The 72089-nt window shown below is 40.8% G+C and overlaps 1 protein-coding gene across 1 annotated transcript; it reads left to right on the top strand.

Annotated features, from left to right (window-relative positions):
- The first annotated feature begins 24175 nt into the window (after positions 1–24175).
- Positions 24176–66851, top strand: Btc (betacellulin). Its single transcript, XM_028881897.2, has 6 exons — positions 24176–24545; positions 48493–48591; positions 58084–58201; positions 62016–62162; positions 64437–64544; positions 65946–66851. The coding sequence occupies exons 1-5, from the start codon at positions 24482–24484 to the stop codon at positions 64540–64542; spliced, it is 534 nt and encodes a 177-aa protein (XP_028737730.1). The 5' UTR covers positions 24176–24481; the 3' UTR covers positions 64543–64544; positions 65946–66851.
- Positions 66852–72089: the final 5238 nt, after the last annotated feature.

The raw sequence follows: 72089 nt of genomic DNA, 5'->3' as shown, positions 1-72089 counted from the left end.
GTTTCCCCCTAGCCAAAGCATAGTCTGATTCAAGTATGGCTGCTTGTGGAACCATGTCCCCAGACCCTTGCCTTTCTTCTCAGCCTTATTTCAGGCTAAACTTCCCAATGAAGTGAGGCCCTCTCAATTGACTATATTTACTGTGTCATTAGGAGTTCTGTGTCTTTTAAAGAATTTTTGTTAATAACATGGTAACACGGAGGTCTGGACAATGGCCTGGGTAGGAACTAACACAGTTGGAGATCAAACAAAATCTGTATACTTTTCATTAATATCTAGAGTCCCAGAATCGGAAGTCTGATTCTCAAGCAGATGTTGTATGATATTTTGTTTGTGTCCTGACAAAGCTTGCCTGGAAGATCAGAGGGCAGAGATGGCCGATAGTCAACCATAGAGGCCAGGCAGTAGTGACACACGCCTTTAATCTCAGCACCAGGGAAGTGGAGACAGAAATATAAGGCAGGTAGAGACAGCCCCCCCCAACTCATTCAGTCTGAGGATTCCTAGAGACAGGATCCCCCAGTGTGAGACAGGATCGCCCCCATTCGGTCTGAGATTTCATAGAGGTAAGAAGTCTCTGGTGGCTGGCTGCTCTGCTTCTCTGATCTCTCAATTTTCACCCTTGATGTCTGACTCTGGGCTTTTGTTGTTAAGACTAATTAGGATCACACATCAAGCAGGAAGAAGGGTAAATAAGGTAAACTGAGGTGAGAAAAATGTTTAAGGGAACACACAAACAAGAAGGAAGATGCTGGGGTTGAGAGGCTCTGTAGTACATTGTCACCCTCATGGCTGTGACTCTAACAAGGGAAAGATCATGCTAGGGTCACTCCTACACAAGGGGAAGATGTAATACGATGATTTTGCTGGAAAATAGTCTTAGTTTTATACTTTCTGCCTATAGGATGTCTTTTATCTTGGTGGTGTGTAGGATCCAGCTGACAGATCAATGGAAGGGCACTGCCTTCACCCACCAGATGGCTATGGAAGGATGCCTGCTGTTCTCCTTCCTCTAGATGCCCTCTGTGCATGGCAAGAAGGATGTATTACACCCAAAAGGTCCCCTGGATGGCCAAAGGGGCTTCCTTAGAGAGAAGACATTGGGATATAGCTAAGTTTTGTAAATCTTGATGACTAGGGAGAACAGAGAAAGGTGCCTTTCCTAAGTCAAGGGAGCTTCAGGATAATCACCCTTATGATGGAAGGGTTCTGTGCCCAATTGGTTAACATGCCCAAACAGAAGGAAAGCCAGTTTGAAGGACTGTCAGGCTCTGAAAGGCCAGATTATGACAGGGCCAATCGATTTCCTTCCTCTCCACACCACATCCTTGTCTACAAGTCTTCAGAAAGAGCAGCTGACTGTGGGGGAGAATACACATGAGGATGAGACAAAGCCAGCTGCAGTCCTGCCCTTCAGCTTCAACCTCGTCCTGGAACCAGGACCTGGCCACATAGAAGGGGACGTCTCTCCTATAAGTGAGGACCAGGTATTCTGCTTTTGAGTTCATACTACATTGCAACTCTAAGGAATTGTCACATTTCATATCACTTAAAGAAATTTCACCCCAAAGATTAGAAAAACGCAATAGATTAAGATAGACAACAATAGAATAAAATAAAATAAAAACAATAGAATAAGATAAACACTCCAAAGACAGAAATAAGCTTGTTCTATAATTGTGTGCCATGAGGTGTTGTCGAGAAATACAGCGCTATGCTGTGCTTATCCAGTACAGATCTAGAAGCCAGGTGCTTTGGGTGAAACCTGAGTGAAATTGTTGGTGTGGGTGTTGTCCTTTTTGTTTGGTTTCTTAGGGGAAAAAATTGAGAACTAATGAGGATCCAGGTTTTACAGAACCTGAAATCTTAGGGGTTCTCTACCAAGATTATATAGTGGTAAGTCCAATTAGCCAGTTTTTCTCTTGAGTGTTTGGAAAACCAACTTTCAGTTGTGTGGTGTTGATGTATAGGCATTTTTAAGTTCATGATGCATCCACCTCTCTCTGGAAATCAATTTCTTTCTCCTCCACCCCACTATGCAGATCATTAGTGAGTCACACACAGCCCTATTTTCAAAACACATCTCATCCTGTCATGTTACAGCCTTGAACTAATTGTAGACTGAACAATTCCCATTTCTCACTTGATCTTTGTGGTCACTTTTAACTTATTGCCTGTAGTCTACTATTGTCTCCTCTTACATGTTTGACAGAATGATCTTGTAAAAGCACAAATTAGACCCTCACATGAATTTTCTCTTCTAACAAATGTATGTCATTGTGTGTGTGTGTGTGTGTGTGTGTGTGTGAGAGAGAGAGAGAGAGAGACAGAGACAGAGAGACAGAGAGACAGAGAGAGAGCACTTCACACCTAGCACTTCACACATTCTAGGCATGTGTTCTACCATTGGGTTATAGGAAAGAAACTCCAGCTACTGTGTTCTATAAAGCCTTATGTGATCTGGCCCTGGATAGTTTTCAACCACATCTTCTAACATTCTCCCTGTTGCTCACTATGGTTCTACCATGTTGGCCTGATTAGTCTCTTAAATAAATGAAGCCTGTGCCCATCCCAGGACATTTGCACTGGCTGCTTCAGTACTGGAAACACCATATTTAGGTGGTTTCATAATTTGCATTCCAGATTTTGCCTCAGAGAATTCTCAACTAAGAAATTTACCTAAAATTGTCAAATATGCACACACACACACACACACACACACACACACACACACACACACACAATTTAAATCTGTGTTCTATACTACTTCAGCTCTCCATGACACTTAACATGAACACACCAACAGGGTCTAAGGTGATATTGGCTGCTTCACCTTCATCATGTCTGTCTTTCACGATCCTGTGAGGCAAACTTTTCCTTGTGTTATATCCACATTTGACTAGGATGATATTTAGCACATATGGGATGCTTGGGCCACATGTGAAAAACATGAGTGAGTCTACTCTAAAACCCAAACGGTGCACTCTAGAAGACATCTAAGCACTCTGGAAGGATGTGGTTTCACAGCAGTTCACCCGGCTCTCTGTTAAGCTTTCAGAGATAACATACATATAAGATGTGTCTGTTTTTTGTTGCTGACAAGTATAGATAAATTCTAGTCTATTTTGCTAATTAGCCATGCTATAGAGCAGCATTTGGTGTAGCAACGGAAAAGGATATTGAGTTGTATAAGTTCTCTCTGTGAATATTTGCCTTGTTGCTATGGAGACAAAGCCATATCCTAGCATCCATCTGCATTCAGAAGTGCTAACCAAGGACATACACACATGCCGAAGAGATACAAAGAGGTGGTGATGAGAATAAGGTGGTACCAGTGCAGTCAGGGTTCTCTAGAGAAATAACCGATAGGAAGACATACACATACATGCGTATGGAGAGGCATGGAGTGGGAGGGAAATGGATATAAGGGATTTGCTCACACAATTATAGAAGCCGAGAAGCCCTCATTCTGTCGATTTTAACTAGAGACCCAAAAGAGCTAAGCAGCATAGTGTGATTCTTAAGGCCCAAGAACCGAGAGATTTGATGCTATACATTCAAGTTCAATGTCCCTGCTCAAAGATAGGTGGACAGCAAATTCTCCCTTCCCTTGCTTTTTGTCGTGTTGAGGTCCATGGTTGATTTGGGTTGACTGGGGCCCACACATACTGGGAGCCACATCCTACAGATTCAAGTGCTTTGTTAATCCAGAGATATCTCACAGACACATGCACGATAATATCTAACTGAATATCTGGGCACCCTATGACCTAGTTAAAGTGACACAAAAATTTAACCATCATGCAGATTAAGGAAAGTGGCTTAAAGAGAGAAAACTGCCTACATAAGAAGCAGTGGGGGATCACAGTGCCCTGAACGTCTCCCCATAAGCCTTTCCCAGTTGTGACTGGGCAAAGGACTGTCCACGTGGTCTTGTCTGTCATTCTCGTCACGGAGCATGCTTATCCCCCGCACTACGTGCTCTCTACACCTTATTTGTACAGTGAACCACTTCAGCAAACCGTCTTCATATGGCTCTCTGCGTCAGGGAAACTGGATTTTTGGGAACTGCACATAGTAAGACGTGTTTTTCATCGAGTCAGAATCAGAGAGTGCCACGGGAATACACGAGTCTACCTGGGTCACTTGGTCTGACTCAAATACCATAGTGTGTGTGTGGAAAGTTGTCTGGGTTCAAATCAGAGCTCAGGTTAGTTAAGACAAAGTAATATAGCTGCAGTGTGGCAAGAATTCAGTGAATTTTAGTTCTTTTAGTCTCTTTTTAAAATGTCTTTCTATTTATCATATGTAGAAAAGGCTTTGATTATTTTTCTGCTCTCCAATTACACAGTACTATCTGAGAGGTGAAGCTAGTATCATTGTACGTTCAGAGCCATGTAATGTGTTCCAGTTCATACTGGGTACCCCTCTTTGGACTGTCTTTGAGTATAAAGAAGAGACTCCAGAACAGGAGGATGAGGACTCTGGTCTCTGCAGGTTACACACGTGCATTTTGCTGGAAGAATCAGGGGAGTGGAGGTATAGTTGGATCCAGGGTATGTTGTAATATTCACAGTGAAATAAACTGAGATAAATCTTGACCCCATTTCAGAAAAAGAAAATCTCTCTTCAGTGCCGCAGGCTGTTTCTAGTCTTTATTTCTTGGTATATAATTTAAAATCTAGCTGACCTTCAGGCACAGAAGCCTAGTAATGAATTCAACTCATCTTTGAACAGATGGTAATAAAAGAAATCCTGCACATCAGTAAAGGGCATTAATGAAGCAATTAACCCTAGTCAGCATGTGATGTGACCCTGGCCTGAGAACAGACAACAAAACAAGGAAAAATGCCTGAACTGAGGACAAGGCTTGTGATCAGGGGGGAGTGGGAGGACTCTCAAAAGCCGTGGAAAGAGCAGTGGCACAAGAAAGGCTAAAGGAGCTGGTCCTCAGGGTCATCCCACAGTGAGGGCGTGACCGCCGCAGCACATCGCAGGGGCAGGCGGGATGGGGAAGGACGTTCTTGATTGTTTCAATTATTCCCCATTTTTATTTTTTCCTTTTCTTTCCGTTTTTTCTTTCTTCCACCTCCTCCTTCTTTTTCTCTTCCCCACCCTCCTCCTTTCTCTCTTCCACTGTCTTTTTCCATGCCTTGCACTTTCTCCCATTGGCCCTTTCCAGTTTCAACATTTTGTCTAGCATCCATCATGCTCTGGTATGTGATCACCTCTCCGTGGACGTCTGCCCACACCTCTAGTCTGTCAGCTGAGTATTGCTGGCAGCGATGTAAAGATCTAAGCTGATGCAGTGGCATTGAGCACAGGGCAGGAAATCAGGCTGTGAGGAGGTGGATGGGTAGAGGTGACACTTTCCATCCTTACCTGCCTTCTGCTCCTCTTTCTTAACAGGACATTCCATACAACCCTCCAGCTGGTGCAGGCAGCTTGATTCTCTTCCCGGATGCTAGCACACTTGGAAACACTTTCTCAGTAAAATCAGGAGAGATGCTCATTACTGGCAGAGCTATCGTTTTTGATCCATGAAGAAAAATCTTTCAGATGTCGGTAGGCAGCTGACTGAGAATGACAGCTGTGCAAATATATCCTTAAACTCAGAGGCATTGTGGAGGTACATAAACCAAGAGGGTTGAGGGGAGCTTTTTATAATAATGTTTAAGTTTCTTATACTGTCTTGGAGGGAATAAATTGCTCTCTCTTTCCTGAGGTAACAGGAAATGACAATATGTAAGTCTAGAGTGACCTGAAGGTATTTATTAATTAAGTGTCAATACTTTTAGTGGTGCTGGATTATTGATTGGATTCAGTCATAAAAGACACAGCAGGTGAAGTTGCTTGCATTCAAGCCTAATGGCCAAAGTTCAATCCCCAGGACTGATATGACAAGAGAGAATCTACTCCTGAAAGTTGCCCTCTGACTTACAAACCTGTGCCATGTCATGTGAACACCCACACACAGACACATACACTTGTGCACACAAAATAATTAAAAAAGTAAAAAAAAAAAAAAAATGAGACCTTCATGTCAGTTCTAAGACTGACTAAAAAACCTTAAAATTTCAACCTAAGAATATTTGAAGGTCATTTATTTATTTTATGAGAGCTGTTGGATTGCTCATTTTGATAGTTGGCCCTAAAAGAGGGATGTAACACTTAAAAGTTATGAAGGTATGTAACATCATTTGTCATCATAGCTGCAAATCTCTTTCAGCAATAGCTCTCCAGTCTAGTTGAGATCTCAGGCTCAACATTCATCTTTCCAGGCACTGATTGTAGCTAAAAGGAACCCTACCCCAAGCTCATTTTTGTGTGAATATTTACTCCATGAAGATACAGTCTGATGTTCTTATCACTGTGTCAAATAATTTTCTGCCCTTGGGTGTGCACTAGGATATATTCTATATAATCTACAGTATCTCTGCTGTGTCAAAATTTAACACAACTTATACCAGAATGATTTGATAATTGACAGCAGCTTGAATTTCTTGATAGGCTTCAGAGTGCAAAAATTATGAGATCATATCATTTTTGAGACCAAGAGTCCAGGATTTGCAATAAATACACTTAGGATTTGTTTTTTTTGTTTTTTGTTTTTTGTTTTTTGGTTTTTCGAGACAGGGTTTCTCTGTGTAGCTTTGCACCTTTCCTGGAACTCACTTGGTAGCCCAGGCTGGCCTTGAACTCACAGAGATCTGCCTGGCTCTGCCTCCTGAGTGCTGGGATTAAAGGCGTGCGCCACCACCGACCGGCTAGGATTTGTTTTTGATTTCTGTGGAAACAAATGAACATATAAATATTATGAACCATGAACTCAAAGTGCAATAGCTGCAATCTGAGGAGGTCTAGAATGTGGGGGCATTCTTAGATGTTTGTAAGTTACTTAATTAATTAATATTATTTCTTTTTAAAAATTTATTTTATTTAATTAACTTTTTTCATTTATTGTACACATTGACCACAGTTTCCCCTCCCTTCTCTCCTCCAGTTCTCTCCCCCAATGAAGTCCCATCTACCCATCCACTCCTTCCTCTGTCTCTATTCAGAAAGAGGCAGGCCTCCCATGGGCTTGAACAAAGCATGACACATCAAGTTGAGGTAGGATTGAGCTCCTCCTCCTGCATAAAGGCTGGAGAACAGGTTCCCAAAAGCAAGCTAAGCACCGGGGACAGGTCCTAATCTCATTGCTAGGAGCCTTACAAACAGACCAAGCAACACAAGGATCACACATATGCAGAGGGCCTAGGTCCATCCCATGCAGGCTTCCTAACTGTTGATCCAGAGTCCATGTGCTCCCATGAGTTCAGGTCAGCTGTCTCTGTGGGTTCCTCCGTCATGACCTTGACATGCACTGCCCCCCACAATCCCTCCTCCCTTTCTTCAAGAAGACTCCCAGACTTCAGTCCAATGTTTGACTATGGATCTCTGTATCTGCTTCCAGCAGTTACTGGATGAAGGCTCTCTGATGACAATTAGGGTAGTCACCAACCAGAATGCATTAGGTGGCCAGTTCAGGCACCCTCTTTACTATTGCTAGGAGTCTTAACTGGGGTCATCCTTGTGGATTCCTGGGAGTTTCCTTGGCACCAGATTTTTCCCTAACCCTGAAATGCCCCCCCATCAAGATGTCTCTTTACTTACTCTCCCCTCAGTCCTGTCTCCAGCCTGCCTCCCACGCCCAACCTGCTCCCTCAAATTCCCATTCCCCCTCTTTCCCCTCAACCCAACCCCAGTTTACCCAGGAAGTTTATCTCTTCTGTTTCTCCTTCCTGGGGAAATCTATGCATCCCTCTTTGGGCCTTCTTTGTTATCTAGTCTCTCTGGGGCTGTGGATTGTAGGTTGGTTATCCTGTACAGACTTTACTCCTAATATCCACCTATGAATGAGTACATGGCATGTTTGTCTTTCTGGGTCTTGGTTATCTCACTCAGAATGATTTTTTTTCTAGTTGCATCCATTTGCCAGCAAATTTAATGAGGCCATTGTTTTTTTTTTTTTTTTTTTTTTTTTTTTTTTTTTTTTTTTTTTGGTTTTTTTTTTTGGTTTTTTGAGACAGGGTTTCTCTGTGTAGCTTTGCGCCTTTCCTGGAACTCACTTGGTAGCCCAGGCTGGCCTCGAACTCACAGAGATCCGCCTGGTTCTGCCTCCCGAGTGCTGGGATTAAAGGCGTGTGCCACCACCGCCCGGCCGAGGCCATTGTTTTTTACAGCTGAGTAAGAAGACTCTATTATGTAAATGTACCACATTTTCCTTATTCATTCTTTGGTTGAGAGGCATCTAGGTTGTTTCCAAGTTCTGACTATTATGAATAATGCTGCTATGAACATAGTTGAGTAAGTATCCTTATGGTATGATTGAGTATCTTTTGGGTATATGCCCAATTTTGGTAGATTCCCATTTTTCTGAGAAACCACCATAGTGATTTTCAAAGTGGCTGTACCAGTTTGCACTTCCACCAGCAGTGGAGGAGTGTTCCCCTTGCTCCACATCCTCGCCAACATAATCACAATTAACACTTATACCAGTTGGAAGAAGAGGTAAGTGACTGGTCCTCCAAACAACCCAAACCTCCAGGTTCTAAGCCTCAGGGCATATCCCATGCCCCTCCCCCTCCCATTTTAGCCCAAGCAAGGCAGCTGGACCCTGCCCCCAACTCTGGTGGAACCCCACTGTTCTGATGCAAACCCTAGTAGCCAGCCAGCAGGTGAGAGACTTGTGGGCAGGCCGCATCACCACCTCTGCTACCCACTGGAATCTGTTCCCACAAGACCCACTCCACTCCCCACCCCCACCTACCCCAGCATCCTCCCTGTGGACAGCCCTCTCCAGCAACACCAGCAAACCCTATATCATTTCTTATGGCAGATGACTTTTTAGTGATCATGTGGTCACTTTAAAATGATATTGAAGGGACAAATCTGACTATGTTGTGTAAGCATTTGGGTACTGAGAAGAGGCTTTTTGAGGTCATCTAGTCTTCAAATGTTGGGGTCTCCAGGTTAGGGGGATGAAATAATTTGAATTTCCTTTGCAATGCACAGTATGTACACATCCAGGGCCAAGAAATTACTGTGTTCTTCAGAAATGTATTCTGTTATTAGCATCTTAGACTGTTCTTTCTTATAGTGAATCTAGAATTCACCTGCCTCTCACCCTTAGGTAGTCACTGCAGCCTTTGGGACTGACAGGTAACAATGTGATTCATTTTCCATGTGACAGCTCTTCAAGTATTTGAAGACATCTGCTCTGTCAACCACCTTCTTTCTTCCCTCCTCGCTCCTGTCTTGTCTGTTGAAAGGTAAACACATAGAAAGGAGTGTTTCAGGGACAAGAAGTCTCTCAGGCCTGATAAGTTTTACAGTCTATCATCTCCAAGATAATGTATTCTTCTCTTTGTGGATCATCAAAAATACATCTCCTGTTCTACGGTCCTTTAGTCCTGACTTCACTAGATCACCCTAAGCTGCCCCTGACCCCTGGTGTCTTGGGATCCAATCAGGATGAAATTACAGCACTCAATGTCATCAAAGGCATGGAGAAGTCTCAAGATCTCCCCTCTCATCCTGCGTTTTTACGTCTCTCCAGGTGTTTTTCTTGCCCACTTGGTTTTGCTCTGTGGGAAAAATTACATAACAGTAAAAAAAAAAAAGACTGACCTTATCTTACTCCCTCCCCCCACTAGTGTTTAACTCCTCAAAGTCAGTTTCTGGAAAGTGCATTGGATCTGAAGAGTGCAGCAAGAGCGCAGAACTTGAATATAGCACGATAGCTCTGCTACCTGTTATGTGTGACTTTGTGCACATCATTCAACTTCTGTGTTCTGCTTGCCTTGAATGAAAATGTGAAATAAGTATAACAAGAGAACATAGTTCACAAAATACTGAATGTGGGTTTTAAAGTTAATGTATATAAAGTGTGTAGAAGGATTTCTGGTACATAGTGAGCATCAGTAAACACCCAGCTCTTATTTTAGCAGAGTAATGAGAGTTTCATTACTGTGGTTTGAATCAACATCTCCCAGACTCATGCCTTATTACATTCTTGGTCTCCATAGAGGTGCTATTGGTAGCAGTAGAGTCTGGGCAGCAGAGACTAGAGGAAGATCCTTAGACTACTGGGACCATGCCCTTGAAGGGGGTTGTAATACCCTGGTCTTTTCCTCCTTCTTTGTTTCTTGCCTTATAAGCTTAGTGGTTTGTTGTACAATGTGTCCTCTCCATGTCAAGCTATAATCACCACAGGCCCTAAGCAATGGGGCCATTTGATCTTAGAGTAGAATCTCCATAGCTATGAACCAAAATAGAACTTTTTATTTCTTCATAAATGAATTACCTCCAGTATTTCAGTGTAGTGATTTAAAGTTAATAAATACACTCATGTATTTTTATCTGAAGAAAGTCTTCCTCAGCCTGTGAAAGTGACCTATTGAATAGTTAAGATAAACAAAAACAGTATTTCTAGAATAAACACAGCTTTTTTTTTTTAATAGAGTTTATCTGTGTAACTGCCCTGGCTGTCCCTGTCCTGGAACTTGCTCTGTAGACCAAGCTGGCCTTGAACTCACAGAGATCTGCCTGTCTCTGCCTCCCAAGTGATGGAATTAAAGGCGTGTGCCACCACCACTTGTCTATGTATTTGGTGAACTGGAACATAGGGGCATGGATAGGAGTAAAGTCTTTCTTACCCTGACAACTTTGCATTGACAGTACTTGGGTCAGGATGATGCTCCTCATCTGAGCATTTGCTTCTGAGACATGTCCTGAAATCATTACACTTCAGTCTCCATCTCCCCTTTCATGTAAAATTTATTTTGGGGGCCCAAGAGTCTCAAAGAGTGTCCATCTCACCCTTTTCTGACAACTTGTTCCTCATACTCTGCTGTTCCCAAGGTTGCTATGGTAGTGATGGATCTAGGGATAACTGTGAGGTTATCTTGACTGTCACCACATATTGAAATTTGAATGCAATGAGCCAAGCACCATGGTGCATGCCTTAGGAATGTTCCACTTAAATTTTACAAGAACACTATAATTTTCTACTTGAAAATGTGGGCATTCGGGTTGGAAAAGCTAAGTAACTCATGCAAGGTCACATAACTCATTATAAACAGCCCAAAGGTCTGAATCAAGCCTGTGACCTTACTCACTATTTAAGTTTTAAGACAGCTCTATGCTTATTTTATGACTTGCTTTCCATAGTTAGGACTTCAGTGCATATATGATGGTATTGTCTAAAACCTCTTCCCAGTTGTTTTTATCATGAGATTCATTATAATTCTCAGGAATCAATTGCTAGTTATGTATGTCAACCTACAGGGGTGTGTTGGTTCCCTTTTGTGTTGTGTGACAAGATGTCAGGCAGCAGGAATTCAAGGGAAGCTTGTGATTCAAGGGTACAATAGAGTCCTTCAAGGTGGGGAAGGCATGGTGGCTGAAATGGTTCAGTCCATAGTGATGGGAGACTGGGGCAGCAACTGATGGCAAAGAGAAAATAGAAAGCTCAGGATCAAAGTAGAGCCGGGCTATAATCCTTAGCTCTCAACAACCTAGCCTGCACTAACCAGCAAAAACCTAAGTCAAAAGGTTCCAAACAGCACCATAAGCTGGGAACCAAGTGTTCACACACACTAGCTCATGAGGATTATTTGACCTTTAAACCCTGACAAGGCAGTTCCTGATACATTCCTTCATGCTTCATCTGCAAAGAGGATTGCTGCCACAGCCCAAGGGCAAATGGAACCCTCAGATTCACAACTGGGTCACTTTGGTAAGAGGTGGAGATCCAGAGGTGCCAGCAAGGCTGTTTCCTTATGGCAGTGCATACTCATTTGGAGAACTTTGAAGCATCGCAGTTCCAGGATGAGACACAGGGCGAAGACGACACAGGGCGAAGACGACACAGGGCGAAGGCAGACCAGATAGGGCAGTTTTACCCCTAGCTAGGTGACAGATGTCCTTGGAGTTGGCCCCATTACCTTCTCCTGAAATCTGTGTGATAAAGTTTAGATGACAGAATTAGAATGTGAGTCGAAGGGCCTTGGGGAAAAGGATTACCAGATGTATTTCGACCATGGACGACATGAGGTCAGTTCCCAGCACCCCTTTCAGGTGGCTCACAATCCTTTGTAACTCCCCCTCCAAGAGATCTGACATCTCTGGCTTCTGTGGGCACTACATTCATGTGGTCACAATGTGCCTCATGTACAAGATTTTTAAAAATTAGCAAATGACTTTGAGGAGAGGCAAGAGAAATGTTTAAGTGCCCCTTCCATGTCACTGGGCCTGGCTCGTTGTACATTTTCTAGGAAAACTTCCTGAATAATCAAATAATCAAATAATCAAATGTTGACCCAATGGCTTCAACAATTTAATTGGCCAGGAGTATGCTGATGTAGCATTGTCTCTCCGGTTCCTACATTTACACCTTTGAGGTACATTTCTCTTACTTGAGAGCTAATCTAGAAGTTAGAAGGTGTAGTGCATTTTCTAAACTTTGCTTATAAAGTTTTCAGAAGTCTTGCTTCCCACTGGAGAAAGAATTACCCACTCTGCTCATTGCTAGTAAGTTTTCTAGATTCCAGTTATCTGGCATTAGAATACCCTTAGCCTAGATTCATTTAGGTTTTTATTTATTTATTTAAATTCCTAACCTTTAGGCTGTGTGTGTGCATGCTACGCTGGGCTTATGGAGGTCCAAGACCAACTTGTGGTTGGTTCTTTCCTGGTACTATGTGAGTTCTGGTGGCTGAACTCAAGTGCTCAGGCTTGGCAACAAGTACCCTTACCCAGAGAGCCATCCTACTTGCCATGGCCTGGTATTTTTAAGAGCCATTGAATACTGTTTGATTATAATCAGATTGGTAGTGTATCATATCTCCAATGTGGAAATCCTGCATTCCAACTCAGGCTGGGAAGAAAAGTGGATCAGTACCCGGAGGCTTCCAAAATTAGAATGTATATTGTCACCATCTTGAATGCAGGCTGGTCATGCCATATTTGCAGTTAGCTTCCAAACATTGCTGTTTGCTTCCACAGCTTACCAGCCCACAGGGAAGCTTGCTCCTCTGTCCTAGCCAGGAAGTAGTCTTTAGAGAGCAGCAGCAGCCCAGGACTGTATGTTGATCTACATTGAGATGCTGGAGGGTACCAGTGCTATAACCAGTTAGCTTTCTCAGGTAATGACTGTCTGCACAGTGTTTTAGGGCTCTTTACTTAATGAAGACTCTTGGTAAATTAAAGGAGATTTCAGCAAATCTCGTGGGGCATAGCTTGTTTATCTCTGAAATCATAGACTTGAGGTAGCAGCCTACTCCGCCAAAGGACAACAAGACCCCCAGTTATTGGGTATCAGTGAATTTATAATATTGAGCACCCAATGCAAGATTTTTTAAACTACAATATTTCATAGCCTATAATATGTAAATTTTTTGTTTTTTTGAATATGCAACACTTTTAATGGAAGTCAAGAGAGACATTTTTCAATTAAAAATAAATTTTGTTTAATGTTTATTTCTTAAAATTTTACTTTTATCATAATTGAAAGAAATATTTTAGAAATAGTCATGCATTTTATCATGTGAGGTATTATGTACACACTAACAGAGAATAAAAGTGATAATCTTATTAATGTTTTATAAAACTTTAAAATTTCCAGCTCCTAGTTTTCCTCAGTGCTTTCCATTTTAAACTCTGATGATCCTGCTTTTGCATACAGATCTTCCTTTATACCATTAAAGGCTTCCATGAGATTATATTATCTAGTGCTGTTCTGTAACCTATACTTATTTCTCCTCACCCTTGGGGCTATGAAAATTCGGTAACAACTTCATTCTAACTTGTGCTTGACAACAGTGGGCAGTTGTATATTAATGACAAAGTAAAATAATAGAACTGATAAATACTAAGTCAGTTGTGATTGGTAAGACCAGTGCAATTTCAATATGTGGGGTGTTTTTTTTAATGCAAGAAGTTAAAATGAGAAATAAGCATAAGCATTTTATAGTTTACAAAGCAATTTATACATATTATGTGATACAAGTATTAAAATTCTGGCCTACAGCAAACATCAACAAGAACATAGTTTTTTCTGGTGGCAGGTTTTTGTTTTTGTTTTTTTGTTTTTTTTTTTTTAAAGATATACCAATGCTATTATCCAGCGGGTATGTGTTCACACACTTTTCCTTTCTCCTGCTGACAATGGCAGAAACTTTGTTTCTGCCAAACCCTTTCTTCCCTATTCCTTTGGCACAACTGCATCATATTTCCTACTTCCCTTGAATTGCCGTCTGAGAATTGAATGTGAACATGTCTGATGTGCATTGCCTTCAAGCTTCTTCTATAAAACTGTGCTGTGTGGCTGCTGGACCCAGCTGACATGTGAAATCCACTATCACTGTTTCACTCCTTGTTAAGCTGACACTCTACACACAATTCTGAAAGCCTGTTTAATCACCATATTGTTCCCATAGAGTGATAACAGGTCACACTTTTCCTTAACATGATAAGCTAACCAGCATACAAAAGAAAATACAGTCTTCCACAGAAGATGCAAAGGCCTTAAGTGCTATTACTCTTTTATGAAATATCCTGTAATTTAAATTCTAGAGTATAAAATAAAAATTAAGTAAGTACTAATGGTATAAAGTCAACCCATTTTGTGTTACATAAGAAAAGACAAAGGGATTTGCTTTACACATGTATACACACACACACACACACACACACACACACACACACTCATGTTCATAACGAAATAGAGAAAAATATGAGAGTTACCATCTTTATTTTCTGGATCTTGTCATGTTGTTGGAGCTGGTTGGTCTTTATAACTACTTGCTTTCACTGCCCTTCCTTTCCTGTGTTGTTTGTGTTTTTAAGTTTCAGTAGACTGGGACATAGTGCTAAATGTGTGACACCATAACTCCTGGTATTCCTGCCTTAAACAGTTACATGAAAAAGAAATCACTGATGTTTCTCTCTGACCCTGTATTCTCCCAGCTGCCTTTTTGTAGCCATGCCTTGATTAGCTTTTTACAAACACGCTGCTTCTACTTGGAGCATCCCTCCAATGTGGCCCGTGTTCCATATGTGACTGCAACTGAGAACAAGAAAGGAGGTGGCGCTCAGCAGCTGGTGACAGAGAGTCATGCTGTCTCGGGTTATAACCTAAGAGTAAGATAAATTGATGAGTGCTTGATTACAAATACATGCTGGAACAATAAGATTAAACACACACACACACACACACACACACACACACACACACATATATGTAAAAATAATTCAAATGTGTCTAGATACTCCACCCTCAAACAGGAGAGACAAGTGTCTGCACCCCTCAAGGACAGATTGGACCTAGAGAATTTCCTACAGAATGTAGCATAGGGCAGCAAGCAGGAGTAGAGTGACTTGGAAATAGAAAAACCTGACAAAATGATCACATCCGGGTGATCAGGTCAGTGTCAGCCATGCTCACATTTTGTAGCCATCTTATGGTGTGATATGATGCCTCAGTATTGAAGTCTTCTGCCTCTGTGTCTATAAGCCTTATCTAACTACGAGAAGGGCAAAGGAGAGCCACTTGGAGGAATATTCAATAAAAGCCCTAACAAGTTTGAAAAGTTGTCAATACTAAGGCAAGGCATTATTAGTAGGAGACTTGGGAGATATAGAAACTTTCTTTGATGTTTTTGTAATTTCTGGGTAAATATAAACTGTTTTTAGATAAAAAGTCTACCAAAAAGAAAAAAAAGTGACCAAGTTAAGTGTGTGTAATTCAGAATTCCAAAATACCGTCTGTGGGCTGGACACCTGTAGCCACTCCCCTCAATTTTCTCTGTTAGAACATCTGTTAGTCATTGATAGGACTGTATATGGAGTATTTAGAGGTGGGAAGAGAGGAGACCCACACTAATTTCTATGGTGGCAGGACTAATGTCTATCCTTACTAGTGACTATGATGGTTTCTTTTGCTCCTCAGCCTCACCAGCATTTGTCATTTTTTATTTTGCATTTTTTTTAATAACCATCCTAGGTAGGGTAAGATGATACCTAGTTGTGGTTTTGCTTTGTATTGCTTTGATAGCTAATAATATTGACCATTTTCAGATATTATTAATTATTTGTATTTCATTTTGGGGGAAGTGTCTACTCAAGTCATTTGCTCATGCTTTAATTGGCCTAGCAATTTTCTTGTTACATTTTCTGAGCTGCTTGCATATACCTGGGTATCATTCCTTTGCCAGGTGAATGTCCATGAAATATTTTTCCCATTTTGTTGGTTGTCTCCTCGTATTGCTGATTGTTTCCTTTGTGGTAAGAAGTTCCTTAGTTATTTATGATCCCAGCTGTCTAGTTTTGCTTTTATTTCCCGTCAATGGCAATTTTAGAATCAAATAACATGTGCAAATGTAGATGGCTAGTTAGCAAGCGAATGAAAATTACTTTCTTATAAGTGCTCTTCAAAACAATAAAGACCATGAAAAACATAATTAGAGAACCCATTATTACCAAGAAACTACTATGGGGTGACATCACAGCAATATACTTTGTGGAATCTTGATGGGATTCCTGAATAGGGAAAGGGGGCTTCAAACTCTACAAAACACATTTAGAGGAGGTATTAGCTGAGATTCTCCAGACAAACAGACCAATGAGATGGCTATATGCTATGAAAGGAAATTTATTAGGTTGGCTTTCATGCTACACACTGGGTAACCCAACAATGGCTATTGCACACTGAAGTCGCTAAGAACCAGGTCGTTCTCTGTCCAGGATGCTGGATGTTTCAGCAATCCCATTCTGGCTCAAAGGCATGGGGGATTCCTGGAGCATCTGGTAGTCCACATTGTGAGACTGAAGATGGGCTCTGATGGTGATGGCTACCATCCAAAAGCAAAGGAGGGGAAGCAGGCAGCATGGCTTGTCTTGTGCCTCTTTAGATCTGGACCACAGCTGGAAGGTGCCGCCCACTGTGGGGCAGGCTCTTTAAATGACTCCTCTCCCTTTACTCAGTCCTTCCTGGAAATGCCTTCACAGACAACCCAGAGGGTCTCTTAGCTGAGTCTAGATCCAATCAGCACAGAGAACAACTGTGGCTTTATTTCATATAGTTTGTACTTCTTGGTTTTCTAGTTTGTACTTCCTTTGCATTGTGGATTACATGCCTTTGAATTTCAACAATAACTTTATATGAATGATAATTATGTGTTAATCACAAGGATGAAGTTATTAAAAGTTGTTTGTAGTTATTAGTGGGGACATCAGTAGGAACTTTTAATATGTTTAAACAATATAGAAAAAACATAAAAATTTTCTATAGGTATCACATCTTTTAAAAAATTTATTGATTTTATTTGATGTTTGTGTTTTGCCTGCACTATGTATGTATGTATGTATGTATTATGTATGCTACATGCATGTAGTGACCCATAGAGGCCAGCAGAGAATGCCAGATTCCCTGGAACTGGAGTTACATACAATTGCGAGCTGCCGTGGAGATGCTGGGAATTGAACCCTGGTCCTCTAGTCCTCTGAAGACTAATCAGTTCTCTTAACCATTGCACCATCCCAGGTGTAGCCTGTCAAACTAATTTCTAAATATTTTACATCAGTTTTAATAGTTAGGACATTGTGTCTATAGACAGATGATAGATATAATGTTCCAGTCTAAATAAATCCTTTGGGGAAATAAAAAAAAAAAATCAGCTTAAAGAGATCATTGAAGGAACATGTTATCTTCTGTGGAAAAAACTTGAATGCTAAAGATGGTTAGATTAAGTCATAACTAAATTGTTTGGGAGAATCATAATTTCACTGAAGCTAAAATAAGGGTCTTGGTTTCTTCTGTTGCTGTGATAAAATACCCTAACAACAGCAACTGAAGGGAGGAAGGGTTTGTTTGGGCTTATAGTTCAGAGCGCAGCCCACTACAGCAGGAGGGTCAAGCCAGCCAGCTCTTAAGGCTGCTGATCACATCACATCCACAGTACAGCAGCAGAGGGCAGGTGGACACTTGTGTGCTCCTTTTTTCTACAGTCAAAGACCCGAGCCGGGGAATGGTGCCGTCCATGGGTGAGTCATCCCACCTCAATTAGTCTAATCAAGACAATCCCTCACTGACATGCCCTGGGATCTGTCTGCTAAGGGATTCCAGATATCATCAGGTTCACAACTGAGATCAGTCATCAGATTAAGAATATTGATGGTTTTACCTGAAAACAAGGGAAGAGTAAGACATGACCATGTTTCAAATTTAGGTATCATATTTTATTCCATTCCTTTACTTTTAAAAATTCCATTCTTTCTCTAAGAAATATCTTTTTGTTTGTTTGTCTGTTTTTTGAGACAGAGTTTCTCTGTGTAGCTTTGCACCTTTCCTGGAACTCACTTTGTAGACCAGGCTGGCCTTGAACTCACAGAGATCCGCCTGGCTCTGCCTCCTGAGTACTGAGATTAAAGGTGTGTGTCACCACCACCTGGCTAAGAAATACCGTTTGAAGAGTTGTTTAAAATTAAAGACTCCCCATCTCTGCCATTTTCTTCTTCTCTTTCATTTACCTATGAAGCTGTGGAAAGATGGAGGATATGGAGAGATCTGGTAAAGCTTTGGGAACTTAGTATTCTGTTCACATTGCTCTAATCTCATTGAATACTGACGTTGGAACTGGACCATGGGTAGAGGTTGGAGCAGTCGTGAACTGAGGAGGGTTACGGTGAGATTCTTCAGGATCCATGGAGAGCCTGGACCTTCTCAGAGGACAGCAATGCAGATAATCAATGAGGTTCTGATGAGCTCAAGATCTCAAATGGAACTGAGGAACAAAGTATTGGATTAAAGTCCACTTTGTTAGAAAGCTTCAAAGAACTTGACTGCACTGTGTCTGAACTCTTGGACTTTGTGGAATGCAGGACTTTAGAGCAAGTTAAGATAGAATATTTGGTACAGGGGAAATTTTATGCAGCAAAACATTCAAGCCATATGGTGTAGTTGCTTTTAATGCCTTAAAGAAAAAAATGAGAGGGCAAAGAAATAAGTTAAAGATGAGTTTATAATAAAAAGGGAAAGAGAAAAGAAAGATTTGAAAAGTCCTCAGCCTGACTGAGTGTCAAAAATGAACATTTTGAGGAGTGAAAGCCAAGGGTGACCCTGGGTGACCTGTTGCTTAGAAGATTAGCATGGATAGAAGGGATCACTGAACATTGGAGACTTGTTAAGCATTCAGAGACCTGCATGTGTGCCCTTCCCATCACAGACCAAAGCAGTAGGTGGGCAGAATGTCTTCAAGGCATTCACCCAGGGTACCCTACATGAACTCACTTCATACAAGAGCCTCAGATCTCTGCTACCCCAAGTCTGCTCTAAATCATCCCTGCTCTGATTGTTGGTAACGTGAGACCCCACCCACTGATCTGGAAGGGAGCCCCAGATAGATGTCATGTATTCTGCAGGCCTGAAGAATGCAAGAGCTGTGAGGGCCTGCCTTCCTCCCCATATATTTTAGTGGATGTCATGATGGCCCAGAGATGCCTAGAGACTTAGGCAGAACACTGAAGTAAGGGTTGAACCTCTACACACAACCCTTTCTAGGGCAATGCCTCCTGGAACTATGGACATGGGAGTGTCTCTGAGAATCCAGGATTATAGAGATACAATGGCAGTTTTGGAGAGTTTCAGACAGGAAGCTCCATCTTTTTAAATAATTTGTTTATTTGTATTTTATATGTATTGGTGTTTTGCCTGAATGTATGTCTGTGTGAGGGTGTGGGATCCCCTGAAACAGGAGCTAAGACAGTTGTGAGCTGCCATGTGGGTGCTGGGAATTGAACCCAGGTCCTCTGGAAGAGCAGTCAGTGCTCTTAACCTCTGAGCCATCTCTCCAGCCCCCAGGAAGCTCCATCTTGAGTGAGCAGAAGCATTGGCAAACCCAGGAAGGGCACAGCGATAGATGCATGAGGCATGGAGTCAAATGAGACTGCTCTCTTACATGAGACAGTGTTATTTTCTCTGTCCGGTTTTGGAGTTCATGGGCCTTTTCTTATTTGGAATGAGGATGTCTCACCACTGTATTTTGGAGGTACATAACTTCTGTTGATTTCATAGGCTCAGAGCTGGTGTGATTTGCCACAGGATTAACCCAGCCTTGAATCTCACATCTAATTCAAATGAGACTCTAGATTTTAGACTTTTAAATTAGTGCTGAATTGAATTAAGACTTTGGGACTTCTGACGTTGAATAGGCAGAAGGACATGAATTTGCAGGACCAGGGAAATAATTCTGTGATCTGAGTGTTTTTAACAAAAGTTCATGTGTTAGAAAGTTATTTTTGCTAATTCTATGTTAAGGTGGGTCTCTTGAGTGGCGATTAGGGTTCCATGAGGTCACAATGGTATTTGTGGCTTTGTAAGTAGAAAATGAGGTCCAAGCAATGCATTCTCTGTCTTGTCACTTGATGCCCCCTAGCATCTTATGAAGAAGACCTTCATCATCTACTGCTATTATACTCTAGGATACCCCAGTTGTCAGAACTCTCAGCTAAATAAATAAAATTGCATTCTTCATTTATCATCAAGTCTATGGTATTCACTTATGGTAATAGAAACCTAACAAAGACACTGCCCAGTAAAATATTGTATTCTAGGTCATATGCTAACTTCCCAATCAGGGGAACTGAAATCAAGGATGGATGAATGGAAAGGGATGGAGAAGAGGGCCAGAGGGCCAAGGGAGTGTGAGGAGGCACAATGGTACCCAGATCCAAAGAATCTTAACTCAGTGTACAGCCTTCACTCTGTTATTTCCTTCACTCTAGCTCAACTATTAATGAGAAAACCAACTCCTCTTTGCTTTCTCCACGAACCTTCTAAAGTTTAATTACATAACAATCATCATTCACTGGATGATTTCTAATAACTAGCTTTTGGCCTTAGAGGCATCTATCAATGTGTGCCATGAAAACTGTGCCAGTCATTCCTGTTACCTTCTATAGATGAGGAAACGGAGGCTTGGAGAAGTGAATAATTTGTGACTCATCCGTGTGGTGACCTGGCTCCAGTTTGAACAGAGTCATAAACCAGTGGTTCCTAATGTTCCACCCCTGTTATCCCACCCACAGGAGTATCTGCACTGGTGGGAGTCTGGCACTGTATGGGAGGATGCGAAAGCAAACCATGGTGACAAGCATATTAGTGAGGAATGCTAGGGCCTTGTCACAGAGAGAATTGAAAGTTGTGCTCCTCGGGTGCTTGCTTAATTTACCCTTCCCCCTTTCAACAGAGGATTTTTCTTTCTGTAGCATTAATACTTTGATTAAAGGAAAAAATAACAGTGAACCAAAACTATCAGATTTAACATCCCATGGGTGAGTATGTTTGAGATCCACTGAAGTCTGATTAAGCTGCTCTTTAGAAAAGATAGTGAGCCAAACAAGCATTGTATAAAAAGGTAGATTCCCCAAAACACTGAGCAGGAAGGTATTCTAAAGTGGGCAAGAAAAAGACAGGCAAAGCAAAGCAGAAGGAAATCCTCCACAGAATAATTCAACATAAAACACAACCAAGGGAATAGAAAATTTGAGCAGCATTTTTAATCAGTATTTTATTAGATAGTAACTCAATACTTTATAAAATTTATTTCATCCTTATATCAAAACAATATATTTTAAAAGATGCTACTCTTATTGAATTAAACCACACTGATTGTTACTCAAAAACCTCCCCAGACTGCTGAATCTATGGTTTATAGTCAAAATCTGGAGATTATGTTGACCAGAATAAACACATTCTGGAATCTTCCTTGCATCATCATGTGTGTCTGTTTATGTGTTGTGGCTTATTTTGTCTTGACCAGAGGAGGGGGAGGAATGTTCTTGATGGAGGCTACTCTGTGTGGGAAGAGGAAAAGGTTGGTGCTTAAGGCCCTTCACAGGAATCTTCTTGAGCCTCATACCAGATTTGGGAGAGCTGGTTGTGCCTGACTAAGCCTGCCACAGGGATGACCTCATCCAAACAATGTCTAGCATGGTGAATGCAAGTTCTATTTTGTGACTCCTGTGCCACACTGAGCTATTCCTCTTTGGTTACAGCCCAGCATGCGATCTGAAGACTTGAGACACACCTTAGTTAGAAGAATAAGAACACAGGAAGACCAAAGCTAAACCTCCAGCTTTCTGAAACTAAAGCTTGGACTTCAGATTTAAATTCCTCCATAAACAAGTAGAGAGTTGGGAGGTGGGGAGAAGAAGAGGGGGAAGGGGAGGAAGAGAAAGAAGGAGGGGAGGGAAGAGAAGGAGAAGAAAGAGTGGAAAAGAGGAAGGGAATTTCTCTTGACCTTGAAGAGACTAGGAATTCTAGAGGACATATTCTTGGGAGCATTTATTTTATTTCTGTCAGTGAATAAAGCTCTCATGGAAAGATACTAATTTACCTGGCCTAGTTAGTATATTAAATTACACTATTTCATCCTCTAGTGGCCTGAAAAAGTTAATTTACTATTTGAATGTCTGGAATGCTAAATACATATATCATGTCTTGGCCCTTTATAATTCTCAATGAATATACAGTATGCTTTGCTTAGGTGCGCTTTCTTTCTTTCTTTTTTCTTTTTTATTTATATTTACAGATAGTGGGATGGGACAAGAGGACTGAAGGAGTCTGCTGGCAGTAAGACCACAGATGCTGACTATGGTGCATCTCAGAGGATGCCTTGATATAAGAGAGGGAGACGATGCCAGGAAGAAGAGAGCACAGAGAAGTGCTGAGCCCGTGAGAGTGACTCTGAGACCCACTGGCTTCCTCTACTCTGCCCTTTGCATCTGTGGTGCATGACCTTTTATGCCCCAGTCCTGAGATGCTCTAGACCCCACCCTCTCCCGCAGAAAGCCCTCTTCCCCAGGGCTCTCAGGGGGAAACCAGAATGGATGGATCTAAAAACCGAAGAGCCGATTTTCATTCTCCCAGATACGTGAGTTGCCTAAAACACTAAGATAATTAGGATTGGTCTAGAAACAAAATGTCACTTGCTTAATTTATACAATGGGATGGGAAAGAAGGGGCAGATGCTTGACTTACATTTCACATGTAAGAGATGTTTATTGTTCTCTTGGAGGTCAGAAATGCAGCTTCTGAAGATGGGTGGCTTTTATGTATTGCTTTTGCAAGATCAGTAAGTCAGTACCCAAGACCCAAGCCCTTGGGCCATTTCAGAGGCAAATATGTTTATAAGGCAAAACTGGAAGCTCTTTTTCCTCTTTGAAGGCTGTTGAGCATGCTTTGGAGTTCCAGAAATTACTCAGTGGATAACAACTTCCCATAACAAGCATTATGAAGTAGGGACAAGGCTGGGCAAGACACAAGTCAAAAAAAAAAAAAAAGTCTTATTTGGAAAGATCCAACTAGAATTAAGAGGACAGATAAATGAAATCTAATGGATAAATAAAACATAAATGAAGTTCTTTCATCTATCTGTGTGCATAGTTGATCCATTCGTTAGTTTCTGAGCTAAAATTGTGCTGTGTGGGCCAGGCTGGTTCTGAGGACCGGCTGCTCTCCTGCTTCAGCCTGCTTCAGCCCTAAGTGCTGGGATTACAGGTATGGACCACCACAAGCAGTGACTACATGAAATTTCTGAAGGAGATTTGGGTAAGCTAAAAATCTTACCCAAAAGAGTTACCAAAGAGTTTGTTAATCAATTAATAGAAGTTAATAAATTAATAGAAGACACTGAAAACCGAGCTGTCACCTTTAAGAATTTTACAGACAGCTATGAGTCTTGAGAAACTGCCTTTCTGTGTCAACTGTCAAATGCCTGAGTTTTGTTTTGGTTTTTTTTTCAGTGAACTTGGCTCTGCTCTCTTTTAACTCCTGAGTTTTTTTTTTTTTTTTTTTCAGTGAACTTGTCTCTGGTCTCTTTAACTCCAGCCATAGCCAGATGGAGAGTTCCACAAGTGTTTGGCTCTGATTTTCCCTCACAGGGCTCCATGAGTTGAGGCCACAAGCTGGTTGCAGGGTCATCTTCTGCCATTCCTCTGGGCTCACTTTACCTTGCTTACTGCCCCCGGCAGGGGGGGGGGGAGATAAATGAACACTCAGGTGAGACCCAGCAGGGGGAGTGGGTGAGCTGGCCCTATGGCCATCTGAGTATGTCCTTGGGTGTGGGTATGGGTGTGGGGCAGCTGGGTGGGAGCAGCATGCAGACTACCAGCACCAAGTGGTTCGCCTCTGGGGGTGTGTGCAGAAGGCTCCAGGATAAATAGGAGGCTCCCAGCGCTGGGCGACACTGGAACCCGCTGGCTGCCCGCCCCGGGTGTTTCCCTGCCCTGTAGCGAGGCTGCCTGCTGCGTAGTTTCGTTTCCTCCTGGCTCAGGGATTAGTTTCCAAGCACCCTCTCGGTGCCGGGGCCCGGGAAGGGCACGAAGAAGGAGCAGGGAGACTCTTCCAGGGGCTGCCCTGCCCCGCACAGCACGGTTGATGGACCCGGCCGCCCCGGGCAGCGGCGTCAGCTCCCTGCCGCTGCTCCTGGTTCTTGCCCTGGGTAAGTGTCCCTCTGGGAGCTGCAGATCAGGAGGAAAGACAGAGTGCTGGCGTCGTGCGAACCTTGATCTGAAGAGGGAGACAGCTAAGCTAAGATCCCGCCTCTGGCGTGCACCTGCTGGAGGCTTCCCGGGCTGTGCGCGAGGCCTCAGGGCGGAAGGGACCCTGCGGGCCCGCTGCTGGGGTGAGCTCAGGTGGCACTACCAATGCGGCGTGCCAGGAGCAGAGCCTGGAGGAGGTCTCTGCAGGGACCCGGGAGGCGCATAGCCGGTGGGTGAGGCAGGAGCAAGGGAGTTTGCACTCAGGAGGATACCAGCAGGAGGCAGAGGAGGGAACTCCTTTCATGCAAGGGCGAGAGAACAACATGCTGCTGCTGCTGCTGCTGCTGCTGCTGCTGCTGGTGTGTGTGTGTGTGTGTGTGTGTGTGTGTGTGTGTTTTCCAGGAATGTGTGAGAGACAGGACTGCTGCTGAGACTAGCAGTGGCCTAGGAGGAATCATCTCACGCGTGCGAGAGATAGGCGAACACACACACACACACACACACACACACACACACACACACACACCCCTTTTCCTTGTTCAGTTAGGGAGTAGCTGAAGCTGGGAGGGAAAAATGCTGTCTTCTGAGACATTTCTGTAACTCTTCCATTCACGACAATTAAGCAAAGATAAATGAAAAAAGAAAAAGAAAAAAAAAATAAAGAACCTGCCTCACTTAGGACCTGTTGTTTCCCATTTTAAGAAGTCACAAGAGGAGATGTTTCTCTTCATTTGGAAAATTAAGGCCAGTTGGTTGAGAATCCACGGCTGTGATTTCTGCTGTGGGGAAGGGAGGAGAGGCTGGTGCCCGGGAACCAGAACTCAGGAAGGTCAGCAGGAGCTTCAGGTGGCACCCTGCCCTCTGCTCTCGGAGTAGGGGACAAGAAGACAGTCTGATGGGAAAGTCTAACCATCTTAAGGCATCTGATTCGAGGTCCCTGAGGTTGCTGGAAGGGAAGGGACGCTAGTGATATTTTCTAGCCTTAGGTGGAGTCTAAGGAAGATTGGGACATTGGGAGGGGGCTGCCAAGTGTCATCGTGTTATTAAACCTTCTCTCAAGCCTGGAAAAAGGCTACCTACCACCTGTGAAAAAGGGATGAGTCTGTCTCCCAAGGTGGACAAACGGATGGGTTCTAAGTGGAAATTTTATTTGGCTGTGTCTCCAGCGTGGGGAAGGAAGGTAAGATGGTTGTCAACCTGGTGGCAGGTGGATTGGATGTGGGACCCAGGTTAGAGAGAAGGAACTGGCTTACCCTGCAGCAAAAGCAGTTCATACTAACCCAGTGTAGAGTGATGTGGAACAAGAAGAGTGAGCCCCCTGAGAAGGAGGTCCAGAGGAAGCACTGATTCTATTATCAGCCTCACTTGGATGCAACTGGTTCTCTCATCATCTGCCTTGTCTGGACTATCCCGTAGACAAGGTCTTCATCTTGTTAGAGTGAACAGATGTAAAAGTATATGAGAAGTGGGTAGAAGACTGTTCAAGAGACTAGTAGATGTGGTTCTTGAACTTACAGTGCTTCTGTTGGGTCGGGAATGCCAGCCTGACAATACAGAACAATTAGGGGAAAGTTCAGATAAGCAGAGAAGGGAGGGCTCCACACTGTATATGGAATGGTGACAAGAAGCTGCAGGGAAGATATGTGTAGGCCCTGGGAGAATCTGAAGAAAGAGAGGAAATCGGGGTAGGAGTGGGCAAGGCAAGAGCATTTAGTAAAGGGATGTTGGTTTGGTGGTAATTCTCTACTGGAAAAAGAAGCAACTGGGTTGACAGAAAATGTAAACGGATTATGAAGAACCAAAAGAGACAAGTCAAATTAAACTATTTGATCAGAAATCAATAGGCAGTTAAGCAAACTCAATTACAACCCATGAATGGAGGATGTAAACAATGAATCAGAGGAGATAAAACTGGCATTAGAGTGCAGTGTGGGAGGAGACTGGACAATGGGCTAAATAGCTTGACTGTCTTGAGAGTATGAGTTAAGCATGAGCTATGTTGCTGGACCAGGAGAGTGAGGAAAGAAATGATCTTTCAGGGCTGATGGGCATTTCCCCCTTTCCCGTCACAGTCTGTTTCATACCCCCAACCTGTCAAAAGACAAAAATGAAAACAGAAATCCTCTAACCCAGTGTTATAGTACACCCAGGGAAACCTCCTGGATGACTGATGGTTTAGGAGCTTGGATTCTGTCTCTAGATCCCCTACACACTTGCAAAGTGCCAAGGGATGTAATTTGTTGGCATCACTGTTTCCATTAAGCATTCCTACTTCTATCACACATGCCCTTCAAGTCCCATTCCTAATTTAAACCATATGTCATTTTACTTTTGCAAAGACTGGGAGCAATGGGATGTGATGTGTGACATGACCCGTGGGACAGTGGAAAGAACACTGCACACCGTCGCTGAGCAGGTGGGAGGCCTGGTCTCCCCCCACCCTGCTCTTCTGTGACTCTAGGGTACCTGTAAGTCACTCATTTCTCGACATCATTTTCTTGGTTTGTAAAACAATGAGGTGTTATGTTTCCATCATCACATTTTATCATCACATTCTTCACACAAAAAATACACAAAATAATATATGACGAGTTAGGAATAGCTTAATAGGAATGTGTTTTAAGTATAGATGCATCTAAAGCTACTGGATTATTTGGAAGATTGATCTATACAGGGTAATTACCATTCTAATATAGATGAAAATCAGATGATACTTCCTTTAGGGATTTTATGAAAGAAAAAGTGATTTGGAGATAGAAAAAAGAAGTATAGCACAACACAGTTAGCTTCATATAATACAAATAAATTTAACATATATTATAGATCTATATGTGTAAATATATATTTATATGTGTACTTAATATCTTTTATACACATAATTTTGGTGTTATTTTACTAAAGTGGCCCCAAATCATTTTTTATAGAACCATTGGAAATCTTGACTTTGATTCCTCATCTGTATTCTCTTAATTGTTAATCAAATTTGGCTACTGATAGAAATCTAATTCCAGTGGTTGAGAGGGCATCATTCAAGGAGAGATATTGAATACTGCCTTTTTAGCCTTGTCATTGTGTTTGAGAAATGAGCCCAGGGATTAGTCCTATCTCTTAGAATTATAGGTGTTAGGATGTAGTCCTGTATGACTCTTTAAATGACAAAAAAGCCCATCCCTGAGTTCTTACTTGCCAAAACAAGGGAACAGCCTGTTTCCAGGCTCTGTTTGCATTTTCTTGCTGTGTAGAGGCAGGCCATGAGAACTAAGCCTGGTTTGGGTGATCCTTGGTCTTGTTAAACTTTAGTGAGTGCCATTTTTGACTTCCCAATGGCTTGCATTTCAAAAGCTAGCGTTCATGACAGATACTTTGAACGTACAACACCCAAAGTATCCTCTGTCAACAATGACTGTGGTTGACATTCTCCCCCAAGCCACAAAAAACTCACGAATTTACAATGTACTAATGAAAGGACAGAACTAATGATAATAATATTACATCTAAGTCTGTAAGTAAATGTCAGGTTACAGATAAACATGTTTGCTTTCACCATTACACCCTGATAATGATGTGCTGTTTTTCATGAGTGAAAACTTTGGAGGGTGGGAATGAGGTAATATCCTGTATCTGTCATGCATTCAACAGATATAGATTGATGACATTTTATGGAAAAGGCCTACGTAATTGATGGCCATACTTGAATGTTATTTTCATAACACTTTCCAATGCAGAGTGCTTGTTCCTCAGATAGGAGACAAAAAACTGTAAGGAAGAGAATAGGTTTTGACTTATGCCTCTAAGGTTTGCACATCAAATGCTGTCTGATCTGTCAAGTACTTAATATCTTCGCCCAGTTATAAAGCAAAAACCATTCTTAAGTCATCTAATACAACAGGCACAAAATTCTTCAGATAAAGTAGTTCCCAGCCTCCTGTCAAGATGCTCTACGTTCACTGTTTATATGGAGAACTTGATACACAATTAACTTGCAGAGTTGTTAAAGGAGTCCAGGGACTCACTCATCACGCAGTGAGCTGATTTCCTAGTTCTTTATGCTGCCCATACAGACATCCTTGTCTTTTACATCATAGAATGCTCACAGTGAGTATGCTTTCTAAGGCTAATGAGTATATCTTAAAAAAATCTCAGTAGCTTAGGTGAGTCTTTAGTGGTAAGAATTTAAAGAAATAAGAGAGAATTTTTTAGATGGATGGAGAGAGTTGGGGTATTTAATCTGAATTCATATCAGTTAAGTAGTTGCTTATTTTGATTATCAGCTGTTCAAGTCAACTGACCATGAAATAGTTTCATTCATTCTTTACATTTTTGAAGGATATGTAGATTGTTATTTACTGACCCATGGGTTAGTGGCATGAATTACAGAATGAGTTTGGAAAGTACAGAGGTATTCATATTCAATTTTCTTGTTTGAAAGTGTGGCACGGTTTGTATAAAGAAATGGGTTACTAATAGAACATTTTCATCTTTTCAAAATTATGAGCTTATTATTTGGCCTTGTTTGCTCACGAAGGGTTGCATAAAGAATGCCTGACAAAAAATGGCGCACGCCTTTAATCCCAGCACTCGGGAGGCAAGAGGAAGAGGCAGGCGAATCTCTGTGAGTTTGAGGACAGCCTGGTCTCCAAAGAGAGTTCCAGGAAAGGTGCAAAGCTACATAGAGAAACTCTGGAAACTCTGTCTTGAAAAATCAAAAAAAAAAAAAAAAAAAAAAAACTCAAAATAATTAGTTAAATGAATGGGTAAGTGAACATGGCTGTTGTTGAGTATGCCCCCATTGAAAATGCAGCAAGTTCCTTGACTCTCTCCATATGTGTTATAGCTTGGTCCTCTTGTGGGAACAGGGGCTGTCTCTTACTCTTTTACAGGCTTTTGGGACCCTGTTCCTCATACTGGGTTGCCTTGCCCAGCCTTAGTACACGGAGAGATGCTTAGTCTTACTGCAACTTGATAAGCCATGTTTTGTTGATACTCATGGGAGACCTTCCCCTTCCTAAACAGAAATGGGGGGTGAGAACAGAGGGAGGGTGGAGGGAGGGACTTGGAAAAGAGGAGAGAGAGGAAACTTTGTCCAGGCTGTAAAACAAACAAACAAACAAAAATTTTAAAAATGCAGCAAGGTCAAGTAAATCTTTTGATTTCATGTTGCAAAACAGAGGCCATAGCTCAGAGATGCTGAAGGACATGTTTCTTCATCTCTTACTATGTGGGCCTGGTGCTGGAGGGGCGAATGAGCCTTCTGAAAAAATGTTCTTATTTTACAAGAAGTAGGATCATTTCTTCTGTTCTTTGTTGAAGATTCAAACTTACTATATCTGTCTCATAGGTTGAGTTCTAGGGAAGATGTGATTGGTCAAAAGAACTTTTCAAAATAAGTCTTTGGAGATTTGGGGTATACCTCAGTGTCCAGCATGTTGGAGGCCCTGGGTTTAATATCTAACACCAAGGAAAGAAAAAGAAGTGATTATGTGAGGAAGGGAAAGGCAGTAGACTTGAGGCAGTCTTCTGTGGTTCATCAAAAATGAACCTTTTCACCAACAGTGAGTAATAAAGTTATATTCATGGATTTCTGGGTGATAATCTATAGGAAAAAAAACCAATAAAACACACTTTTGGTAACCTCTGTGGAGACTGAAATAATTTGCTTTAGAGGTTGCTGTTCTTGGACTTGGTAGTGCTGGAGAATTTGTCACTTATTCTAATTCACACATGAAGATGGTAGAGCCACCAGTTGCCTAGTTTTAAACTCATGGCTCATGAACATTTATCCTCTCTTCTTTAGAGTGAGAGGCATGGTCTGAGCTTAGCCAGAACAGGAAAGGACCCAGGATAGAACAGCCTGGAGCAAGGCCAAGGGACTGTCTGCAGAGCTGAATGAAGAAGTTTGGTGGACTTGGACTTGACTTCCTCCTGAGTATCTTCTTAGTGGTCTGCCCTCTGGGCTTCTGATGGACACAGGACGCTGTTGTGTACTTAGATCTTGTCTTGATCTTTAGTTTGGAATCCCAGCATTGCTACTCTTTAGACTTTGGGGATCTTTATAAAATTATTTCTGTACCTGTTATCCCATTTGGTCTTCAGCACAAAAGTAGCAGGCAACCAGTAATACTGTGCAGGGCAGGCACTGGTCTAAAAGACTGATGACTTACTTGATCTATAAAACATATCCACCTAGTGCCATTATATCCCCGTTATATAGGAGGAATATAAATACAGGCATCATATAACAAATCCAGGTTTCTGGCTTTATTGAATATGGATTTTAAAGTGTGAAGTGAGTGCCTGAGTCCTAGTCAATAAGCATCCATTGCTGAATGTGACAGATTGGGATAGATAGGATGCTAAAAGCCAGGGATGTCATGCTGCACTAAAGTAGAAAAATTGACACTGGAATCGCATATTCTTGGCTTATTATTATTATTTTTTAAAACACTGAAGTTTATCATAGCTGTCTTCTCACCACCAGTTATGTTGCCTCTCTATACATCTCTGTCATCTTTGGCTATTTCATGTATTTGGAAGGGTCTGGCTCTTCAATCCCCCCAGATAACCTGCCTGCCCATGATCCTGGGCTGGACTTCCCTGGCGGATAGAGTTAATTTGATAAAGATCTTTAGAACAGGTGTTTACTGCTGTGGATATCGCTCTATATAAATAAAACACTGATGGCCAACGACCAGACAGGAAGTATAGGCGGGACAAGGAGAGAGGAGAATTGGGGAAACAGGAAGAAGGGAGGAGAGACACTGTAGCCACCGCCAGGACAAGCAACATGTGAAGACGCCGGTAAGCCACCAGCGACGTGGCAAGGTATAGATTTATAGAAATGGGTTAATTTAAGATATAAAAACAGTTAGCAAGAAGCCTGCCACGGCCATACAGTTCATAAGTAATATAAGCGTCTGAGTGATTATTTTATATGTGGATTGTGGGACTGCGGGGCTTGGTGGGACCTGGAGAGAAGCCCTCCAGCAACACTTTACTTTGGTCTGTGACTAGCATTACTCTGTACATCATAGACTGATCTTACACTGAAATAAATGTGAACATTTGGAAGGATTCCTATGCCTTCCCAGGTCTTTCTTCAGCCATATGACACCCACAAGCTTTTGTGGGAAATTGGGGGATGACATCATTTTTATCATTCTAGATTAGATCCACTTGCCTATTACTGAGAATAGGGGACAGGGTCTACTCTGACCTGGACTAATATAGGAATTAGGAGGCAGACTCAGCCAGAATATTGGCTGTAATCTCTGGTGCTCTGAATTACTGACTCTGAAACCTCAGTCCCTTAAACCTTCTCAGCCTTAGTACCCTCATTTACAAATGCTGATAGGAATGGAACCAAGGTTATTGCATAGATGACCCTCATTACTCTGTAAAACACCTACAGTGAGTCCAAAGAGTAAATTTTAGATATGAATAATCTATTATATGAAATCACAGGAGAAATCATAATGACCAATACCTTCTTAACACTTTTTGTTGCAATTTTGAGTCTGACTTCCTGATTATAATCAGAATGTATTAATTAATGAAAAATCCTTTTTTTGGCCTTTGTCAAGTTTATGATCTGCAAGTTATGAAATAGGCATCAGATAAAAAATCCCCCAAAGAACTTTACTTTGATTGATTTTGAAAGGAATATGTGCACTATAAATTTGCAAAAGTGAAATGAGTATCCATTCTCTGAATAGAAATGCCCTCATAGATTCTTTTTCACCTGCCAGTTCTGATCCTGATTCTATGTAGTTAAGAGCTTCACAGCACTGTGTGACATTGATATAGATACAAAGTCATTCTGTAGTAGTTGAGTGTATTTAAGAGGTGATTTTTGATATTTGAAGTCATCTCATCAAAATGAGATTGTTTCATTTCTTTGAATTACAGAAATAATTGCCTCAATTTAAAAGGAATAGATCTGTCATTTTGGAAGAGTGGGTGGCAATGCAATGTCAAAATTCATTCTAAATATCAGAAAAATGGAAAAAATATTTCATAAGTTTTAGGAGAAAAATTTTTGACTCTTTAGATAGCCATTCATGATATTAAATTGTTCCATTTCTGTCTTATAATAGTGAGATAATTACTTAACTTTTCCACATCTCATTCTCTGACCCACTCAAAAAAATCCTCATCATCACTTAGGGACACAGGACCATTTTGAGGACAACATAAAATAATACAGGAAAAGATTTTACCAGAATAATTGGGAAACAAATGTCTAGAACAGCACTACTACTCTCAGCTTTGTGAATAACTTTGTGAATAACTCTCAAAGTATTTCATAGATATAATTTATAAACTAGTAATAGAATCACTCCATCCATTAATCCAAGTGAAGTGATAGATTTTTGTACTTCGAGCAAAGGAGAAGGAAATTGTCACATTTTTCACCACTGGAGCAAAAGAAAGTAAGTTTTTCTCCATAACCATGACAGAAGTCTTGTCAGATTGCTCACATATTATCTGAGTGCCTAGAATAATGTTTTTTATATAGGAAGTATTCAGTAAGTACTTGCTGAGCAAATGAATGTTAGATAGCCCAGGAAGTATTCCTAGACCAGTATATTCTCATAGTATGCCACAGAGATTTTGGTGTAAACTTTACACTATAACACACATACACACACAAACACACACTCATGCAGACATACACAGAGACACAGACACACATACACAGACACACACACAGAGGGAGGAAGCGCGCGCGCGAGAGAGAGAGAGAGAGAGAGAGAGAGAGAGAGAGAGAGAGAGAGAGAGAGAGAAAGAGAGAGAGAGAGAGAAAGAGAGAGAAAGAGAGAGAGAGAGAGAAAGAGAGAGAGAGAGAGAAACTCTTTGATAACTGAAATTTAGGAACTCTCTACTCTCTCTCACAACTCTTTGTATTTGTCTGAAGATTTGCTAAAAAAATAACTTTTTTCCCCCACTATATAGTTCCTTACTAAGATGTCTCTGAGTGAGATGACCTAGCATAATTGGATTTATTCATGGACTTTACTGTTGATAACTACCATTAGCAACATGCCAATTTACCCCAAAGTAGGGCTCTCTTGTACATGGCACAATGTTTGGGGTCAAAAGAAAGCACTATTGTGATTTATAAAACTTAAAATAATGAGAAAGATCTAAATTTATCATAGTTTTACAATTTTAAAAGTGCACCTACTATTACTTTAAAGAGTGTCTATGACCTTTAGGCATCAATGAATGAATGAGAACCGCGGGGCTGGAGAGATGGCTCAGCCGTTAAAGGCTAGGCTCAAAACCAAAAATATAAGAACCGTTTACTTATAAACAATTATCTTCTAACAGGGGTTTGTAATATGTTGTGTTAAAATCTTCATCACAAATGAAAGAGTATAGACGTATTTAATTCTACAGTACAGGTTAAATACGATCCTCATAGGAGGGGAACTGCAGGGCTGAGTGATTGAGGGAAGCCACTGATGGAGTAGAGACTGGAGGCAATTCTTCCATGACAGTGGTGGAAAGACTTAGAGGCTGGTAGGCAAAGAGCTGCTATTTTTTTATGTGTGCAACCGAAGAGTGAGAATGCTCAAATGCCCAGAGCACGAAGTTACTTTCATGGCCTATGGAGGGAAATACTGACTCCAGAAGGAGGGGCTTTCTAAGATGAAGCCTTCAATCAGGACACTGAATTCTTGATGCAGTGCTCTCTCAGTGGGGCTCCCAGGGACTGGAGCCAAGTAATTTTGTAATTCAGATAAAGCCAAGTTTTTTTTTCTTTTCGGGGGTGGGGGGTGTTCGAGACAGGGTTTCTCTGTGTAGTTTTGCGCCTTTCCTGGAACTCACTTGGTAGCCCAGGCTGGCCTTGAACTCACAGAGATTCACCTGACTCTGCCTCCTGAGTGCTGGGATTAAAGGTGTGCGCCACAGCCGCCGCCCAGCCAAAGCCAAGTTTTTAATGACAAGTGAAACTTTAAAATAGTTTATGGTTTCTTAGTTGGAAAGAGTTTGTTTATGCTGAAGAAGAATTCAGTCTGCCTTTCTCTTGGTTCCCTACTGTTTAGTGATGGGCTACCTCATTCTAATCAAAGGTCTGGACCAGTGGTCTGCCTCATGGTTCTTTTCCTTGTTTTATGTTTTTTAGACAAGGTCTCATTACAGAACTCAGGCTGGCCTTGAACTCCTAATCTTCCTACTTCAGATTCCTGAATGCTGAAGTTACAGGTATATACCACCATGCCCAACTTTGTGGTCCCTAATCACTCACTGCTAGGCTCTATAAGCTTGGAGGTAGCATCAGGTTCATCTTGTGGTAACACTAGCATCTTTAAGGGATACTAATGTTTTAATAATCAATAGGATTAAAAAGTTTAATGACTATGATGTAGTGACATGTTTAAGAGAATTGATTCATGACCCCGAAGGAGTGGAAACCCAAATGGCGTGTGCTTTATTCTGTTTTCTTTAAAGTTCTTCTTGTTATGTGGAAGCTTTATAACATCCAGGGACACCATTTTATTCTCTAACTCATATTAGCAAGAGGACCTAACTGGGATGTAATAATGATGGATAAAAGTACTACCCTGGTGTTCTCAATAGGGTAGTAACATGGTGAACACACGGATTTAAGAGTGACGTTAGTGTACAGAAGAACAGATGAGAAACTAGTCAAAGGTGAGGGAAAACTCTACTGATGCACAGCTTGCCTGAGAGAAGAGAGGAAAATTTGTAAATATTTCAGAATAAGAATTCTTCAGCTATATTGACAGATCACAGATCCACAAGGAAGGAGAAACAAGGATCACAGCTCGCTCTGAAGATGACAGTCTGAGACAAAGAAAGTATGTGGTACCATATTTGGGAGAGGATGGTTTTACTGTGGGCCTGTGATGTGCTTTTGGGACACTTGCTGCCTGATCAGGAACAGAAACTATGGAGACCAACAGAAGTTAGAGTGGTGGAACCCAACCTGGGTGGGCTGTTTCCCAGGGAACGTGAAAAGTACACATCATCATATCTCCTCATCCCAGACCTATTGAAGTCTTCCTTAATATGCTTTTAGGAGTCTGCTTTCTAGGAGAAGGACAATGTTCCTTTATAATTATAAATATATATGTAGATACTGTTCCCTTCAGGAGATGAAACTTAATTCCTTGACACCTTTCAATGGAAAACTGATTCAGTGACTTGCTTTCAAAGAATTGTATAGCATCCCATGTGGAGTGGTTTCTTTTGTTTTCAAGGATGAATAATATCCTATTGCATGTATCTATCATACTATCTTTACTTATAATTTATTTACTTATAATTAATTTATAATTTGATGGGCTTTGACATTGTATTCATGTTTTGGCTAATACTAATGCTGTAGTGATTATGTGGCTACAGATAGCTCACAAAACTCTTGATTTCAATGTACTTGTATATATACCCAAGAAAGGGATTGTAGACGTAATGGTCTTATTAAGTAAGAAACACAGAGCCAAATGCAGAGTTAAAAGCCCCAGAGGTCAGAGAGCAGTAGCTAAGAGCTGAGACTAAAACTGCCTTCTTACCCCTCAATGCCCTTGCCATTCTTCCCCTGAGAAAGAGACCTACTTTCTGTGTATCTGTCTTTTTATTGACTTTCTTTTCTGCCTTCTCATTGGTTGTAAACCCAACCACATGACCTCCCCGTCACTGCCTGTCTATACAGACCTCCAGGTCTTCTATGGTTGGTATTGAGATTAAAGGCATGTGTCTCCAAACTGGCTATGTCTTTGAACACACAGACTCTGCTTGCCATGTGATCCAATTAAGGGCATGTGCTACCACTGCCAGACTTCTGCTATGGTTTGCTATTAGCTCTGTCCCCCAGGCAACTTTATTTTTTTAACATACAAATAAAATTACATTTCAGCACAAATAAAATATCAACATAAGGGATTGCTATGTTTTTGTGGATGTTGTGAAGCAGTCAAAACCAGAACCAGAAATGATGGTTCATCAACTTAGAAGCTGAGATAAGGGGATTACTTTCAGTTTAAGGCCAACCAGTGGCCTTACTACTTACTATTACTACAAGTAAGACTCGGTCTCAAGCACAACAAAATAAAAACAAAACTAAAAATTGAAAACCATAGAAGCAGAGGGTAGGCTGGTGTTTTTAGGGATGGAGGTGCTTGAGAAATGAGGAGGTATTACTCTAAGGATGCTAGGATTCAGTTTTGCAATATGATAATCCTAGAGATCCACCAGAGTGCTGAGCTTGACGCTACTGCACCATGTACTTAAAACATTTGCTGAATTCCTAACATGTAACAGAGTGTGCAAGGGGAATGTAGTGACTGTATAGGTCAGAAGTCTGGTGTGACCTCCTTAACCAAGTAATCCAGGTTAACACAACCAACTGTCATTTAGATGTCATGCCTTCTCTAATACATTATAATGTGAAGAATGAGTCAACAATGTAATAGTCTCTCCAATAATTACAATCACAGCTGAGCTATGTAAAAACATCAGACAAATGAAAAGATGAGGGACAATCTATGGGATACTCAATGTGTCAATCAGGTTATGAACACCAAGGAAAGACAGGCCTGTTGCAGGGCAAAGGAGACTAAACATCTTGACAAAGAAAGATATGAACAACAACAGCGATGCATCTGGAATAGTTCTGGTCATGTGTCACAGCAATGTGACCAGGTCACATCAGAAGCAGCTAAAAGGGAGGAAGGGATATATTCTTAATGCTTAATGCCTTGAAATTTTTCAATAAATATGAAATTCTTGCATAAAATGTTCTCTTTAAAAAGAGACTCCTTTTTTGAACAACTACCTGCCTAGAAAATAGGGCTGGAAATATAAATGATTTCTCCAGCACTATGCTGGGCACACAATATGTCCTGGTAACTGTTTGTCCAGTAACCGAGTCCATGAGTGTTTTGTGACACCAGATGACACTGCAGGAAGCAAGATAGAGACAGAAAGAGAATGGGCATTCCCAATGGTAGAGTCAGGGGTAGGGTGAGGGGATTTTGTTTGATGAGTATAAAAATTTCAATTTTGCAAGCTGAAGAAAATTCTAGAGGTGATGGTGAGGTTTCCACAATAATTTGGATTCATTTTATGCCACCAAATTATACTTTAAAAAGGCAAGATTCTCACTTTTATATTTATTTTATCACAGTAAAGAAGAGCAGGGGGAAGTGAGAGACCCGAAGCAGTGTTGGTGGCGTTGCACTCATGGTAGAGAAGTCAGAAAAGGTGCTGTGGGTGAGGGAAGAGACGGGCAAGTCAGGAAGCAGAGAGCATGAGTATATTGCTGAAAGGTTTGGGGATCAGCCCTATGGAATGCTGGGGATGAAGGGACTGAGGGTGCTAGCTGTGTGTGAGTGGTGTGAGCCCAGGATCCAGAGATTGATAACTGAGGAACTCGAACAGGTATGTACACAAGCCACTGAGGAAATGGGGTGCCGACCGGGAAGGGTAAATCTTGGTCTATCAGAAACAACTTTGTTGTGGAATATTTGTGCAGCGCACTGCGTGAAGGTGTATCACTGTGGTTGGTGTGGTGAAGGGCTGAGCAGTCAATAGCTAGACAGGAGAGAGAGACTTTCCGGCAGAGAGAGGGCACTGAGAAGAGGAAGGCAGACAGAGGGAAAAAAAAAAAGATGAACAGTACAGAGTAAAGATAACCAAGCCACGTCAAAGAACAAAGACGAGAAGATATGTGTTAATTTGAGTTATAAGAACTAGTTAGGAACAAGCCAAGGCTGGGCTAAGGCTGAGCTGTCACAATTAATAATAAGTCTCCGTGTCACTTGTGTGTGTGTGAGCTTGCGCCCTCTACCCCCCAAAATCCATCTACACAACTTAACGTATTTGAAAAGCACTTTCAACAAAGGTCCTCTCCGTATGGTTCAGAGTACAAGTTAGACCAATGAACTCAAGGCCTAAGGAAGATAGCTTTCACATTAATCCAGGATGAATTTTTTTCCCATATGAAGCTTTGAAAAACAAAAATGGAAGCGACTCATTCGCTTCCAGTCTCCCCGGAGACGAGTATAATAAGAGGCAGAGTCACCAGGACTGGAAGCCAGCATTGGAGAAGAAAATGATTTGATTATTTTCCCATCCAAACTTGAGTTCCATGACTCTTCTCTTCTCATGGGCCTCATCTTGGAATATAGCAGCAATCTTATGCCCGAGGATGTTTCTACCTTGAAGACTGTAGATTTGATAGTTGAATAACTCAACTGTGCCTTAGTGTGAAGGGAATGCAAATCACATCTGCTAAAATATATTGATGAAAATTTCAACTGCTGTTCTGTCAAAGGCCACCTTTTCCCTTGTGATGGAAAATGGGGAGAAAGGTCTGCACTCGTTTTTAGATAACTTATAGTCAGTCTGTAATAGAGAGTCACAAGAGATAAGATTGCATACATAATTATAAACCTCACTTCCCTCCCCCACCTTTTTAAAACAAGTCTACTAAATGACAACCCCTTTTTCTTTCTTATTGATTTCTACCCAACAATAGCCTTCACTATTATGCATGTACTGGGCAGTTTTCTAGACTAATCAGCTTCATAATTGTGAATCTGTCTTTCAGGATGTGGTGAGCAGGCATTGCAAAGAGTCAACTGAAAATATGTGGTGTGACTGTTTCTTAATGAGTCTTATTTTCCTAAACAACACAGGAAAATCAATTGAATTATTTCACAGTCACAGCACACACATCAAGAGGGCCCTTGACTCATGAGACATTTTCTTTTTATCATTTCTCCTCCAGCCACATGGCTTTGCCCATAGTCTCTAACACACACAAAGCTCATTGTTACACCATTGACTCTGATTCATTTCAGCTTCCTGCTTCTTAATGAAGTTTTTCTTTAACATCTCACCAGCTTACCACATTGTCTCTCTTTGGGATCTCAGTATAATTTATTTTCTATATTTCTTACACTTGGAAGATAATCCTAGTATCATGTGCTTTTCTTTCTTTATATTTTTAGTCCTTATGACCAGTTTTACCGATAAAGATAATAGTAGATGAATACTAAGGAGAATTGGCTTACTCACACTCATTTAAAGAACTCTGGGGCGTTTGAAGGTTGGGTAAGTCTCCACTCTGAAACCCGTTGTCTTTTCTTTACTATTGTTCAACTTTGGTTCCTTGTTTTCTTTTAAAAACAATGTTTTTATGTATTCCTTGGTAATTTCATACAATATATTTTGATCATATTTTTCTCCTCTCCTAACTCCTCCCCCTCCATCCTAACACCCAACTTCCTGTTTTCTCTCTCTCTCTCTCTCTCTCTCTCTCTCTCTCTCTCTCTCTCTCTCTCTCTCTCTCTTAAATTGAGTCCAATTCATGCTGGCTGATGACTCTTGAAAACGGGATATGTCTTGAAGAGTAGCTATTACACTCTATGGTAAAAATGTTACTATCTATCATTCTTAGTCTTTATTAGATACCAAGATATTATTTCTTTCATTTAGAATAGAGTTTCACATTAGAGGAGAACTAATTGTATTTTACTTTCCTGATTTGGAACGACAGTGACATATTTGTGAAGACCCTTTAGATTGTTTCTCTTTCTTCATGCTTCCCCCTCAGGCCCTGAAAATCCAGAGGCCCATCTTTCAGTTTGATCGAATAGGAAGTTTCCCAGGTGAAATCACTGGAAAGAACTTGGGAACTTCACTTTAGCTTGGCACACTCTTTCTCTGTTTTCTAAGAGATGCCCTGCTACCCAGGTTCCTGTGCTGGAACCCAGTGGGCCAATCCAAGAGCTCTTCTGCTGCCTCCCACACAGGTTGCCCCACTTTGGACCTTGATTAAAATGTCACACCCCATGGCATAAGTCCTGGCCTCTTATTCATCAGAACTAAGGATATTAGTACCCAGCAGAAGAGTTTTGTCAGTGGGGAACTGGTGATGAGCATGACTGGGTCAATACATTTCTCCTTTCTTCCATTTTCTGGAAGCATGCCTTAGTTAGATTCAGTTACTGTTTAGTCCGCTTGTGTGATCTGTGTGTGGGTAAATATGCTATTGGGGGAAATTCCTAGGTCCTTGTGTGAGACAATGAAGACAAATTTTTAAGTACCTCCCTTCTCTCTTTCATTTCCTTTTCCATCATTTTCATGGCCTTGGGATTATAACTCTGTAATCCATGTCTCAGGATCTGCCTCCTAGAGGACAAGGATTGAGACATTCTAGGCTCTAGGAAAATTCTTCTGAGCTAAGTAATTTCTCTTCTTATGGGTTTGCTTGGAAAACAGGCTAAATGGTAACATTATACTTGGGACAGTATTTGTGAGTGCAATAGTTAATACATCGTGAAAGACAGCAACAGAAAAGGAGTTGATTTTGTTTTTAAGGAAAGCACAAATACTAAATTTCACTCACTTCACAATTTTTATCTTAGTCCAGCGAGAGCCCAGCGTTAATGAGCAGCCCCACCCTGTCGTTGTTTCCAGTGCCATGTCAGATACGGCGTCTTTCTGGACGTGGGGACCACTGGTAGCGCACACAGTCCACATTCTGATTCTCTTCTTGGCAGCAAGGATGCTACAGGCAACGCCCTCAAATGCTTACGATTTCCCCCTCGTATTGATTTAAACTGCAGAGAAACCCTATTAAACATGCTCTTTTTGAAGTCTAGAGAAATGATTAGAGATCAGTCAGTGGGTACTGAGTTGTGCTGTCTCATGTCTGACCTTATCAACTATAGAGTGCCATTGACTCAACCAACCGAGTCAGAAATCCCAGCTCCCATAAACGGTGTGCTGAGTCACAGAACTGTGCCGAGGACACAAAGACCCGACACATGAGAAAGACCCCACACTGCTTTTAATCAGCAAAGACCTATTTATTCACTTCAGAGATCTTAAAAACAAAACCAAACAAAAAACACCAGGGAGAGACAACGCTTGGAGATACCTCTACACAGTTTATCCCATTAACTACAAAACACACTTTGGGAATGTGGTGTGTGTGTGTAGGTATGTATGCACTGACATTTTGTTGTCATTGTTTCAGACATTTTAGATACAAGTGAAATTGCAATCTAGATGTAGAAATGAGTCAGTATCCGTTTACCTTTTTTGAGAATGAGAATATGGCTTTCTATACATGCAAAAGCATTAACCATGGTTACAGTTTATAATTTCTTTCCACCTCTGTGTTTACGTACCTAGCTAAATTTTCACCGCGACATGGGAGTTGGGTTTACAGAAAGAACTCCGAAGCTCAGTGGTTAGTAAGAATCATAATCATGAATCAGCCAATTAAAATTCAGATCTAGAATCCAAATCTTGCTTCAGCTGATGGCAAAGCTGTTGTTTTCCTGCTGCTCAATGCTGTTTCCTTTTAATGTAAATGAAGTCTTGGGAGGCCTGAGGATGAAATAGTCTTCCAGTTTCTAATGGGACATGGAGTGCGGTTCACATCTTAAATTTGGTCTGATAGAAGACATTGAGTTCAGTAGGTAAGCAGAGGTCGGCAAGGTATCTAAGAAGTTTGTAATCATTAAAATAGAGATAAATGAACATTTCGTGATAATATATTTGTTTTTAAAATCTAAAATGTTCTTGGCTTTATACATGGAAAATTTAGCTCAGAGATGAGGCAAATGCATCGTACAGACTGTATGGTCACATATGATCTTTTTAAATAGTTGATCCAGCTGGCTTATTTCTTACCTCAGCGTTAGCAGTGACTGTGAGACTGTGTCATGGGCCTTGTCAAGCTGCCTCCTTTTGAATGCCGGTATTGTTCCTACTGACTTCATTCCCCATGCTGACGGATGGGGATAATAATTTAATACATTCTGTAATTTTTAACTTGACGATCTCAAAGTGCATTAACGTAGATGGGCTTGGACTCAACTGAAGTAGCCCTGGATTTCTTTCGTCTTTCTTTGAATTTATGAATAAGGTTGATATTTTAAGAACTAACTCCAGAAATGAGAACTCAAGTTCTAGTCACTTAGCAAGTAGAGCTAACATTGTACCTTTGTTTCATTGTCTTATTTTTGGAACCTGAGGAATTCTATAGGTCATATGAAGTGGAATATTTGATAGGCTCAATAAAAGAATCCAAAAGCAAGAGAAAGAGTTGTGAATTCTTTGACAGTTAAAACTCCACACAATACATTTAAAAAGGAGTAAGTGTAAAAAACTGTCCTCTTAGAAGAAATACAAAAGATGAAGGAAAGTAAAGGGGAAAAAATACAGAGGAGAAACATGCCCATCATGACACTGTTTCTCAGCAACATAAGAATTTAGTAGGTATGTTCTATGATAGTCAGAATAAAACCTCAACATTTACTATGACAGCCCAGAGGGGCTCATAGACTATGGGCTTGCATTACTTGAAGTGGTGGGGCTGAGAACCCTACTCCTGTCTGTCTTTTAGAAGACCATGTTCGATGGTACTTTGCATTTACAGTAAGATGACAAAGCTTTTTGACATAACTAATAAAATATGGTTGAAGGAGCCAGGATGCTTAGCTTGGTAAGATAAGCTCCACAGGGAAACTTGATAGCCAGATACAAATATTTCAGAATGTTTTGTGGGAAAGAGAGGTTATACTTATTTTAGGTGATTCCAAGGATAACAAGCAAGAAAAGTGAGCTGCACAGATGGAGGCAGGTTTGAGTGGATGAATGCCTGGGACTGAGAGCATGCATGGATGGTCTCGAGATTGGCTTGCCTTAGAGCAGACTGAATCCTCCCATGAAACTTTAGGACTTTGATGGGTGCTTTGAAAGGATAGTTTCTGAGTTCAAAGTTGGTAGGATATTTAAAAACCTTCAGAATTCTTAGTAACTTAGCATAATTTGTGATGCTTTTGATGGGAGGTTCTATGCTTCCTACATACTTATCCCAATTATTTTGCCATGTCTTTCCCTAAACACAATGCATTCTCCATCTCATAAATACATTGATAACTTTAATAATATGTGCTTCTTAAAAATTTTTATTTTTCATGAACTAGATTATGGGATGAACAGAAAGTCTACAATACAAAGTTTTCTTGAGGAAAAAGATAATTTGTCAGCTCAAAGTCACATAGTGAACTGGAACCTTTCCATGTGATGGTGATACTTAAGGACTTTAAGAAGTCCCATTATAAGCTTCTGAAGGCTATGCAGTGCACAGTTGGTTCACCTTAAAGGGATATGGTAAAAATGCAGGCTGTACTTTAGATTAAAATAAAATGGGTTGCAGAGATTTGCATTGGTTCTCACGTGGAGGAGTTCCCCTGGCCTTGGAGCATTTGGTGATGTCTATACATTTTTCATAGTGATAGTTTGAGTGTGATGTGCAGAGGGGCACTAGACACTATTGACATGTAGCAGCAGATAAATGCCCAAGTCATTTAATCATTTTACAATGTACAACCTCTCACAGCAAGGATACATCCAGCCCCAGATGCCAACAGTAGGACCTGGGAAAGATTCCTGGGGTGCTTCCTACTTATGTGAACTTTAGCTTCCTTAAACACGATGTCTTACATAGGATAGATGTAAGGTCTTGTTTTCCTAAGATTCTTCTTCAGTTTTTTCAAGGTAATGCTCCATTTGCCAGCCTGGCTACCTTGACAGCAGCTACTCAAAGTGTTAGGAACTGGCTAATCACTACCATGTTCCCTGGAGAGTGGATATTGGGTAATTATTGTCTCCAATTTTATGATAACGTTGTGTGAAATGGTCAATATTTGCATTATGAATGACCACATGGATGTTAACCACTGCCACAGTGGATAAAACACTGTGATTATTTTGCTTGCACATTTTTAGAGAACAATTAATTGACACTTTAAAAGTCATTTATTTCCCATTAGAAGTTCATTATAAACCTCAGCCTCTCTATGAAACCTTTGCCACCAGAAAGAGCTGATTCTCTTTCAGCCTTCCTTATGCGCTGTCTCTCACTCTGTTAACGTGCAGTACCTTGATGATATGTGCATCTCTTGAACCAGAATATGAGATCTTTGATGTTAGCCTTAATATCTTTATCTTTGAGCCTTCAGAGTCTCGCATCAGTAGCAAGCACACAGTGTGTAATGAGTATTTGTTGACTAATGGATGGAACAAGAGTGCTCTTTGTAAAGTAGCCTGTAGTATTTGGTAACAGGCTTGGTGAATTTTTCACTGATTTCTCAGTCTCTTCTTACAGATTGTAAAGTCCCGTGAAGACCTGAGTAGTTAAAATGAACAGAGCAAACCTCATGGGGTCTGTGGGTACTTAAAGATCTCCTGTTTCTTCATTCCGGCCAGGTCTTGTGAGGGAAAGGTATTATCTTCCATTATAAAGATGGAAGGACTAAATTCAGATTTGAGAGGAACTGTCTTGGCTCAATTATTAGAATCTGGTCAGGCCAAAAATGCTTTTGTTTTTCCAGATAGGTTTATGACCCCCAGTTGCTAGCTGAAGATGGTTTGTAGGGCAGTAGGAGGTAGAGTGTATGTTGTTCAGAACCATTTTTTGGGTACTGGTTTATCTAAAAACACCTCCCCTCTTGGCCTTGTCTCTAACCTCTGAGCTAGTGGCCTCTTTTTCTCAACTGATGCCAGAATGTGGAGTAGGGGTTAGCAGAAGGAGCCTGGCCATGGGCCTTGGTTTGATGGAATATTTGAATAATTGTTTTAGTGCAATCAGTGTTCCCTCCATTAGATAGAAGTGGAGAATAATGGGTTAAATTATAAGTAATATAGGAATAAAAGTAGCCAGACAAAAATTGGATAGTATTCTAAGCTATTTTGCTGATAAAACTTAACCTTTATAATAATCCTGAGAAGTAAATATTTTCACTTTTAGCTTGTAGGTATTGAATCTCTATTAGATTTAGACTTCCCTCCCTTCTTCCCTTCCTCTCCCTTCTTCCCTTCCTCCTTTCCTCCCTCCCTCCCTTCCCCTTCTTTCTTTCCTTATACAAGTTCCATGTACGTACGTATTTGTGTATGTGCATATAAGTGTGGACCTGCATGTGGAGGTCCAATTGGCTAGAGCTTACCAACTGGCTATACCGACTGGGCAGCAAGCTCCATGGATACCTGTCTCCTCTCCCCCAGCACCAGTGTTCCAAATGTGTCCCACCATGCTGAATTTTTAAGTGGGTACCAGGGGATCCAAACTCAGGTCCTCATGCTTGTGTGGCTGGTCCCTTACCAACTGAGCCATCTCCCCAGTCCATTCTTTCCTTAGCTTCCCCCCTCACTCCTCTCCTCTGCCCTTCCCCTCCTCTTCCCTCCCTCCCCTCCCCTCTCCTCCTCCTCCTTCTTCTCACCCCCCCTCTCTCTCAGCTATTAGAGTACATGAACTATAGAGTTAAGGCTTCCTCATTTTGTCTCAGGGGGAAAACCAACTTGTGAATTGGATTTTAGAAATGACTTAACTGTGTTTTATTGTTTCCCAGCAGAATTTGCTGCTGGGAGTTTTTGGATTTGAAAACTTTTTGAAAATAGACTATTTACTGATTCTTCATGTATCATATTTTGTGCTAGGTACTGAGATTTCAAAGATGAGTGGTCTATGATTCCTGTGCTTCAGGAGCCCACAGCAATTGTTGGCTTCTGATTGTTTTAAGTGGGAAATGCTAGAGAAAAAAGTATAAATAATGGAAGTTTGGTGGCCAAATTGTGATTTTTTTTAAAAAAAGATTCACTCCTTTTTTTCCCCATTGCAACAAACAAAATGTACTTGTAGAAAAATTAAAAAATAAAAATAAAAAATAAAATTAAAGAAAAGTGTTCCCGAAGAGCTGGATCAATTTTCTGTTTGTCTACCTTTTGATTAATTAGATAAATGAAGAAATGTGCTTTACACACACACACACACACACACACACACACACACACACACACACAAATCAACCACATTAAATCACTATTCCATGGTCTGTTTGCTTATTTGGAAACACACTAAAATGTACTATTAATGTTTTAACGCCATTTTTGTGCATAAAGGTAGGTCAAATGTGTTTAATTAATCATGTGTTGCTAGACACTAAGGTAAATGATGTGTGTATGTGTGTGTGTGGTGTATGTGGATGTGTGTGTGTGTGTGTGTGTGTGTGTGTGTGTGTGTGTGTGTGTAATTTATTCTGTGTGTATCCTGCATTATTTGCAGAGGAGAACTTACCAGTTTATAAGTACTGGGCATGAAGAATTGCAAGTGTTTAATTACTTTTGTTTTTGTGTTTTGTGTTGCTCCAGAAAAGGGTAAATTTGCCCATCACCAGTGTTTTAAGTTTCCATTTCTGTTCAATTTCTCCAACCTTTGGTACTTTCTCTTTCTTTAAAACAATGTTTTCCAATTCAATAACCAGTAAAGCTGACATTATAAAGACAATTTTTGGAAAGTCTTGACCTTATAATTTGCTAGCCATTGTTTCCTGGCACACTGCTATCATTTTGTATTGTAGTTAATTGGCTGGCTCCTTATCTGCCTTGCGGCTTCAGAGCTTCTTGAGGGTCAAGTGTATCCTAATCACCTGGGTGTTTCCAAAGGCTCATGATTGTTTGTTGAAGTAAATGGAATTGGAGAACATGTTGCCTAGCAACTGCTGGCCAGATGTATAATTTCCAACAACCAATAGGAATGCCTGTTATTTCTGTCAGCTGCATAGCAATGAGGCAATTTACTGAGCACTGATTATATGTCAGGATGTGTTTAGTGATCTGTATCCTTAACACATACTTCACATACTCAACACTGTCAACAAGGTCTTGAACTAAGGAGCTGCCAATTCCCAAGCCATCTTTTTCTTCCTCTTCTTATCTCTGCTCCCATCTCCTTTTCTCTCCCCTTTTCATAACAGACACTTTTCACATGTGTGAACTAGAAAGACTGGCATAATGAACCTTGACTCATCCAACACTCAGCTTCATCTTTGCCTTTCTTTTCTGTCTCGTACCACATTCCCATAATGTTATCTTAAAATAAGACTCAAGGCAGTTGTGGCTCAGTAGTATAGCACTTGACCAGCCATTCAAAGGCCGTGGGTATGATTGTCAACATCACAAAATAATAATGATTATGATAATAATAAAGTGAGTTTTAGGTACCTTCTTTAACTAATGACTATTTAAAAATATTTATGATATACAAATTCTTAATATAAAGCACAATGTCATTACAGTATTTTGAAATGTTTACAGCAATTCTCTAGTGGGATCTAATATCCAGTCAGTACTAATTTCCTTGGTGGTCTAATATATGACTTCTCATACTTGAATCAGGATTAACACAACTACCACTTATCGTTTTCTCAGCTATTCCAACAACAACACATTTCTTTTTCCTGGGAAAAATATAAGGTCCCTCTTAGAGCTTATTAAGTTGAGGAACATAAAATTCTTAAAGAATCATCATGGGAGGTGTGGGTTGACGGCAGAGGGCATGCTTAGTGTACACATGAAACCTGGGTTTAATACCAACAATAAAAAAAATTCCCCATGGACTGAGTATCTATTTGACCGCTTCACCAATGGAAGTACACTTGGAAGTTAACCTCTGAGAAACAGCAGAGCATGTGGCTGTGGGGAATGAAATAGTTCCTTTGCCATGGGGCTCATCACTTACTCTCTCTGCATCTTCATTTATCTGTATTTATCTGGTGACTGGGATCCCATCCCATTCCTTTTGTTTTTGTGATGAGCTTCTACTGTAGGTTATAGCCAACTCTCCTCCCTAAAGATGTGTAGTTACAGGAAGTGGTACTGGCTTGGCAATTCTGTCTTTACACTGAGCTGAACACGTTAAGACATGCTGATCCCTGGTCTCCTTCTGGATTGGGAGAGGATAGCATGCAACAGAAGCCACGGGGCTGGCTGTTTTTCCATAGTGGGTCATGGCATTTAAAGGATATTTTACATTGAGCAAAGTTTCAAATTCATTTTCTGATTCTGTTTTTAACTTTGAAGGTCTTGCAATTCTCCACTGTGTGGTGGCAGATGGGAACACAACCAGAACACCTGAAACCAATGGCTCTCTCTGTGGAGCTCCTGGGGAAAACTGCACAGGTAATGCCTATGCTTCAGAATTAATCCTGGAAAGCTACACCCCTAGACTTAATTTTTTAAAAAATATTCATTATACTAGGTGATTCTTTGTGAATATAGTAGTATGTTAGGTACTATATTAAGTAGTTTGCATGCAGTAATTTATTCATTACTTGAAGAGTTTTCTAAATGAGATACAAATTTAAAAACAATACATTGTATTTTATGCATTTAAATAATACCGTAAGAATGATTTGATATAGTTTTAAGCAGAAAAGATGGGAAATTTTCAGTTTAAAAAGCTCCCTTAAGGTTACCCCACTGAAGGTCACAGGCCTGTAAGTTGCAATTCTGTGATTTGAACTCCAGTCTCCCTGATTTTAGTGCCTCCATGCTTAGCCACCATATACTTAGGGTCTTAGTTACTTTTCTGGTTGCTTTGACAAAATCCTTGATAAAAACAGCTCCAGGAAGGAAGGATTTATTTTGGCTCCCAGTTTGAGGGTACAATGTAGCATGGCTATGGCTGTGGTCCTGGGAGCCTGAGGCAGCTGGTCACATCATATACGCAGGCAAGAAGCATTGAGAGGTGAGCATTGGTTCCCTCTAGGTTTCTCCTTTATATTTGTGCTGGTACAGTAGCTCAACCAAAGCCGCTGTGCACAATCAAGATGGGTCTTCCAACCTTAGTTAACTCTCTGTGAAAGCATCCTCTTAGACATGCCCAGAGGTGTGTCTCCTAGGTGATTCTGAGTTCTGTCAAGTCAACAACCAAGATTAACCCTGTGTCACCAATTCATGGTGCTCCAGACTCCATTATGTGATGTATTGGCTTGGATTCATGAATTCTTGGTGCATTCCACACTTTTCTGCTTTCTCTATCCCATACCCTAAAAAGGGAAGAAGGAAAGGACTTTTGCATACTTTATCTTGCAGATGCTTGAATCAATGTTCTCATAGGTGTTATGCTGCACCACAGTTGGTCCTTAGACCACCACTTGCTATTGTTGGCTGATCGAAGTTGCTTTTGGTTCTACATAGAGTTTTGTGATCTGGTCCTCTACAAGGATTATTTCTAATTTTAGGAAAAAAATTTTAAAAGCTACAGGCCACTATAAATATTTGGGTATAGTTGGGGAAGCGTCTGGTGCATTCCCTGGTAGGTTCACTGAGCTGGAAGCATGGTCACTGGATGTGAGTATGCTTTGACTAGTACCCTGGGAACACCGCACAGAGCTAGGAACATGCTGAGCAAGTCTCTCTCAGCTTTGTCATCAGTTCTGGCCTGATCTTCCTATTTTATCCCTCAGAGCAGTGGGTGGGCTGCAGGGTGTGCATAGGCCGTGGAACCCACTGGTGTCTTAGGCCATGCTTATGGGGGCCTGGCCTTGTTACCCTTGTTAGATAACAAAGTCAACTTTATATGGTTGATTTTCTTCAGTTTAGTTTCAAATATCATTAAACGATGACATTTTCAACATGATCACTCTGAAAAATTATTCCATGATCTTATGATTGACAATATTCAAAAATCCTCCCTGCCATAATCCTGAAGATTTTTTCTGATTTTATTTTTGTCAAAGTAAGTACATTTAACAGCTCTACTTTTAAAACAAATTTTGAAGTGTGTTATATAGTTGTTATTAAAAGTGTGATGTTATATAACAGATACTTTGAATTTATTCATTGTGCTTAAATAACTTTATGCCTACTATATAGCAATTCCCATATCTTTCTTCCTCAAGATGCTGGTAACTATGATTCTATTGTCTGCTTCGATGAATGTTGCTGATTTAGATAGCTCAGAGAAGTGGGATCATACAGGATTAATCCATAGTGACTGTCCTGTTTAGTTTAGTATGATGTTCTCCAGGTGAATTCAAGTTACCATGTATTCCAGGGTTTTCTTCTTTTACGTGGCTGACTGTTGCCTCATTGTATATGCTGTATTTTCTTTATCCATTCATTTGTCAATAGACACTTGGGTTATATCAACAATTGAATCTTGTGAGGGATGCTACAATGGACATGGAATGAAAATATCTCTTTGATTTCCTAATTTCAGCTCTTTAGGATTAATACCCAGAAATGGGGTATTCTGGATCATGTGGTTGCTCTATTTTTATTTTATTTGAGGAACATCCACTCTTTTCCATAGCCAGCCTGGAAGATTAAATGCTCACCAACATGTTATAAGGTTCCAAATTCACCACATGATCTCTCTCTTCCTCTAATTCTGGTAAGAATGAGGCAATCTTTTATCCTGGATTTGATTTACATTTCTCTGAATGATACATGGTATTAAGCAGGTGTGTGTGTGTGTGTGTGTGTTTTGACTATTTGTAAGTCTTCTCTGGAAAAATACCTATTTAATTCCACAGTTCCATTTCAAAGATTAGATTGTTAACTATCTAGTTTAACAGTTTCTTAGTTTAGATATCAATAACTTATTGCACGTATAATTTGAAAATGTTTACTCCTATCCTATAGATGCCTTGGCTCTGCTGATTCCTTTGCTGGTCATGCTTTCATTGTGGCTTTTGCTGCCTATACTTTCGGTGCCATATCCATCAGAAAGTTTTCCCTTGTGATATCTTATACAAATGTTAAACTTTCATGTCTTACATTTAAATCTCAAATCCATTTTGAACATACTATTGTGAATAGTGTGAGAAAGGAATCAAATCTCATTCTTTTCTGTATGATACTCTTTTTCAAACTTCATTTATTTATTTTATTATTTAAGATTAGAGTACAGTCATATCATTTTCCCCTTTCCTCTTCTTTCTATGACCCTTCCCATGTATCCCCAGCCCCCATCTCTTTAAAATTCATGGCTTCTTTTTCTTTAATTGTTGTTACATGCATATGTATATAACACATATGTGTTCTCTTTATGTATGTTACTAAATACTAAAGTACATCCTATTCACTCTGTACAAAGTTACTTGTATGTGTATTTCAGGCCTGATCATTTGGTACTGGATAACCAATCATTGTGCTCTTCCCTGAGAAGACTATATCCCTCTCTCAGAATTTTCTAGTTGCTTGTAGGTCTTTGTCTTAGAGTTGAAGTCTCTTGAACTTTCCCCCTTCCATGTTAGCATGTTTATTGATGTTATCCTTGGTCAGGTCAAGTTTAGACAGATTTGACCTCACATTTTGGTGATACTTCATGGGTGTAGCCTCTGACATTTCTGGCAGACACAATCATACAGCAAACTTCCTGATCCTCTGGTTCTTATACTCTTCCTCCATACCATCTATAGGATGCTTATTATTAACCACCTAAAAGTCATATGGGGACATCAAAATGAGGATGATGTGAGGGAACTACTTAAAAGGCAAATTGCCTGAAAGCAAAGACCAGGTGGAGTCCAGATGGCTCTGGAAGAATAGCTGATATCAAGAGCAGACCTTTAATGACTGGCTCTCACACTGGCAAGTCACTTAAGCTTTCAGAACCTGAGTCTGGAGCCAGTAGCACCAAGAAGCAGGTTAGATGATATTGAGACAAATTTTCTGTGTCTAAATGATTCTTTTATTTTTACTTTTATTAAACTCAGTGTCTAAGAGTTACATTTTCAGTTTGTCATTTTCTGATGAGTAAGGAGTGCATTCACTCATACTTACAAGCATCTAGGATACAATGGGCCTTCTATGATGCCAGGAATAAACAGTGAACAAAAGGGGCAAAGATAAGGTCAAGAAAATAGTGGGAGTGACTTGTAGAACTACTCAGGCTAATTCGCCCATGTTTGTGAGCATCTCTCTGACATCTGTGTTGCAGATTAGATAGCTGAGATGTCACGTAGAAAAGCAGAAGAATTTGAGGTGTCACGAGGAAGGAGACAGCCTCCAGCCTAGAGGTGACATGGTACTGAAGCCCAGTGGAGGGCATGATGGGGTGATTTTGCATGTATTTTTGAAGACAGCCAATAGGATTTGCTGATGGATTAGATGTAGAATAAGACTCAAAGAAGTCCAAGTAATGCTGAAGTATTTCGTCTAAATAAACAGTCAGAATGAATACAATTTATTGAAGTAAGGAAAAGTTAAAATGCCAGTTTAGATATCCAACTGTGTGGTTAGTTGTACAATTCCTATCATGTGAAGACATCTTAGATGGGACATTAACTTGGTAATTGTTGCCATGAAAATAGGACCTCATGGACTCACTCCTGGACTGAGTATAGAGAAAAGAGGCCATCCTGGGCTCTGAGACGTTGATAAGCCTTAGAAGCTAAGGGAGATGAGAAAGGCCCTGCACAGGAGGCCAGGAGGCTGAGCCCAGAAACTGTGATTTCATTCAGAATTTTATAGTATGTTTGCTTTAAAACCAAAATAAAACACATTTTCTTCTTGACCATTGGTCATTTGCTCCAGCCACGAAGAACTTTGAATGTATATAAACATAGCACGCTTCAACATTCCTGGTGTATAGCAATGAATACACAAGAAAATCAACTAATTATGGAAAAATCTTTACTTTTGTTCTCAGTGTTGGTAGTTCCACTGTATGGACACCAGACCTTGTTGCTTTGGTGCCTGTGGTAAGGCAACACTTCATGATGGGTGTGTGTGTGTGTGTGTGTGTGTGTGTGTGTGTGTGTGTGTGTGTCAGAGGCAATCACCTCATGACGCTTTGGGAAGCTGGGAGAGAAAGAAACCAACATTCTACAGTCACCTGTTCAGGCACACCTTGAGTGAGCCAAGATCTCCTACTATACCTGTCTTTCTAAAGGTTCCACAATCACCAATAGGGTCGTGGGCAGGTGACCAAGCCTTTAACACATAAGTTTTTGGTTATTTTTTTTTTTTTTCATTTGGTAGACTAAAGCAGGTCAGCTTTGTGCATAGACTTCAGTTCTGTAATGGTCAGCCTGGCTACCTTGGTCAAAATACAGTCTAACCCAGCTTTAACACCATCCCATGATTCCTACCTCTCCCCAGTTTCAGCCATAGATCCCAGTTGCTCAGAAGGGGCACCTTCCCCTTCTCCTTTTCTATGGGAAATGCTGTTTAGCTGCAGGACACATGGTTATTCCCCAAATTCCAACTTTTTCATTGCTTCAAGGACATTGTAAATTCACCCTGCTCCTGATTCAAGGAGATAGTTGGTAAGATAAGAGGGTAAGATAAGACAGCTTTAAAAATATAAAACTGTCTTCTTCAGATTTTGGCACAAGAAGATTGTAAACCGAGGAAACCTCTACTGGGAAGAAATTTCTTCCCCCTGCAGCTCAGAAGTGGGTTATTAAAGCCTTTGATAACATTTCACAGGCCAGAAGAAAACCCATCCCCAAGTTCTCTGGGGCCCTGTGTATCCTCTTCTGAGCATGCTTCTTCATTTTAGAGGTCAGATATGTGTGGGAGGATGAATATGTAGTCCTTTGCCCTCCTCCCCCTCTCTTTCTTTATCCCCGAGAGGTTTCTGTTTCAATGCTTAGCATCCTCCTGTAATTAGTTCCATTATATATGTAATTAAGGTGCTAGAAATAATGTGAACTAGTAATTACTGCAGTAAGTATTACAAAAAGCATTATTGGGCCAATGGGATGGTTCAGCAAGTAAAGACACTTGCTGCTCAAGCCTGAGGATCTGAGTTTGATTCCTGGAACCCACATGGTAGAAGGAGATAACCAACTTCTTCATGTTATCATGCCATGTCCTGCCATGTCATTCCATGCTGTGCATTTAGTCACCCACACTGTCATGCATGCACCCACCTGTGTACACACACGAGTTAGTTAAATAATTAACATAACACAATGTTTAAATGTCAGGATAATTATAATATAAGTTACCCTTAGAGTTAGTAGCCTGCTGAGGTGAGTTATGGGTAGCATGCCATTTACAGAATTATTAAAAACATTCATAACATGCACTATTGAAATAGTCAGTGGAGATTTTATGGAAAACAGACCTAATGTGTCTGTATTTGCTGGTTTTGTGTGTCAACTTGATACAAGTTAGAGTCATCAGAGGAAGAAACTTCAGCTGAGGAAATGCCTCCATGAGATCCAGCTGTAAGGCATTTTCTCATTTAGTGATCAACGGGGGAGGGCCCAGACCATTGTGGGTGGGGTGATTGCTGGGCTGTTGGTCCTGGGTTCTATAAGAAGGTGGGATGAACAATCCATGGAGAGCAAGCAACTCCTCTCCATGGCATCTGCATCCGCTCCTGCAACCGGGATCCTGTTCTATTTGAGTTTCGTGTCCTGACTTCCTTCAGTGATGAACAGCAATGCTGAAGTGTAAGCCAAATTAACCCTTTCCTCCCCAACGTGCTTTTTGGTCACGGTGTTTCGCTGCAGCAATAGAAACCCTGACTAAGACAGTGTCCATTCTGAAGGGCTTCAGTCACAACTGTTAGAAAAACTCTATTATAAAACTCTGTTGTGTATTAATTATATATTAATATTGTAAATATGTCAGAATCAGGAAAATTCCATATCAGAACTAAATTATTTGGTTGCTTTTCAGATTTCTCTCCATTGGCTTAGCCCACAGGAATCTGTCATATCTAATCTCACCAGCGTTATGACCAATAAGAGCAAGTGTTTCTCATCGAACGGTCCATAGGAGCCAAGCAAGTCGTCTTTGTTTCTGAGCCCTACTGCAAAGTCTTTAAACCATTTATTGTTGTTGTTGTTGCACACAGTCATCTGTCATAGCTCTCATGGTTTCTGACTCAGTTGACCATCAGAATCTTGAGAAGCCAGTGTCCCACAACAGGTGGAGACAGTATCTGTAGCAGCCCTCCACGTCTGAGGTTATGCTTGCAGCCTGGCCGACTGACAGGTGTAGTTGCTCTGTGAAATTCTGAAATGCCACCCTACTGAAAAATACCTGTTTGGACGCACGCATTGACCCAGGTTCAGATGAGAGGGAGAACACCAACGAAGCTCACTCACCTCCAACAGCATGGAAGTTGTCTTGTTCCATTTTTAGGAAGATGCCGTTCAATTTTCAAGAAACAAATGTAATAGTTGGGGCTGGTGATACTTTTGTCATAAGATTAACTCCTTTAACTCCTTCTTGATAAACATCTGGTCACTAGGAGAGTGGAATGAGCTCCTCACTGGCTCCACTCACCCACCTCTACTGTCAGGTCTCATGATAGTCAGAACACGGCTTCCCAGTTCAGTTTCGGACAATGTGACCCAGGCGGATGCTGGATGAGGAGTAAACATTACTCTGCCATTTGCAGAGAGAATGCTGACAAATGTTGTCATTTCAAAGACAGTGCAAGACAGGTTTTTGTTTGGTTGGTGTTAAATATCAAATGTGTGATTTATTTCTGTTTCAGCTCTGAAAGTTCCATAGAGAAATCACCAGGCGTTTTCTGCCTGCTGGCAAGAAAAGGGGTTTAAATCCAAATAACTCTGGGAATATTTAAAAGCATGCTTCTTTGGCGAGCCAAGCCGAGTGATCAAAACAGGGCCTGGCAACTGCTTGGCTGGCATGGATCTGTGCTGCTTGGATGGGCAGAGGCTGCTTAAATCGCTGCATCCAGCAGCTGCTAGCTAATTTGTCTTTTGGAATGATACTCTACGTGGTGTTTATTGGAAGTCTGGATGCATATAAAGGAACCCAGCAAAGAGAGGAATTAGTAAAGTTTCAGATACAAAACCTCATGGCTTAGACTTAAAGGCTAGGGTGCTTTGCAAACCAAGAAAACTCTTCTGGAGCTTAGAAGATCTCTGCCTTGCTACCTCTTGAATGTATCTCTTTGCTTTTCATTCCCTGGTCCAGGCCCACATCACACTTGTTGGCATGCCCCTGTATTCCTTGGCTTTCTCCTAGTGCCCAGCATCTTTCTATGCTAAGGTAGTCTGCACTGCCTTACCTGATGATTGGAAGACTGCTTCCCTGTGCAGTTTTTTTTCCTTACAGGCACCATGTAACTTCATTGTACAAACAGCCCTTTATTCTCTCTTGCTCTACATGTCGCTGCAGTCTGCTGAGGCTCACGTTCCCTAACGCTGTCCCCTGCATCATTATCTGCTCCTGGCAAGATCCTCCCATTTCTTTACATCTGCCTCCCATGTTCTCCCTCCTGTTAGCTCTGAGTGCTTCTGCTCTTAGGGTTCCCAAGTGTTAAATTGTTTGACAACTGATACCTAAAAGCAACATTCTCCAAAAATCCTTATTTTATTAAGGAAGCCCTTTCCATACGTACACAAGATTTCCTTTGAAATGGATAAGTTCTTCAAGTATTGAGTATCAGCTTATTAGCTGAGAACTTAATCTTTTTTTTTTTTGGTACTCTGCTGGGCACTTTCACATCTTTTCTTGTATTTCTCAACAGCCAGTTAAGACAGACCTTATCATCTTCCCTTTATAGATGTGGAAACTGAGGCTCAGACAGCTTAATTAGCATGTCTGGACTCAGCTAGTGAGGAGTTCAAAACTACACACTGCTCTTTCCCCCTAATTCCATGTCCCTTCCACTGCTTCCAGCGCGCTGCAATTGTTTCTATGGTTACTATAGCTGTTTTCCTGTCTGCCTGTTATTATTTTTAATTTGTGCTATTGTGCCAGTTAAAACACATCGAGGGGACTTTATTCAGTGATGCTTCAGGACCTGCACTTAAAGGGTTAGAAAAGACGGCTGGTGGGAGCTGACTTATCAAAGCAGTTTGGCAAAATTCACGTTCTTACTTTCCCAGGATGTGCCGTTATTTCTAGGAGAATTTCAGTCCTTTTGAAGAGTCCCACTGGTGTGCATGAGAGCAAAGTATCTGGCATGCACAAGCATTCAGCCTGGGAGTCGAGTGATTCAACACCGAAAACCAGGTCAGCCAGCTCCTGAGCAGCAGGCGATCTGGCATCCTCGGAGATTGTAGAGGAGCCCTCAGAGCCCACGGGATCTGCATCCATTGGACTGATTCATTCAGCGGTGGCTCAAGTCTATAGCAGAGAGAGGCGAGCTATTATTTACTAATAGTACAGCATGACAACTTATTTGATTTCCATGTTTTGTTAGGTACCATAAGTAATTTAGACCTTATAGAGGATGTATGCACATTAGGGATAACGTTAAACAACATTATATAAGAAATCTAGATTTCTTGGGGTTAAGGCATCTGCAAAGGTCCTGGAAGCCATCTTCCATGGATCCCAAGAGCTCTGCATTACATCTTAGCATCCCAGAAATCTGCAGTGTATTGATTATTCAAAAGTCTTCTGTCTGCCCCACAGAGTTGTTCTGTGTTCAGTTTATATCAAGGTGTTTAATGGTTATTGCTGACAACAAAGTCATAACTTAATATCATTGGTATGTGGGAAACGGGTCCCTGCAGTGACTGCTGTATCTCTTTCTTCTGCCTCTCCTCTCCGTTTCTCAATCCTGCAAACTGTCGGCTATACCATGTACATGGAAGTTTAGCTCTAGGTGAGAGCTGGCTTGTGGCTTTTTTTTTTTCTCATGTAGCTGGCATATATTAGTTGTCAATCAACGAATGAAATGGGGAGTTGGTATTTTAATGCCGCTTTCTTGTTTTCCAGGCACAACCCCCAGACAGAAACCAAAAATCCACTTCTCCCGGTGCCCCAAGCAGTACAAGCATTACTGCATCCATGGGAGATGCCGCTTCGTGGCGGACGAGCAAACTCCCTCCTGCATGTAAGTAGAAGGCCCTATGCCCATGAGCAAAGGGCTGCAGCATGCTCCCAGCCTGGGTCCTGACAGCATTGGAAAGTCTGAGCTAAGCCTACCATCTGTCCGGACCCAGTTCCGTCGTGTCCTGCCTTCAGCCACTTTTTTTAGGGCCCGGCTCAGCATCTACTTGTGGAGAAACTGACGCAGACTTTCCTCCTGAAATACGAGTGTGAGAACCCAGAACCAATTCGCACCTCTGGTGTCTATCCTCTGCTCCCTTGTGCAAGAAAAGCTGATTCTGTCTGTGTTAGGATCTCGTCAGTCCCAATCATCTCCTGGGTGGTTCAAATGAAAACAGATTCTTTGGCATGTGTGAGGCGGTTCCGTAGTTGATGTCAATGCGAAGGAATTCCGGCCAAACTAGATGCTGTCCTCCTGCAGGTGTCAGTAAAGTGTGAGGGAATCAGAGTGTTTGTAAGTAGAGATGATCAAGGCCTACGTAGTCCACTGGGGAGCGGGGAGAGGGGCAGACTTTAGATCAAGAGTCCAAGTTTCATTTGTGTGTGTATTTTTAAAATTCATTTTCTTCTAAAGGGATGTCCCTTTAAGGAGAATTCTAGGATTTTACTTCATAGAGGGATCAAGTGATTCATTCCTTAAGTATAATTCTGACCTCAAATTCACAGAATATGTATGTTCTGCACGGCTTGCCTAATTTATGTAATTTCTCATAAGTATCTCTCAAGTGTATTTTGCTTGAATATTAAGGGTTATGGATTTCCTAAAAATTTAACTCAGTTCAATTCTACAAAAAAAATACATAGATAATACTTAGAGGTAGGATAAGAATTGGTAGTGTAATAAACAAGGTGTGTGTGTGTGTGTGTGTGTGTGTGTGTGTGTAGACCTGAGTTTTTATTTTTTACTTAGTTTTTTTACTGGCTTGGAGGCATACACTAAATTTTAAAATGATGAATGCCCCTTGACCCAGTACATTTTCTTCTAACTGGTTCCCATGTCTGCAGATTTATTGTTCTTTAACTGTGCTGTCTTCTGAGATGAAACCCAGATTGTGGAATCTCCCTGCCTAAGATCAAGTCACGGCGATCCCATTCACCATGAGGTTAATAGCCACTTCCTCAGCCTCCCAAACTCCTTAGATCCTGGCTTAACTTCCTTGTTTTAGTTTTCAGTGCATTTGCAAATGCCCTGCATGATCCTGCGTTCCTTCTCAGGGTTTGGTATACAAATCCCTCTCTTAGCCTAGAGAGCTCACTCCTGCTGGTGATGTAAGCATCTCTCCCCGCTCCTTTTACTTTCCACGTGGAAGACCCTTAGTGAAAATAATCATCAGCTGATGTGTAATTGGTTTGTGGAGGGCAAAATGACAGGAGAGGTGCTCTAGCCATGTTGAAATTTGACCTTCTAGCATGACTTCACTGGGTGACAACCTACAGGAAGTTCTGCTGGCTGAGACACTCAGTTAAAGCTACTGAATGCAGAGTTTGTAGTTAGAAAAAAAATCCCTAAAGAGCAGTATGTAATGGCTGGCCATTTATGGGCAAAACGGTTGTTTAAAAAAAGTGTGTTGGGCTTGTTAAAGAAATAGTTAAGCTAATTAAAAGAGAGTGTATGTTTGTAAGATTTAATTATATTCTTTACAGACTCTTAAAAACATTCCCCATTATGTCCAATTAAAGGTGACCTTTTTCAATCCTAATTTTAAGAGCATTTTGATATTTTAATGCATTTCTAGGTTCTCAGCCTGTGATTTTTAAATAATTAAATATTTACTTATTTTATTTTATGTGTGTGTGTGTGTGTGTGTGTGTGTGTGTGTGTGTGTTCATGTACCACATGTACATAGGAGCCCATAGTGGCCAGAAGAGGACATTGTATTATATGGGAGTGGAAATACAAATGGCTGTGAGCTTCCATGTGGGTGCTGGGAATTGAACCTGGGTCCTCTGGAAGAGTAGCAAGTGCTCTTAGCCAGTGAGCCATGGATCCAGCTCTTTAGCCCATTTTGACTGTAGAATGAAGATATGCAGTGTTCTTGAATGAAGCAGTTCTTCCTCACTTATCCCGAGACCCATCCTCTTGTGACATCCTTAGGTTTGCTTCTCCTTTCTCTATATAACGGTTCACCATTCCACTGAGACTGTTTCTGAGTTTGTTTCTGTTGGCTTTTGAAGCATTTTGTCAACTACAATGTTGGCAGCTGAGATCTCCTTACTGGAGAAATAGCTGGCTTTGTGGGAATTAATTGCCTTGGTTCTTGTTGAGCATTAGGTATGGAACAACCTGGCAATAAATCCTGAGGTTTGTAAAGAAATGAGGTCACACAGAAATCTTTTTCAAGGTGCAGAATTTGATTGTTATGATATTTAAATAACTGTGCATATGCCCAGTATTTCTTTGTGTTTAGGTGTATGTGTGAAGAATAAAGGGAAATATTAATGCAAAGATGCTAGTGTTGCAAGAGATAAATTTGGTTGAAATGTACTTGATTTTTATGTTTAAGGTTCTGCAACTCAGAATTCTATGCAGAGTCCATATATCATGGAGCCATTAGCTCAGGGAGACTTGCAGGAATAATTCCCAGTTTGGTCAAAAGTTTCCCTAACTATAACCACAGACTCAGAGAATCTGCTGAGTTGAAGTTTATCTTGACATTATATTGAGCAGGACAGTGGTGGCACATGCCTTTAATCCCAGTGCTTAGGAAGCAAAGGCAGGCAGATCTCAGAAGCCAGCCTGGTGTACAGAGTTAGTTCCAGGACAGCCAGGACTGTTAAATAGAGAAACCCTGCCTCAGAAAACAAAAGCAAAAGAGAAATTATACTGATAGACATGTGAGAGACTGGGGGAAGACATAGTCCCATTGAGATTCCTGACTAATTCTGGTTGATTTCTTTCAAGAGGGCCATGGCATCAAAGGTCACTGCCTAGAGGGAAGTGGAGGCAGTGATGAACACACCTGGAAATGTAGCCTTACTCACCCATCTAACAGAGCAGCCTGGGACTGGACTTGTGATACAGCTGTGAGATGTGGATGCAAGAGCAATAAAAGACTGTTTTCTGACCTGTGGTCTCCCTAGTCATAAAATTAGAACCCAGTGCGTGTGTGTGTGTGTGTGTGTGTGTGTGTGTGTGTGTGTGTGTGTGTTGGGAGAATCTGTGGAAATAATCTTTATAGAACTTTCTGATTTTGGACATGGAGTCATGGTATTTCATACACAATACCATATTTAACTATATGATATTATGTAATTTTTTGTTTGTTTGTTTTATTGATATAGGGTTTCTCTGTGTAGCCTTGACTGGAACTTGCTCTGTAGACCAGGCTGGCTTTGAACTCACAGAGATCTGCCTGCCTCTGCTGGGTAATAAAGGCATGTGCCATCACCACTCGGTTTGACAATATGAAATCATGTTATTTTAAGGTAGTGCTTTGATGCAGTGAAATGTATATCTTACCCTATGATGAAATGAGACTTTGTACAGTTTTGTCATCCTGGTCCTGAAGTTTTTATGAACTGGGAATGTTGTGGAGGGAATTTTAGCATCCCCTTATGCACAAACTGAGAGATTAAAGTTGCAAAGCATTTTAATAGGTCGCCACATGGTCTGCTCCTATCAGACAAAGTTAATAACGTCCTGCCAGTGGTGGGTTTCAGCAGAGCAAGGTACAGTTGCTCAGGAACACGGTGGAGGAGACCTTGCCTTCTTTTATTTTCCCCCTTTTGAGGAACCACGTTCTTCATTAAGCAATGAAAACAGTGCCAATTTCTTAGGAAAAGAAGCAGAGACTCATAAAAGTGTTTTTCTTGTACAGCTGTGAGAAAGGCTACTTCGGGGCACGGTGTGAGAGAGTGGATTTGTTTTACCTCCAGCAAGACCGAGGGCAGATCCTAGTGATCTGCTTGATTGTGGTCATGGTGGTATTCATCATTCTGGTCATCTGTGTCTGCACCTGCTGTCAGTAAGTGTATTTGTTTGCACTCCATTTTAAGTAATCCCGAGAAATTACATTTTGCTTTTCTTCTCTTCCCCTTTCTTCTTTCTCTTCTTTGTTTCCCACCATCTCTTCCCCTTTGCTTTGTTTTAAAGAAGTAAACTTTTTGACGCACATGCTTTTTGATATAAAATTTATATTAGAAGTGAAATACATTGTAGATCATTTTTATCAGTTTACTGGGAATAATTATTATAAGTTGAAACAAAATTTGTAGATATCTGCTATGGGATGTCTTTCTGTATCCTTTGAATATGTGTTGCAATGATTGGTTGATAAAGAAGCTGCTCTGGCCTATGGTGAGTCAGATTATAGTCGGGCAGGAAATCCAAGAGAGAGACAGGAAGAAGAAAGGCAGAAGGGAGAGAGACACCAGTCGCAGGAGAAGCAAGATGTAAAAGTACTGGTAAGCCATGAAGCCACATGTCAACTTATAGGTAAATAGAAATGAGTTAAGTTATAAGAGCTAGCTAGCAAGAAGTCTGCCATAGGCCATAAAATTGGTAATTAATATTAAGCCTGTGAATAATTATTTTATGAGTATCTGTGGGACCTTGGGGCTGGTTAAGACTGGAGAAACCTTCCAGCTACAGATATCTTTGGGCTAAATAAAGTTCCAGTCATTTAACCCTGAGGGCAGGTGTATTTTGTGCTTGTTAGGAAGTTAAATACAATTTTCATTTTCCAAAACTGCCTAATTATTTAGTGACATTTAAGAATAGAAGCAAACTGAAACATTTTTGTGTGACCAGGTTAAAATAACGAATTTTTTGTGCATGGGCAATTTCTCTGTTTTTATTATCATGAATTTTCATTATGCATTTGGAATCAGAGATATCTTTCTTTTTCTTTGAAAGAAAATGGGTTGGGACAATTATTAACCCATAGGCTTCAAATCTTCAGCCCAAGCCTGGCACTGGATAGCCACAGCCCAGGACAAATCGACAGTGGAGTGGAGTCCCAGGCCTGTAATCAGTAACAGGAGCCCCTCGGAAAATCTGCAAGGGGCTCACAGAGTTCAACCAGCAGAAGTGAGTGAGGGTGATTTGCGTTATGATAGCAGGAAATCCAACCGAGACTATGTGAAAACTAAAGCAGTGTGTTGACCCACATGAATGGTTGCTCCACAGTCGGTGGCGCCTCTAGGAAATACAATTTCTCTTGGAGACCTATCATTAACGTTAATATTTTCTCATCTTGAGGAGTGTCCCTTCCTAAAACATTGCATCCACTTCTGTGCTATGGACTATGCCAAAAAGAGATGCCTCACAATTCCTTTTCTTGAGATAAAACAAAGAAAAAACAAACAAACAAAAACACAAAAACCCCAAACAAAATACAAAAAAAATAAATTTGACCAGCTCCACCATTATGTATTTTTGAGACTTTGAACAAATTTCTTAATGTCTCTGGACTGGATTGTATTTTCTGTAAAATACAAGTATTAAACCAGATGATTTAAACCAGGAATCCTAGCTATTAAATTGATTGTTTTGAGTTTTTGTACTTTATGGTAGAAAGGAATGTTTTGTTTTTGTTTTTGTTTGTTTGTTTGTTTTTCAAGACAGAGTTTCTCTGTGTAGCTTTGTGCCTTTCCTGGAACTCACTCTGTAGTCCAGGCTGGCCTCGAACTCACAGAGATCCACCTGCCTCTGCCTCCCAAGTGCTGGGATTAAAGGCGTGCGCTACCACCTTCTGGCCTAAAGGAATGTTTTTAATGCCACATTTAGGGCAGAGGATGAGTTGGGCACATCTGGGAAATGATCCTTTTATATTAATTTTGAACCACACGTTCAGGAAACTAGAGTGCAACCTAGAATATTAAATCAGTTTCTTCATTAATGTGCCTGGAACTTTAGTAATGTTTCCGGGGGCTACTATCACTCCCCCAGTTTCCTATGCCTGCTTCCAGCCCCCGTTGCTTCTTCTTTACATCAAGTAGAGCTAATTGTTGTACCCTGTGGAATAACTTGGCATGTAAAATTTTCTTCTGCCTACTAAGCTCTCTCAATAATCAGGTAGGAGATTCTTCCTACTTAACATGTATATGGTCTATGGTAGCCAGCACTTGAACTTATAAAAAATATATATAACAAAAGAGAAGCCAGTGGATGTAAGATAAAAAGGAACTTACACATGCTGAATAGTGTAGAAAGATGGTCACAGGCTCTCTTACTGAATATTTATGTATTGACATAGACTCACATATTCGGACTAATTTCTAACATGTTATTTTTGAAGTCCTCTTCGGAAACACCGTAAAAAAAGGAAGGAAGAGAACATGGAAACTCTGGGTAAAGATAAAACTCCCATAAGTGAAGATGTTCAAGAGACCAATATTGCTTAATGGTAAGTATGCTGAGCATAGTGGATGGGAAGCCTGGTGACTGTAAGTGGTGCATTGAGGTTTATTTATATATAATAATCATTGATTGGAATTGGGTTATGTATACAAACATCCAAAGATAAATTCATTTTCTTTATGGGAACTAAAGTTTTTGTCATAACTGTATCATGACATAATAACACAGGAAAATAGAAGCAAATAGCTAGTCTTGGTTAAATCAGGCTAAAATAATTAATTCCAGTTTTATTCTCAAAGGACAATTCCATTCTTTCCCTCATCTTGAGTGTGTTACCACAGAAATAAGCATCCCAGGGCTACATAGTTGCCATGCTTATTTTGTATATTTTTATCTTCCACACTTTTGAGTAAAAAAAAGAAGTATTTTAATTTAGACATATCATTATCAAGAGAGGAAATATAACAACAATAGCAATGTGAAAAAGAAGAAGATGATAGTGATGGAGAATTTAGTATACGTGAAGCATAGTTCTCAACTCTTGAAGTGTTTGTGAGTCAGGATCCCAACCGTAGTCATAGGTCCGCTCAGCTTATTTAAGCAGATATTCTATTAAGAGTACTGCCAGGTCACTCTCCCAAGAGTCTAGGAAGACCACCATGACACTGGACTCTGATTGCAGCCAAGAAGTCACTGAATGCCCTATACACGGTGGCGCCATGGCGAGCATTAGCTGGTGTCCCTCAAGGTGGGAACAGTTGCTCTGGCAGAAAGAGCCACTGCTGAAACCTAAACAATGGGAAAAAATAAACAAATGCCCCAAAGTGTTCCTGCTTCAAATCTTCAGCCCAAGCCTGGCACTGGATAGCCACAGCCCAGAACAAATCGACAGTGGAGTGGAGTCCCAGGCCTGTAATCAGTAACAGGAGCCCCTCGGAAAATCTGCAAGGGCCTCACAGAGCACAACCAGCAGAAGTGAGTGAGGGTGATTTGCGTTATGACGGCAGGAAATCCAACCAAGACTATGTGAAAACTAAAGCAGTGTGTTGACCCACATGAATGGTTGCTCCACAGTCGGTGGCGCCTCTAGGAAATACAATTTCTCTCTTTCTGCTAAACTGTTCACAGAGTTGGCTAAATTTCTGGCCAGTTCCTCTAGGTTAGAGGAGAGGCTGGGAGCAAACCGGCCTGGTGTTTCCTTGTTCACCCTCAGCATAGGAAAGCAGTCCCCTTCCATAACACTCTGTGACAGTGACACTCTGCCCACAGACGTCTCAGTCGCCAGTGGCGAACAGTAACACTTGATGAGGAATTACAGTGTTCTTCTCGTTTACACAGACAACGCTAATGACTCCAAACACAAATGCCGAGTCTGGATTGGCTAATATTGTTGAAATTGTTGTATAGTACTTTAAAGTTGCTGCTCTTATTTTCTTCATTCTCATAGGTTACAAAGTTACCGCGCGCTGGTGGCGAGCTGCAAAACACCTTGCTCATTTGCAGATGGACAGGACGTGTCTCAGGAAAACAGCTAGCAGAAATGAATGTTTAAATGTTGTATTTACCTTTTCATTTTATTTGTAACTTTGTGTTGTTTGTTATTGTTTTTAGTAATATTTTTTTTATTATGGTCTAATAATTGAGGACCTGGCGAGGTAGCATTAAAAAGAAGGGACATTTAAAAATAAGCTTGGTTGCCAGGATTATTACTCAAATAAAAGAGAAGTGGGCAAGAGGTTAGATTTTTAAGAACTGAGTCAATAACAGGGCTCACCAGTGTTACACACTTATTGTATGTTGAATTTGGAATACATTATTTACTTTTATCCTCCAACAGTCTGTGAGAGAGCATATTTCTGTTCTCATTCACATATATGCAAAAGTTAAATAATCTCACTTAGACTTAGAGATGGAGGAATTGATGGGGTCAGAACTGAGATGGACCCAGATTCAGAGCTGGCGCTCTTATCATTGTTGTTAATTTGGGCTCCTGTAATAATGTAACCCAAGATTTCTTTCTGGATTGTGCTTTGCTATGATTCTGAGGTGGTAGGGCAGTTTTCCCACATTAACACAGAATATGGAATCATGGCCAGTGCTGATGTCATCATCATGATTTTTGAAAGTTGACTTCTATTATTATTATTATTATTATTATTATTATTATTATTATTATTTTGCTTTTCCATAAAGTCTCAGTGGCATGAGTAAATTCTTATATTTTCAAAACAAACAGATTTGTTCCATAATTATAGTAATAAATATAGATGGAAAAGTAAATGACTGGCTGGGCAGTGGTGGCGCACGCCTTTAATCCTAGCACCCAGGAGGCAGAGGCAGGCGGATCTCTGTGAGTTTGAGGCCAGCCAGGTCTACAGAGCGAAATCCTGGACAGGCACCAAAACTACACAGAGAAACCCTGTCTCGAAACAAACGAACAAACAAACAAAACAACAACAACAAAAAGTAAGAGGCTGGTGTTCTTTAAACCCCTGGTAGGTATTTATACTCAGTAAAGTATAAACAACACTGTATGAGACTGTTAGTATCAATGATGGTGCAGCTGACCATATGTGGCCATATGTGACCACAGCCTCCATTCCAATGCATGTATGATTGCTTTCAGGTGACTTTTGATGCCATGGCATGCTGACCATGGTATCTATTATTTGAACTATTTTGCCACATGTTCCTTTGACTATGTGATCTATCTAGCAGAAAATATATTAAGCATAAAAAAATGAAATTTATATTTAGTCAGTATTCTACAGAACATGGAATTTTCCGTATTGACTAGCCGGGTCACTTACAAAAGCCAATGGGAAAATGTCCTCAGACAGGGGTGCTTCCTGCCTGTCAGGATCCTTGTAAATTTTACTTTACAAAAGAGATTCCATAGATTTAAACAAAAGCCTGGGTTCCGTATGTTCTTTTAGCACAGTGTTTGGAAGTAGGCTGGGGTTTCGCTAATGAAGGAATAGCTCACCTGCCAATAATAGCTAAGGGAAAGTACATGTCTCAAAATGGATTTTCTTCCTTGTGACTGAATGGCCATCCTTGAAACAAGACTACCCAACCGGACTCGGATTTGTGCTTTATTTTCTAATGTTTCCATGGGCTTGAGTGTGCCTTCTCTTTCCGGTCTTCTTTGATGCTAAACAGGCCTGAAATAAATGGCCATTAGAACATTTAAAAATACCATCAATCCTGTTAAGTGTCTCTGCTCTCCTGGTCCCTGGTTGGCTGACCAATGCAATCTCTTTAAAGAAGTCAGTGCTGAGAAACTCATTTTTATCTGAAACTTTTTATGATGTCTCTTGAAATTCTGATATCTAGAAAGAATTTCAAGAATTTTCATGTCTTTTCAGAGTGTATTTTGTAATTGTTCTTGCATATACTATGTTGTTGTTTATATAGACTGTTGAGGTTATAATGGAATAAAATAAATTTATTTTTAAACAAAGCAGCCATATTTTTCCTTGAGAAGTTTCTACTGGTACCATGAATGATTAGTAGAAATAAATGCAAACATTTGCTTTTCAAAGTTTATCTTTATAGAAACCATTCATTGAAGCATCAGAAATATTCTACTTGACTCATATATTTTCTTTTATAAATGGAAGCATTTGGAAGCATGGGGACACCTCTGTGACCATCTTTCCAGGTCTCTGACCCTGTTTTTGAAGTCTACCCCCAGCTGTATTTGGATGGCCAGTTGGAGTAATTCCTGGGGAGTTGGGAACTTGAAATCAATTTTCATTGGCTTGAGAAGTATAAATATGTCCGTTTAAACATTGTTGACATCTGTGCCTTGCCTCATGCGAACTGGTAATTAAGTGAAGCTCCTGGGGGGGCGGGGAGAGAAAGACACACACACACACACACACACACACACACACACACACACATGCAGAGAGAGAGAGAGAGAGAGAGAGAGAGAGAGAGAGAGAGAGAGAGAGAGAGAGAGAGAGAGAGAGATGCTTCTAGCAAGTGGCCAGTGAGCACCATTGTAGTCCTGGCCACATTCACTGTCACCACTTAGGTTCATTCCTGTCCATGAGTTCCATGAGACACGTTAGTAACTCCATAACAAATTCCTCATTTGGCTTAAGATAGTTCTGTTTGAATCTCTTTAACCTGGAGCTAAAGGCCTGAGTGACTCAGGTGCATCCTGACATCGCAGACAAGAGTTTTATAATGAGAAAAACAAAGGTGTCTTTTGTTAAAATGTCATTTCCAAATAGTGTGTGTTAATGTACAAGAGGAGGGTTACCATTTTCACTATCCAGCTATTCAAGGCGGCACGGAGAGGCAACAGTGCATTCAGAGAACATTGACGGAGCACCACTGAACTGCAGGTACTGTGCCAACCCTGGTGAAAACCCCAAGGCATGGTCTCTTTAGAAACACCCAGCCGAGTGGGGGAATGAGCTGTGCACTGATAATTTCAGTGTAATTTGATGCTGTTAATGTAAGTGTCAACTTCACTGGATAACGGAATACCTAAAAACTTGGTAAAGCATGACTTTGGACTTGGCTCTGAGCATGTTCCCAGAGGAAGTTAGCATGTGATTCTGAAAGGACTTGGTGGGGAAGCTCCATCCTCAGTGCAGGTGGATAGACCCACTCAGCCAGGTGCCCGGAGAGAACAAGTGTGGAGCTGAGCTCTGCTTTGAGACGTGAGATGGACATTTTTCTGCTACCTTGGACATTAGAACTCAATGCTGTTCAGCCACTGGACTCTGAATCTTTGACCAGCATCCCCCTGGGCTCTCAGACTCTTAGCTCCCTACCAAAACTTACAGCACTGACTTTTCTGTATCAACAGACTTGGGTTTGAGCTGAGATACACTGCTGCTATTTCAGGGTCTCCAGATTGTTAAAAAAAATCTGTTGTGTAACTTATCAGCCACCATAATCACATGAACCAGTTACCTTAATCTTCCCACTCATACAACTATAGGTATATTCTATAGGTTCTGGCTCTAGAGAGCCTAAAGACAGGTGCCCTAAGAGTCTTAAGGCATGCCTTCTAAAAGGGGGTGACTCAGATAGCTTAGAGAGCCCAGCAATGGTTCTAGAGGAAGTTACACCGAGTTGATAATTTGTTTTTCAAAGATAAAAGTCTCTGTCTCAAATCCTGGGCAAGCTCAGATATTTCTTGAGCCCTTCTTGAGTTCTACAGATATCCCCAGAATTTGTGAGTTACAACACCAGTGGGTCCTGCTAGGAGAGAACAAGAGAAGAGAAGAAACCAAAGGTTTCATGCCTTATCCTACACTGCTCTGGGCGTTTTCAGGTCACATATGTGGCACACACACATTGGAAGGTAAGATGTTCCTCTGCTTGAGGAGCAAATTTATTTCCTTTCTGTAGCGAAATATGTGGGCCCTTTAGAGTTTCCACTCATATCATTGCCCCTGGTGTGAGTAAGTTGTATGAAAATTACAGTGAAATGTTCTGGGCCAAGGGCTGAAGAAGGTGGATGGCAGGGCACTTCTCAAGCATGCACAAAGAAGTTTTGAGTCACATAACCTGTAATTGTTTTCTATTTTGTTTGTTTTTTACAGGATCTGTCTATGCAGGCAAGACAAGCCTAAAACTTCCTATCTTTCTGCCTCAGTTCTTGGGTGCTGGTATTGGAAACCCATGCCAGCACTCCCAGAAATAACATTACTGTTTACATACTGTTTATTATTTGTATACTTTAGTAGTTGTAGCATACATTCATTCATTCATTTATTGGTAGTACTTGAAACTAAGCCCAGGGTCTTGCACATGCTAGTCAAGTGCTATGTCACTGAGATATATTTAGATAAGAAGACACAAAGACTCACAACTGGACAATATGAGAGGGTTTGGAGCACTGAGTCCTAAATAGGATGTTTCCATCAAACCCCTCCCCTCATGGCTCAGGGAGCTATTCAGAAGAGGAGGCAGAAAGATTGGAAGAGCCAGAGGTGGTAGAGGACTCCAAGAAAGTGTCTTCCAGACACATCAGGCCTGATGAGCTCTCAGAGACTATAGCAGCATGCTTAGGATCTTCAGAAGTTTAAGCCAGATGGAGGTCTCAGCATTGAGAGGAGAAAGTGGATACAGGGTCCCACCCATTACCAAGAAGCTATTTGCAATTGATACTTACTGGCAAAGAGAAAATTATTTTTCTTCAGTGGAGTGTCACTGGTTATATCAACTACACTTCAGGCCAGGCCCCATGCCCAGGAATAGTTGGCCAACACATAACAATCACCATGTTTTTATGGGCCTTATGTTAACTCTTTTTTTTTTTTTCTTTTGGCACCCTTTTGGTTTTGTTTGCTTTTGTTTGACTTTGAGAGGGGGAGGGGGAGAGAGAGAGAGAGAGAGAGAGAGAGAGAGAGAGAGTGAGAGAGAACAAGAAGTTGACTGGATAGGTAGGTGGGGAGGGACCAGGAAGAGTTAGGGAAGGGGAACAACATAATCAAAATATATTATATGGAAGAATTTTTAAAAACATGTAAAATACTTATGACAAAAAGAGCCAGTTTGAGCAAAATTTCATGAAGGAAATTAAGGACATACTTAGTGTCCATGATTTTGAGACCAGGACATTTCCTTAAAGAAACCTTTATTTTACAGTAATTTGCACATAACTGTTATGGTGGCCTGATCATTTCTTTATCCATCTAAAAGTATTTTTTAAGTATCCAGTAGGTGCCAAATACTGCCACTGCTATATTTATACCCATTACATAAAACAATTAAAATATTAATACAAAACAAAAAAAAAACTTTGACCCCATGGCCTTTTTTAGTGACTCAGGGTTTTTCACAGTGTAGAATTTAAGTGAGACTTATCCAAAATACTATGTTACCAGGAGCCATATTGTTATCAGACTTTAAACCTGGTATTTTTAGTTATTTCCAAGTGTTCTAGTAATAAAGAAAGAGAAAAAGTAAGAAAGAAGGAAAGAACGAAAGAAAGAAAAGGAAGGAAGGAAGGAAGGAAGGAAGAAAGAAAGAAAGAAAGAAAGAAAGAAAGAAAGAGAGAGAAAGAAAGAAAGGAAAGAAAGAAAAAACATTTTAAGAATCTTAAAGGCAAGGTGAATATTCACAGAAGAGCCCAGCATATAGGACAGTTGGGGGATTTCCCTGACTCTCATTAACTAACATATTTTCTAATGACTGCCAAGAGCACCCATGCATAACTGTAGTTCCTTGGTCTAAAACTTGCTTTTAATCCTTCTGTTTGTTACCCTTGAGGAACACTGGTGCCACACTTGGGCACCTGCTGTTCTTCAGAGTCCCTAATGCGTCAATACATTTTTTTCTCCTCAAAGGAACCAGTTCCCACGTGACTGTCTTTGGCAGCCAAGCATTAATGCCAGACCATAAGGTGCAATTAGTCCACTCTTGCCTCTTTGCTAATGTTACTGGACCCAGGAATGTGTGTCTTATCATAACATCTAGTTGGCACATCTGCAAGCAAGTCCATTCTTCCCAAGACCTCGTCAGCTACTGACATTTATGGAGTCTGGAATTCTTTATTAGGAAACTATGAAGTTATATAACTCTGAAAATTGTATCATTAATTACGTCAAGTGATAATTGA

Source organism: Peromyscus leucopus, chromosome 10, assembly GCF_004664715.2.
Source record: "Peromyscus leucopus breed LL Stock chromosome 10, UCI_PerLeu_2.1, whole genome shotgun sequence".
Taxonomy (NCBI): Eukaryota; Metazoa; Chordata; class Mammalia; order Rodentia; family Cricetidae; genus Peromyscus; species Peromyscus leucopus.
Note: the sequence above shows the minus strand (reverse complement) of the source record. Positions and strands in the feature narration are given on the sequence as shown.

Excerpts from the sequence above, each read along its gene's own strand:
- Btc (XM_028881897.2), top strand. The coding sequence starts at position 24,482 with ATGGACCCGGCCGCCCCGGGCAGCGGCGTCAGCTCCCTGCCGCTGCTC. Across the intron at positions 24,546-48,492 it reads GCTCCTGGTTCTTGCCCTGG|GTCTTGCAATTCTCCACTGT; the intron begins GTAAGTGTCCCT and ends TTAACTTTGAAG. Across the intron at positions 58,202-62,015 it reads GAGCAAACTCCCTCCTGCAT|CTGTGAGAAAGGCTACTTCG; the intron begins GTAAGTAGAAGG and ends TTTCTTGTACAG.